The 72,089-nt window shown below is 37.6% G+C and overlaps 6 protein-coding genes across 6 annotated transcripts; 4 read left to right on the plus strand and 2 right to left on the minus strand.

Moving 5' to 3' along the window:
- Positions 1 to 20,643: 20,643 nt before the first annotated feature.
- On the minus strand, positions 20,644 to 21,619 carry LOC126753915 (seminal metalloprotease 1-like). The gene is made up of 2 exons (XM_050465690.1): positions 21,382 to 21,619; positions 20,644 to 21,318 (listed from the first exon to the last, which is right to left on the minus strand). Exons 1-2 carry the CDS (start codon positions 21,593 to 21,595, stop codon positions 20,774 to 20,776), a joined length of 759 nt encoding a protein of 252 aa, XP_050321647.1. The 5' UTR covers positions 21,596 to 21,619; the 3' UTR covers positions 20,644 to 20,773.
- A 3,190-nt stretch (positions 21,620 to 24,809) lies between these two features.
- LOC126753913 (seminal metalloprotease 1-like) lies at positions 24,810 to 25,791 on the plus strand. The gene is made up of 2 exons (XM_050465688.1): positions 24,810 to 25,099; positions 25,181 to 25,791. The coding sequence occupies exons 1-2, from the start codon at positions 24,886 to 24,888 to the stop codon at positions 25,726 to 25,728; spliced, it is 762 nt and encodes a 253-aa protein (XP_050321645.1). The 5' UTR covers positions 24,810 to 24,885; the 3' UTR covers positions 25,729 to 25,791.
- A 1,998-nt stretch (positions 25,792 to 27,789) lies between these two features.
- On the plus strand, positions 27,790 to 28,820 carry LOC126753914 (seminal metalloprotease 1-like). The gene is made up of 2 exons (XM_050465689.1): positions 27,790 to 28,072; positions 28,149 to 28,820. The coding sequence occupies exons 1-2, from the start codon at positions 27,859 to 27,861 to the stop codon at positions 28,694 to 28,696; spliced, it is 762 nt and encodes a 253-aa protein (XP_050321646.1). The 5' UTR covers positions 27,790 to 27,858; the 3' UTR covers positions 28,697 to 28,820.
- A 3,141-nt stretch (positions 28,821 to 31,961) lies between these two features.
- LOC126752963 (seminal metalloprotease 1-like) lies at positions 31,962 to 32,865 on the plus strand. Its single transcript, XM_050464015.1, has 2 exons — positions 31,962 to 32,231; positions 32,300 to 32,865. The coding sequence occupies exons 1-2, from the start codon at positions 32,009 to 32,011 to the stop codon at positions 32,863 to 32,865; spliced, it is 789 nt and encodes a 262-aa protein (XP_050319972.1). The 5' UTR covers positions 31,962 to 32,008.
- Positions 32,866 to 38,182: 5,317 nt separating this feature from the next.
- Positions 38,183 to 39,008, plus strand: LOC126753912 (seminal metalloprotease 1-like). Its single transcript, XM_050465687.1, has 2 exons — positions 38,183 to 38,393; positions 38,448 to 39,008. Exons 1-2 carry the CDS (start codon positions 38,183 to 38,185, stop codon positions 39,002 to 39,004), a joined length of 768 nt encoding a protein of 255 aa, XP_050321644.1. The 3' UTR covers positions 39,005 to 39,008.
- Positions 39,009 to 55,764: 16,756 nt separating this feature from the next.
- LOC126753909 (seminal metalloprotease 1-like) lies at positions 55,765 to 59,775 on the minus strand. Its single transcript, XM_050465681.1, has 2 exons — positions 59,471 to 59,775; positions 55,765 to 56,468 (listed from the first exon to the last, which is right to left on the minus strand). Exons 1-2 carry the CDS (start codon positions 59,724 to 59,726, stop codon positions 55,927 to 55,929), a joined length of 798 nt encoding a protein of 265 aa, XP_050321638.1. The 5' UTR covers positions 59,727 to 59,775; the 3' UTR covers positions 55,765 to 55,926.
- Between the last annotated feature and the right edge of the window lie 12,314 nt (positions 59,776 to 72,089).

The following is a 72,089-nucleotide window of genomic DNA, read 5'->3' on the forward strand; positions in this document are numbered from 1 at the left end:
TCTAATTAAAAACTGTTTTTGAAATCCGTTACGCTAAAATAAACATGAATGGATACTGCAAGATGACAATGATCCGAAACATAGGAGCAGACTCTAGACTTAATGGAAACAAGAAACCCATATTGTTACTTTAGATTGGCCATCACGGCCGTCAAACGCCAATTCAATAGAGAATGTTTGGGCTTTATTGAAGTCCAAAATATCAAGAAAATATCCAACGGCCACAACAAATTTCATTCGGCTACTCCAACATACGTGAAGGTCGTTTTCCGTGGAACGTGACGAAAATTTAGTTGCAAGTTGCCATCAAGCTGTCAGGCTATAACAGACAACGAAGTAGACTTGAGTAAGTATTAAATAAACGTCAGCTAAAAAAGCAATATATTTTCAATAATTGCAAGAGCTTTCCTAATAAACCTTTCCATACATCGATCAATTTTTAGACTTGTGGTTTTCAATTAGACAATAATTTTGGAGTTGGTTGTTTTGATAGCTATTAGTTGATTTATACTTATACTTGGGTGTACAATTTCAGAATGAGCAGACTACGACCGATGTCATCGCCTAGCAGAGTTGATAATTCGAGCAACCAAGTTTTGGGTTTCAACCATGTTTATGCTAGTGGAGTGGTCAAAGAGAATGAATCAAAAATGAAGCTGGTCATAATGTTACAGTCTAAAGAGCCCTGACAAACTACTTTTTCGTGCCGGAATTGAGAATGTTGATGTGGACGAGCTTTGTTTCCAACAAGTTGGCGCTAAATGTCATACAGCCAATGAAACAATTATGTTATTGAAGGAAACTTTTGGTGAGCTCATTATCCCGCGTCGAGGGCCTTTGGCGTGGTCCCAAGAACATGCGATTTTACACCACTAGCTAACTTTTTGGAAGAGAAGATTGGCGCGTTATTGCTGACATGGACCTAATGGCTGGAATACTTTCACGAAATCATTTATAGAATATACCTAAATATATAATAATTATTCTTAGAAACCACATATCTTAAAAAACCCATGTGGTGAGCTTGAAAATAAAATTCTCTTCTACATATATTTATTAGTTAGAAATATGTGTTATTTCTGGGAGAGTTTATGTTATTAATATTCGATTTGCAGTTACTAATATTTTTAATTACTTCAGTGGGAGCATTATCCACTACTTAAATTTTATACCTTAAAAATATATTGAAGTAATCATTATTCCTGGTTTGGAGACTATTTCAGACATGAAAAATATATCCAATAAGTAGCACACCTTTAGAGTACCTATTGGACTAAAATCGCCCCACTGTACCCACTGAAAAAATCGTTCAGTGATTTGTCTAGTCTATCGTTAAAAAAACCGTTATGACTCTCTCTTTGTTTTCAGAATGACTTCTTTCGACTCAACAGTTTTTCATCTCTACTGAAAATGTTCAAATTTTGAGTTGTTACACTTTAACGTAACAAGTGCGATATATACTATTTCATAAATATGTGCATATACGAGTATATATCCGTATAAAAATTTAACACCTTCGATTTAGTTATATTTATTTCCTGTAAAAGTTATAAACATTTTGGACAATCTATCTAAACGCTCAACCTATTTGCAACTTCGACTGAGGCATAAAGTTCAAAACGTTGTAAGAAGGAAGCTCGGCACGGGCTGTTATACAAACTTGTATGTTTTAAGATGTTAAAATAAATAGTATTTTGCGAGAAGATAATATAGAGTGAACTGGTCTCATTAATTCAAAGATAAAGCCAATGAAGGGCACGAGAATCAATAGTTTCTCTTAGTTAGTGGAAAATAAGATACGGTTTGATCCAAAGTTTCTATGGGAGTGGAAATGTTTGTGTTCCAATTTTACCTGTTTTCAATTCTATAAGGTTGACTTCACTTCATTTCGGTTGACTGATTGTTTATGAGACATGAGTTTTCTGGTTTACACTGAGACTATGGTAAATTGCTGTTTATTATGTCAGTCCTCACGTCAAATTTTATTGTTCCTTATTGTTCTGGATCAATGGGTATGTAAACCAGCAAAAATGGCACATTTGTTAAAAAAAACAACCTGAGAAGATTATAGATCTGCCATTTTATTCAGAAAAAACAACGGTTTGGTGTGATTTGTCGGCCGGTGGAATCATTGATCCACATTTCTTCAAAAATGACGCCGTTGAGAACGTAACCGTCAATGGCGACCGTTATCGCGGTCTGGTAACCGATTACTTGATGCTTGAAATTGAAATTGAATCTCGTGACCTCGGCGACATTTGATTTCAACAAGACGACGCCATTTTCCACACATAGCATCAATCAATGAATTTATTGAGAGAACACTTCGGTGAGCAGATAATTTCACATTTTGGGCCGGTCGATTGGCAACCAAGATCGCGTGTTATCACACCGTTAGACTATTTCCTGTGGGGATATGTAAAGTCTAAAGTTTATGCGGACAAACTCGCTTGGTTTCTGTCCTAGGAGCAAAACATCACGCGTGTTATTCCCTAGTTACCAGTCGAAATGCTCGAAAGAGTCATCGAAAATTGGATGAATGGATGAACCATCTGTGACGTAGCTGCGGCTAACATTTGAGGGAGATAATATTCAAAAAATAAATGCCAAAGAATGTGCTTTGGAATGATAAGAAATATTCCCCATTAATCTTGAAATTTCTGTAAAAAGTAGAAAACAAAGAAACGGATCAGCCTTGTAATTGTTATATTTTAAAGAGATAATGTGGCTGAAACAAAATGTGTTTGATGAGTTTTTTCCGCGCTCTGGACCTGGCAAAGCAACCATTCCCGTACAGGTGGTAGTATAAGCAACGACGACAGACGTCTGTAAGTGTTAAATATTTGGAAATATGAAGGCTCTGTGCAAAGTAGTGCCGCATGGACTGACAATTGATAAGTTCGCCATGTCCAAAAACAATGAAACCAAGGAAAACATTAACTTTGGATGTTATAATACCATTCACAGGTCCATTTTTGTAGCATAAAAATATCTTTAATCTGATCGAGATTCATACCTTTGCATGACAGTTTTATGCGGCAGTTGTCGGATGGTTTTTCTATAATTATTTAAAATTTCTGTCTTCTGCGAATTTGGTCGCTAACGACATTCTCCCACGTTCAGATCTCAAGAAATAAGGTCACTAAGGTATATTTTGGTAAAATACAGATCTGAACACAAAAAAAAAATACCAAAGAGCTTGAAGCACCGATGTACCGTCCTCGAAATTGTCTCCGAATTCTGAACGTTTCGAAATCCATGTAGATTGCATCTTAGCTGGTATAAACAACCGTTAGCTGGTAAAAACAATTCTACCATCTGTGCAACACGCAGCGCCTGTATAAATAAAGTTGAGCTCCGACTGTCTTACAAAAACTTGCTTAGCTTTTATTGCTCCTAACGGTAATAGCGCTTCTTAAAGTTCACTAAACTAATCAAACTATTTCCGCTTTAATTGAATTTCCATCTGTGTATGAGCTTATATACATATATGTGTGTGTAGTATGTATGTTTTTCTGTGCTACTGCGAAAGTGGCTAAACGACGTGTGCTGCTAAGTATAAGAGATCTGTATGTATGTATGTGTGAAGCGCTTTCGCTCGCTCATTTGCCCTATCTTGAATCATTTTCCGATTGTTGAGGGAAAAGTTCGTGCCAGCTTAGCTAATTTATTTAGTGCGTTCCCATATATCTAGTATATGTATTTACAGCTATGTCTGTGTGTGCTGCGTGTGGCTGAGCGGATTTTCAATTTGACGCTGGTTGTAAAAAGTTTGAATTTACCTTCCGCTGTTTAGCCAACTAAAAGCGTTGACTTAACGTAAACCGACATTGCAGCTGCAAGCACATACACACGCGCGACTGGCGGATGTACAGCTGTATGAGTATGTGAGTGTGTGTGTGTGGCGTTGAATGGAAAAACAGAAAATTACAGCTATTATGGACTGCTGCAGGAATACGTGAGCGCCAAAGTTAGAATTAAGTAGCAAAAGTGCGTTCGCTGCATTTTTGCTGCGCTCGGGCTTGCTGCGCTCTGCTTTTATTGAGCGAGCAAAGTTTTTAATTTGTTTCGAAAACTTTAAATTCATTTCCGATTTTGTGTACTTAATTAATTTTAAATGCGTATTTAATAGCTTTGTGCCCGCTGCAGCGGCAGGTGTGCATGCAGAGGCGGTGAAGAGGTAAATATATACATATATGTATATGTGTACACAACACACACTTGCGGCTGTCAACAACAAATACTTGTATACGTGAGAGAGTGTGTGTGTTCTTGTTGCGCTGGGTGCGTTTGAACTTTGCACCGCTGCTTGCTTTAGCGAATTACTCACGTGCTTAGTTAAGTCACTTAGTAAACTTAAGTGTGTGTATATTGGATTGTGTGCTTTGAAAGTGTATGTGTGTGTGTGTGTCTGGGCATGAGAGCGCAATTGCTGTACTAGTGTTCGTTTCACACCTTAGCTTTCATGCCACGCAGAACACGCGAAGCAGCAACACCTATTTGCGCTTTGACTTGGTCGCCACCAACAACGACAAGAACAACACCAACTATATATTTATTTCATGCAATACAAAATAAGAAAATAGCGCACTCTAACATGGTCGTCCTTACCTTCACTCCTTGGTAAGGCTCTTGCTCGGCACTTATGCTAAGGTGTTCCGTGCTCACACGTTGCCGTATCATTAAGGGACTGTACCTTCACCCCTGGTATTGTGATGTCTGTGCACCATCTTCACCTGCTTTGAACAACTTTCTATTACGCGCTTTGATTGACTGTTCGGCTTGCAGCTAGTCGACTAGCTGCGCCTCTTTTAGAAAAAAATATTCGCCTTTACCTTCTTCCATACTGAATGTGGCGTGCTGTTGACTTACTATAAACACATTTACATGCACAGCTTCATACATATATATATAGTTTCATATATGTATATCCATAGTCTCACATACACCCTTATGAGTACTTTGTGGTTGTTTTTTAGGTCAAACGTGCTCTCTCTGCCTTCGACCGCTTGATGTATGGAAAACCCCACATTTGAATGTAGGTGTGTTTGTGCATTTTGTCTTTGTTTATTTATATTTATGACCAGAAAAACATATATTATTATGTTTGTGCGTGTTTATTTACGAGCAAGCCTCTGCTTTATCACCACATAATCCTTTATGTAGTAAAAATTACAACAAAGCTTGGCAAGTGTTGGCCGCCCACAGCCTTTTAAGACACCTTCTACTGCCTTGGTTGTCATTTGTTGCCACTTCTTATCGTTCCGTTTCTTATTTGCAGACTCAGGAAGTTGTTATACTAAAAACTTTACTCCTGAGGGCTGTAAAATACAAAAGACAAGCGTCCGTTCAGACAAACTTAACCTCAACAACCGCACAGATGTGCACACATACAAACACTTATGCACAAATGTTTTTGTAAATAGAAGTTATTGGGACAAGTGGTCCATTTATAAGATATGGGATTAGTCCACCAAATGCTCCAATGAAATGCTGTAGCAGACCAATTTGGGTTTCTACAAAAGCTAATCGCTTGATGTGCGATCTTTCGTAGGGTTTTAACATTTGTTGAGGAATTGATGTTCGATTGCCCGACTATGAAAGCTCGAATGGCAATTACCCGCCTGAAGAACTACAAAGCAGCAGGTCGGACTATTCAAATACGTCAACGAAGAACTGACAAGGTGCATGCACCAGCATCTTTGCAAGATATGATCGGATGAATGCATGTCACACCATTGGAACTTAAGTGTGCTCTGTCGAATCCACAAAAAGGGGGGCCCCACAACCTGCGCCAATTAACGTGGGATAAGCCTCCTAAATATCGCCTATAAAGTCTTATCGCGGGTAGTGTGTGAAAGACTGAAGGCCACCGTCAACTAACTGGTTGGACCTTATCAGTGTGGTTTTAGACCTGGAAAATCTGCTATCGACCATGCGCCAAGTCTTAGAAAATACCCAGGAAAGGCAGATCGACACACACTACCTATTCGTCCATTTTAAAACCGACTTCGACAGCATGAAAAGGAACTGCATCTATGACACTATGCCTGTACTTGGTTTCCCTGCAAAGCTTATATGGCTGTATAAGGTGACAGCGGACAAGACCAAAAGCTCTGTTAGGATAAGGAAGCACACTTCTCTGTTGACTGTCAAAACTTTGAAGTTGTAGATAATTTTGACCATCTTGGAACCAGCATCAACGATAACAATAATATCGAACGCAGAATCACCCTTTTAACTTCGAACTGAGAAGGCAATTGAAAAATAAAGTCCTCTCTCGACGAACAAAGACCAAATTCTACAAGTCACTCGTCATCCCCGTCCTGCTATATAGTGCGGCGGCAAGTACAATGACATTATCTGATGATCCGGTTTTAGGAGTGTTCGAAAGAAAGATTATGCGGAAGATTTATGGATCTTTGCGAATTGGCAACAGCGAATATTGCATTCAATGGAACGATAAGCTGTATGCGATATACGACAACGAGAGGCATCGGCTGCACTGGCTAGGTCATATTGAACACTCCAGCTTTGAAGGTATTCTATTCAGTACCCGCCGGTGGAAGCTGTGGAAGAGAAAGACCTCCACTTCATTGGAAAGACCAGGTGAAGAAGGAATCTCCAATTGGCGCCGCATTACAAAAAGAAGAAACGACTGGCGCGCTGTTGTTAGCTCGGCAATAACCGCGTATGCGCTGTCTTCGCCAGTAAAGAAGAAGAAGAAGTAGTGACACTATCTTTAATCGACTGTTTGTTAAGACGCTTTTGGAGAGCGGAACCATTTTTATAATCTGAGCGAAGTATATTATGCTTTCCACGATTGTAATAGACAGAAGGAAATAGATGAGACCCCATAAAGCATATAAATGAATGATCATCGTGAAGGGCTGAGCCGATTTAGCGATGCCCATCCAACGGTCCGCTTGTTCTTACGGATTATTTTCCACGTCAATGTCGTAATTTCCGGAAAATTTTCAAATCGTGCCACTGCCATACAAACCGACCGACAAACAAGATCCACGACAGTTGGGTCCCGGATTTTTATCCGGCCAAGGACTATTAAGTTCGTAAATGGAAACTTTCAGTATTTATGAATGATGAGTTTTTCCAAAACCCGCAACGAGGAGGTGTTAGTATGTTACTTTTATCCTGTTTGAACAAACTGGCTAATCAAACTTATTTTTTGACCGGACTAGGAGTAATCTTTCCTGGGTACTCCTTGAAGTACTTTGACCTTTCTATCTTATGTAAAATCCTGCCCCCAAAATTCCACAATGTTAATTATACTAATATAGTATTAGCATGAAATATGGATAACTCTCTGATCATTGTGGAGTACTTTTCCCATGCATGCATGTAATACTCGGCGTTTCTGCAGGGTAATGTGTGCATAGACTATAATCTGTATATATATGTATGTATAACTACTTCGTCTTTACTTTTATGGCCCGCCAAATGTTGATACTGTGCTCAGTATTCCCAAAGAGAATTTCGCTACATATTTTACTGTTATTATTGCTGTGTTTATTGACCTTCTGTTTGGGAAGTACCAATATTGCTAGTGAAAGTTACGTCATAATTTATGAATAGGGAAATTTCTAATTGTAAGAGAGAAAAAAAATCTAAGGGATATAATTTATTATACACAATTATACACTTGCAACATGTTGCTACAGAGTTTAATAGTTTGGTTCACCTAACCGTTGTTTCTTTCGCTTAAAACTAATCGGCTTAGATATCGGGTTATATATATATATATATATATAAATGATCAGGATTATGAGAAAAGTTGATATGCGGTTGACCGTCTATCTGTTGGTCTGTGCAAGCGATAACATAAGTAAAAACAAGTAAGGAAGGGTTAAGTTCGGGTGTCACGAACATTTTATACTCTCGCATGATAAAGTGATAATCGAGATTTCATTATCCGTCATTTACATATTTTTCAAATACCGTATTTGTGTAAAGTTTTATTCCGCTATCATCATTGGTTCCTAATGTTTATACTCGTATTATACAGAAAAGGCATCAGATGGAATTCAAAATAGCGTTATATTGGAAGAAGGCGTGGTTGTGAACCGATTTCACCCATATTTCGTACAAGTCACCAGGGTGTTAAGAAAATAATATATACCGAATTTCATTGAAATCGGTCTAGTAGTTCCAGAGATATGGTTTTTGGTCCATAAGTGGGCGACGCCACGCCCATTTTCAATTTTTAAAAAAATCCTGGGTGCAGCTTCCTTCTGCAATTTCTTCCGTAAAATTTAGTGTTTCTGACGTTTTTTGTTAGTCGGTTAACGCACTTTTAGTGATTTTCAACATAACCTTTGTATGGGAGGTGGGCGTGGTTATTATCCGATTTCTTCCATTTTTGAACTGTATGGAAATGCCTGAAGGAAACGACTCTGTAGAGTTTGGTTGACATAGCTATAATAGTTTCCGAGATATGTACAAAAAACTTAGTAGGGGGCGGGGCCACGCCCACTTTTCCAAAAAAATTACTTCCAAATATGTCCCTCCTTAATGCGATCCTTTGTGCCAAATTTCACTTTAATATCTTTATTTATGGCTTAGTTATGACACTTTATAGGTTTTCGGTTTCCGCCATTTTGTGGGCGTGGCAGTTGGCCGATTTTGCCCATCTTCGAACTTAACCTTCTTATGGAGCCAAGGAATACGTGTACCAAGTTTCATCATGATATCTCAATTTTTACTCAAGTTACAGCTTGCACGGACGGACGGACGGACGGACGGACAGACAGACATCCGGATTTCAACTCTACTAACTCTAACTCTTTTAGTTTTAGGACTTACAAACAACCGTTATATGAACAAAACTATAATACTCAATACATATCTTTATGAAACTTGGTTTGGGTGTTTCGTCTTATTATGAGTGGAAAAGGTAGGTATCGGAGATGGACGTAATAGCTTTAGTGTCACACCTTAACTCCATAATTATATTTAAATGACGGATATTTGTTCGGGGATGGATTCACAATTAACACTTATTTATTTTATTTAAACATTGTAAGTTCTGATCGCCTCAATGCTGCCTTTCGGAACTGACTCTGCGAGGACGCAACGTCCAATTATAGCGCATTCTTTCTTTAATCTCGAAAAACCTAACAGTTCATGGTTCTATTCTTTATCAGTTCGCGGAATATGATCAGACTTCACTCATTAACAGTTTCTATATTTCTGGTATTATGCTTATTTGCGCATTTACCAACAAGGTCTGTCGCAAAAGAAATAGGACTGTTAAAAAAACAGCAAAAAAATAATATTTTTCAAAAGCTATAGTTTTTTATTCAAAGTAGTTTCCTTGTGCTTCGATACAGCGTTTAGCCCGGTCAATTAGAATTTGAAATGAGTGTTTAAGGTCATTTTTCGGAATGCTCTTGAGAATATCGGTCGTTGCCTTTTGGATAGCTGAAATGTCCTGAAACAAGTGTCCTTTCATGGGCAAATGAAGTTTTCCAAATAGGTAAAAATCACAGGGTGCCAGATCAGGTGAGTAGGATGAGTGATTAATGGTTAATATGGAGTTTTTTGTCAAAAAATCAGTGACAAGCGTCGACCGATGACACGGCGCATTATCATGCAACAGGCGCCAGGACCCTGCCTCACGGTATTGTGGTCGAGCACGACGAATGTGTGACAAAAGACGCTTCATAACATCAAGGTAAAACACAGCATTAATCGTTTGGCCAGGTGGGACGAACTCTCGGTGTACAATACCCTCGGAATCGTAAAAACAAATCAGCATTGTCTTTATTTTTGACTTCTGAAGACGACCGACTTCTGATCGTCACAGAGGTCCTCACGACCTTCTTGGAATCGCTTAAACCACTCATGCACATTACTACGGGATAGGCACTGATCACCATAAACTTTTTCATCATTTGAAATGTTTCAGTAAACGTTTTCCCAAGTTTAAAACAAAATTTAATATTTGCTCTTTGTTCAAAATGCATTTTACGACCGATGACCAAAAGCTGCTGTCACTTTTTGATCGATAACATCGATTGTGGTTATCCAATTGTCTTAAAATTTTACGAAATGTCAACAAGAGATCAAACTTTTTATTTCATATACCCACCAATAGGTGGCGCCACCAGAGACAGTTATATTTAAAAAGTTCTGTTTCTTTTGCGACAGACCTTGTAAGTACCGTAATAAATGCCGCCTATGCGGCGCCTACTTCAAATGAGCAATAATAACCATGTACATTTATTAAGTCCTATCGATAGTATCAAAATGGATGAAATCGGATTATGATCCTGTCCAGTCACCATATAAAGTTTTTATTAAAAACTGCTAAATATGCGTTAAATCCATAAATAAATGCGCGGTAAATGTTACACGATGGACGTGGCACCGCCCACTTTTTGGCGAATCTCTCGGAACGTGTTGGACTGATTTCAATCAAATTAGGTAAGTGACAATGTCCTATGTTAAGAGTGCGAAAATGGTGCGAACTGAAACCACGAATTTAGTGCCTTTGAAGAGTGCCACTAAATGACCAAGTTGTCTATGTCGGACCAAAACTATTCAAGCCCCCACGTACAAATGGGTCGACCGCAGTTCCTATTACGAACTTTTTATCGAAAATATCTGTCAATCTGTGAGATATATTATATGAATTCGGAGACAGTCCCTTTCTTATAATAGCCTACAAATGGGTTGAGATGGCTCAATAAATGTTTTAGTCCCTATGCTTCCGGCTAACTTTATACAATATATGTATGTATATCGGTCAATATGTGAGATATCTTAACAAAATTAATGAACGTTTCATATTGTATATATGTATGTACGTACTATAGTTTAATATCGAAAATATGTGTAATCGAACTACGAATTACACCTGCTCCTATATACATACTTACTTCATACATTGACTTTCGTTACTTTAACAAACCATATGCTGAATATGTCGGTAAGTGTATAAGTTAGTGATATAAATATACATTTCAGTATAATTGCTTAGAAATACATATATTCTAAAGCATTGTCAGCAGTCCCCAATATACATACCTTATAAAAAATTATATTAATATTTTAACGTTGAATATGTAAGGAAAAGGTCCAAACCTCATATCTCTAACATAATGAATTCCGATCTTCTGGTTGACGATTTCTTCATGAACTCAATAAATTAAATTTGGCCTATTTGACTTAGTTTACTTCATATATATGAGTCTTATTCGAAGATGATTTTAATATAATTTTCGCGGACGCGAAGAAAAATATGGTTATACAACTACTTGGTTCTATGATATAAAATAAAATAGTATAAATTAATAAGATGCAAATTTGCTTGTAAACCATTCCTAAACTTTCGTATATCCGCGGCGTTGAGCCTCGCAAGTTGCAAGAGTATAAAATGTTCTTTTCTTGTCTAGAAATACCTTCTCCCCGATTACTCCACTAAGTTGTTGGAGATGTGACAGGCTGCCTTAAGCTACAGAAATCATGATTGTGAACAAAACCATGAAAGTCTGTAACTTCGCAGCAAAATAATTTCAGAATCTCTATAAGTTCTATTTCGATAGGATCGTGGATAGGTCTGCATTACACTCGAAGTTCTTCATCCATTTTCTAACCGATTCAATCGAAATAGCGTTTTTTCTATGCTATATGTTAATTGCGACCGGAATCAAGTGGAAAACCTTTCCAATCTTCAACAAATTTGCGGTGAAATTGTGGAAAATTTTCGTGCCACAAAGTCTATTTTGGTATTTAAATGTAAATATGCACATATTTGTTATAAACTTTAATGAAAAGTAGCACATTAAATTAAAAATTCTAAATTAATTGCACTTAAAACACACAGCGCACACACGAAAGCGCCGCCACTGCAGTCTTCGCCTTTCCTAACGCAGCGTTGGCCTTGCTCTTATATTCCAGCTGAAGTGCGGTTCGCTTTGTCTCACTTCTCCCGGGCGTTGGCAACTTTCACTGCTGCAGCGTCTGCGTGAACGCGTCTTTGACAGCTGCCAACAAAAGCTTTTCCAACTGCGAGCATTCGCCAGCGGAAACGCTGCCAAGCGCGGAAGTGCGAGCGCTTGCGAATGCATTTGCGGTTGCTCGGCGCTGCTCAACTACGGTTTGCTTGGCCGCACCAAGGCAAGACGGCGCATGCGTTGCAATGTGCTGCGATGTGTGCGCTGCAGTGCGCTTGATGCTCATTATGCGAGCGGCACAATAATTTGATTAATGACCTGCCTGGGGGTCCGCGCCGCGCGCACTTTGCACACGAAATGAGTGCGTCTTCTAATATTTTATGTCACTTCAAATGCATTGTGCAACGGCAAAGCCGCACACTTACTTAACATCCTTTTGTCCTTGCCGCTCTAATGGCCTCCAGCGTCGGTTGGTTGCCTTTTGAGGTTGTTGAAATATTTAAAGCGGATTTGGTTATGTTCTATAATCCAAAACCTGTTGTTTATGTGGTGGTCCATTCGTGTAACCGAGTATTAAATACAAGAATGTTGAAACTCATATCATAAATTAAAAGCGAAAAGGAACGTTTCAATGTATGTATGTACATTAGGGTGGTTAAAAAAAATATATATTTTTTTTTTCGTTTGGTAGTCTGAAAAATAAGTTCCCAGAACGTTTCAATGTATGTATGTACATTAGGGTGGTTAAAAAAAATATATATTTTTTTTTTTCGTTTGGTAGTCTGAAAAATAAGTTCCCAGACACCTCTAAGAAAGCCTTTCAAAAAACCTATGAGTTTCATCATTCATAATGATTTTTTTTTCATTGAGTTATAAAATTCATAAGAAATAAAAAATTGTCCCAAAAATAATCAAACTGCAACCGTGAATATCTTTTAAACGGTTAAGTTTACGAAAAAATCGTGAGAGACCTGTTTTGTAGAGCATTCAATTTCCTACAAAATCTAAGGAACAAGATATTTTTTCAAGTAGTTGAAAGCGAGATATAAATTTTTCTATCTGATAATAAGAAAAAATAGAAAACTGTAAGAAGCAGGACCTTCCCGTTACAATTAAGAACTCATGCTTGGAGAGGCTTTCTTAGAGGTGTCAAGGAACCAATTTTTAAGAGTACCAAACAAAAAAAAAATATATTTTTTTTTTGATCCCACCTAATGTATATACAAGTTTCGTTAGAACCGTTGATAATAAATATAATTTTTAAACAGTAGTATTACAAAAAATTAAATATTTTTTGAGTTATACGACATCTCCGATGTCCTCCTACTTACATGAAACCTAAAACTAAAAATTCTGGTTAAACTAGAAAATATTCCCTCTATAATGACCTACCATTACTTTTGGTCTCAGATCAAAAACCGATTTTTTGTACGTACAATTATGTACGGATTACGCAGAAAAAAACTGAATGATGGTATAATCATTTGTCTTTGAGTTATCATTGCAGGAATTCGAAAAATGCTGCTTCGAGAAAAACGCGTTCCAAAATAAACTGATGAACCTGATTGAGATCTCGGTTTGAAATATTAGTATGTTATTTATAAGGGTATAAGCTATCGAAATATAAAAAAAATTACTTTTTTTCTCGAAATAACACACGATGCGTGGCTTCTAAAGACCATCTCTCTTTCATTTTCGAATATGTGAGAGTTCAATGATTTCTTCACAACCATTATCTTTAAACTACTTCTTCAACTGCGCTCATTGTTCACGGTACTTATATAATCTGAACTTTTTAGATCCCGTCGTACATAACTTCGTAATATGTACATACATACTATATTAGGGTGGGTAAAAAACGATTTTTTTCGCTTGGTGCTCCACGATCTTCTTCAAATCTCGCTTCCAACTACTTCAAAAATATCTCGTTTCGTAGATTCGATCACTATAATGTGAAAGCTCTGACCAGAAGCATACATAATGCTGTCCAAGTGAACATTCCTGGTGCTAGATCCACACAGAGCAACCACAAGCGAAATAGACACCTTTAGTCCAATGAATTAAGAAAGAAGAAGGAGAATGAATAAACGTTTATGGCATGAAGTGAGAAAGAAGAAGCAGAAATAAGAGACGTTTATGGTATGGAATAAAACAGAACTGCACCGTGCTACAAAGGATCTGAAGAATGTTTTTTGGCAACTGCGCAACAAGTCTCTAGAAAAGTATCTGGTTGCAGCCAACCAAGGAGATCCAGAAAACAATATTTGGAACGTGTTTGGTCGAAATTAAAAGCCGATTTTCAGATGTCCACCAATCATCAACAGCAGAGATCTTCAGTGCCAAGCCAATGTAGAAAATGCCGATGAGCTTTTTCAAAACCGCTTTACATTTAACGATTTTAGTGATTGTTCTGCAATTGCGGAAGTTAGAAAATATTTAGACACTGCTTGTCAGATGCCACTTCCAATCGCTGAAGGTGATACAATAGAAGTAAGTAAATAAGCAGATCACCAGGTTATGAAAGAATTAATGCGTTAGTCTTTAAAGCGCTACCAGGAAAAGTAATCAGCATGATAGTCAAGATCTTTAATAGCCCAGGAATGATAGAACATTATTCCCTCTAATGTTCGTCATTATCAACATATATAAATTCTGTAGACTCCAAAAACTGTCATAACGGACGATATCATTGTTTACTTTTCTGCGACATTTTTACCCATCGTTATATGGTTACGGCGGGAGACTTATAAAGCGTTACTTTTGTTCTCGAATAAGCTTCACTGAAAGTGATTTTAGGCGGGTCCCAAACCCAGCGCACAACCCTATGTAGGGGATGTTTTGCCTTCTACCCAGAGGATACTTGGTCAAAGACCGGAAGTTGTGAGCTGCTTGAGTCATATGTAAAAGAATCGTTTCTGGCCACTCCCAAGTGAATGGCGATCAGAGAACTTTCATCACTTGCGTGAACTTCTACACATGACTCCATCCTCCTATCCAGAGGAAGAGGAAGACCTCCACTCCGTTGGAAGGACCAGGTGGAGAAGGACCCGGCTTCGCTTGGAATATCCAATTGGCGCCACGTAGGGCAAAGAAGAAACGACTGGCGCGCTGTTGTTAACTCGGCTTTAATCGCGTAAGCGGTGTCTACACCAATTAAGAAGAAGAAGAAGATACCGTCCTCAATCGTAACCGGACTTATTCGCTATGCTTTGCTATCCAATATAGAGAAAGGGTAATCTTTACAATGAATTGCATGGCGATGAAATTTCATGCCGAGCCGCCCAGTTGTGAGCGTACGAATATCTACGAGGAAAAATATACTGTTATCTCTTGATAAAGTGTAAACAATAGTGGCATGTGTGTTATTATCATTGTGGCACACATTTCAACATTTCGAGCAGTCTCAATATGCTGCGTGACACTGGCGAAGGAGTCTGTGAAGCGTCGCTGCGCTGCATGTAGACACACGCGTAGACACATATGATTGATTGCAATTTGAACAGAAGCAATCAATTCGTAATAAAATTAATGCAACTGAATTAATCACACAAATATGAAGCGAAGGCTGCAATCAAAAGGCAAACCCCACTACATATGAACACATACATATTTCTGTATTATATGTATGTATGAATGTATGAATGTATTGTGTATGAATATGAGGATTTGTATAAGCAGCAACTGTTAAGACTACTTGCTAAAATAAATTTATGACATCAATATATAAATGGGGCAAAATGAAGAAGCCTCGTGTCTCGGCAAGTGTGAGAAATAACGGCAAATATTTAATGCTTTTATTGGTATGTGTATGCATGAAGACACATTCTTCATACGGCGCTTCGGGCTTTTTCCTTCGTCAGCCGTAGGCCGTCAATCAAAATTAACCGTTCTTGTAGCTGTGCGGCGAATGTTTGTATGTGTAGGGTATATACGAGTATGTATGTATGTATGTTGTATAAATACATTTCATATTTGTTTACTTTCCTTTGCTCGGCTTGTGGCCAATGAATGGCCTTTCACTAACGATGATAAATGTCTGAAATTTGCATTGAATGCCGCCTCTTCTTTATGACAATCATTTTTGGGAATATTGCCGAAATTAATATTTTTTGTCACCAAAGCGAAAAAAGCAAAAAGAAATCACATGCCATGTGAATGTTACAAGCAATAAGTGTTATAAATCAATAATTCTTAGATATATCTATATTTTACTTAAAAGTCATTTATTAAATGGACGAAGGCTTGAAGATTCTTATTATATTTTGCGCGCTTAAGAGTAATGTTTGCGTTCACACTTCACCTTAGTGGTACAATAATAAGAACTTTGGTAACTTGGATAAGGAGTGAGAGAATTTGCACATACATATAGACAGTGGATCTTAGCAATTAACTCAATTTAATTTGGCACAAAATTATATAAGAACTTTGTACTGATAGCGCGGACTTACTGGATGATCTTTCAGACTTTAAAAGTAATGCATCGAAAACTGCAATTTTTTAGGTTAGGTCCAACTAAAGAATAGTACATACCAAGTAAGAAGGATAGTGTTATCCATACTGCAATGATAGTTACTAGCTAGCATTAAGCCGTGCATAATAGTTGTCACGCCAAAAGTTGTACTTGTATGAAACAAGAAGTGGCACAAACAAGTTTATTTTGGAATGATCTCAAGGATATTGTTTAATAATAACGGAAGAAGTTTCTCGTGGTATCTGGTTATTCACCAATGAATTTATTCTCTTCTTTATTGGCGTAGACATCGCTTAAGCGGTTATAGCCGAACAAACAATAGCTTGCAAGTCGTTCTTCCTATTGGCTGTTTGGCTCCAATTGGAGATTCCATCTGGTCTTTCCAACGGATTGGAGGTCCTCTTTTTCCTCTGCTTTCCTCAGCCGCTGTCTCTTAATTCGCTAAACTATGCCATTGTATATCTTATACAGCTAATCTTTCCATCCACTGCGATATTTGCCGTTGGCAATACGCAAAGGACCACATATCTTCCGCAAAATCTTTCTTTCGAATACTCGTAAAGCCGACTAATCAGATGTTGCCATCGTCCATGCCTCTGCACCATATACCAGGACGGGAATAATGAGTAACATATAGAGTTTGGTCTTTGTTCGTCAAGAGAGGACTTTACTTCTCCATTGCCTTCTCAGACCAAAGTAGCATCTGTTGGCAAGAGTTATTCTGTGTTGGATTTCAAGGCTGACATTGTTGTTACTGTTAATACTGGTTCCAAGGAAGACGTAATTATCTACGACTTGGAAGTTGTGACTGTCAATAGTGACGTAGAGCGTAGTCGCGACTGCAACAACTGTTTGTTTGATGACTGGAGATATTTCGTCTTGCCCTCGTTCACTACCAGACCAGATTTACTTCGCTTCTTTTTCTATTGTGGAGAAAGCAGAATTGACTTCGGGGTTGTTAGGGCCAATGATAACGATATCATTGGTATACGCCAGCAGTTGTACACGCTTGTACAAGATTGTACTTTCTCCATTCAGATCTTCAGCTCGCATTATTTTCTCCAGCAGTATATTGAAGAAGTCGCCCGATAAAGAGTCGCCTTGTCTGAAACCTCGTTAGGTATCAAACGACTTCTTCTCGATTCTGACTTTTGGTATTGCTCAATGTCAGTTTATATAGCCGTTTTGGTTTTGCGTGGATACCAACTTCAGACATCGCGGCATAATGGCAGATTTCGTTCTGCCAAAAGCAGCTTTAAAATCGGCGAAAAGGTGGTGTGTGTCGATCAGTGGTTGATTTTCCAAGCTTGAAGACACACCGATAAGATCCAATCAGTTTGTTGACGTTGGGCTTCAGCTTTTCACACACTACGTTCGATAGAACCTTACTTCGATGTTGAGGAGGCTTATCCCAAGGTAGTTGGCGCAGATTGTGAGGTCTCTCTTTTTGTGTGTTGGGCAGAGAACACTTAAATTGCAATTGTCGGGCATGCTTTGGTCCGACTATATTCTACAAAGAAGCCTATGCATGTTTCTTATCAGTTCTTCGTCGCCGTATTTGAATAGTTCGGCCGGCAATCCATCGGCTCAGCCGCAGACTAAAACGCTGTGATGCTTCACGCACTCCCTCAAAAAATAATAATAATTAAAAAAAATCGCCGATTCAGGAGGAAACCAGGGAATCAGTGCAGTTTTCACGAAAATCAGGGAATATGAAATGAAATGAAACATATGCACAATTATCAATAATTGGGGAATCAGGTTCACCATCTGCTGGTGTTATGTTTTCACTGCCATTTAGCAGGCTGAAGAAGTGTTCCCTCCATAATTTCTTTGTGCTCTGAACATCAGTCACTAGATCACCTCTGCGGTTTTACAAGATCTACGGAGAATTACCCGTCGGTCAGCTTGTCAAGCTTTTCGTACTCAGAGCAAGAGTGCAAGTAGAAAATCGTCGGCTCTCTGTTGTGATTGCAGCTTCTCGACATCGAACTTTCCATGTGTTTGTTGACGTGGGTTTTTGGTTGCATAGAGACGGGTGCGTATCTTGGCTGCAAGATAAGTAAAAATATAGTGGTCCGAGTCGATGTTACAACCTTGGAGCGTACACACGTGTAAGACACTGGTGTCCTCCGTCTCCGTCCAACATGATCGACCTGGTTGGAGGCATTTCGATGCGGAGACAACAAGGTAGCTTGTTGAATTTTCCTATCAAGAAATTTAGTACTACAGACAACCATATTTAGCTCCCCGGCAAAGTCGGTCAGCCTCAACCCATTTGGGGTTGTTTCATCTTTGTTCACGTCGTCCTTCTCTTCCGTGTGTGTATATGTTATTATCTAAAATGTTGCATATGTTCTTTTTTCCTGATGCTCATTTGTCGGAACGTCTGATATCTGATCAACTTAGCATACTATATAGCCGCCATAAAAAAAAATATTTTAAAGAAATTTTACATGGCTTATTGCCGAAAGCTAAACTGCAATCTCTAGAGAAATTGTTGACATCGGATCACTATCCTTAGCATATAGCTGCCGTACAAACTGAACGATCAAAGTCAAGTTCATGTAAGGAATCTGTCATACATATTTAGGAAGGTGCAACAGAATTAATGTTTTTTTGTTCTTCTTACGAATTTCACTACCGAACTGTTGTTTAGTTCAGAAAAGTGAAAACATTTTAGGACGAAATTAAAATTGTTTTCTGATATCTGCAATTTAGGCAAAAAATGTTTTTTTTTATTTTTAACGAGTACTGGCATCTATCTACATAAATATTTTTGTTGTTCTACAAGGTGTGTTCCAAGGTAAACAGAACTTTTAGAATCTAGCGCCCCCTGGTGACGCCATCTATACGTCGACTGGTGCGTTAGAATCTGCTATCTTTAACGATTGTCCAGTGAGACATTTTTCATGAAATTTCATAGATTGGAAGTGAAGTTATCGCGTTTTAAGTGTCAGTATGTTTGTGTTATCGGTGCGAAAATGAGCTTCGAACAAAGAGCTAACATTAAATTTTGTTTTTTGGTAAAACTTTTACGAGTGAAACAAGTTTATGTCGATAATTGCCTATCCCGTAGCAACGTTTTCAAAGTGATCGTGAGAACATAAATGACGATCAAAATGTGGGAAAATCAAAATCCGTGATCACCGGAATTTCCATCGAAACTATGTGTGTGTGAATTTATCAAAAATCCGCCAAATCATCATTGAAATTCATGGAAATGGAATTGAAAATCTCCAAAACACCGATTTATCGCATTTTGACCGAACATTTGGGCTTACGAAAGGTGTGTGCACGGTTTGTTCCGCACAAATTGAGTGCCGACCAAAAATTGCTCAGAATCCACGATTATTTGACTAAAAATCAGAGCTAAAACACTCGTTCGACATGCTTTTGGACCGTGCAAAAAGCTGTATTGAAGCAGAAGGAGACTATTTTGAATAAAATAAATTGATTTTACCGAAAAAAACATTTGTTCCGTTTTTTTTTAAGTCCTGTTACTTTGGAACGCACCTTGTATATCATTGGAAAAGTTACAATCGTGACGACTTATAACATTCAACAGCTCTTAACATTTCTGAGTAACTTTTTCAGTATTTTACTTTTGTTAAAACGGGAACGAATAAAATTTATTTTTTTCACAGGGCTCGAAAAAATACTTAAAATTCATGGCTCTTGACTGGAACATATAAAGGGTATTCAGACCAGCTTTGTTAATTCGTTAGTCGTTACTCGGTAGTTTATTACGTGCGTTTTGTTTTTGTAAAATTAACAGTTTGCCGTTTTACCGGGTAACGAAGACTAGACTGGCAAGCAGGATAGTTTTTTCGTTACTTGGTAACATCACTCGGGTGTTTGGTTTGCGTTGTTGCTTCAAAAGTTAACTTGATTCATTGCGAAAAAATACATTTGCTGTCCACTACAAAATAGCTTTTGATAAATTTTTCAAAAGTAAGTATTTAATACAAATGAATCAGCTGTTTTAAAACAAAATTTACACACACAACTGAGTTAGAGCAAAAAGTATGTTCACAGTTAAGTGTTTTAACGAAGTATCAATTAACGAATTACCAGATTAACAAGTTCGGCCTGAATACCCCTATAGTATATAGCTTCAAATAATTGAAGGGCAACAAACTGCTCGATAAAGTTGTATGTATATGAGCTTATGCTATTTATTGTTGGGAAATATAAATCGAACTGTTTATGGCGTTCGTCGTTGAGGAAACGACAGTTTCAACCAATGCATACCTATGTGTTATCAGACTTACAAAAAGTTTATTTTGTAGAGTTTGAAGAAAACTACAGGTTTTTTTGTCATATTTTCACAAATCACAAATCTTTTGCTTATTAAAATGCTTAGGCGATTTTAAGATTAAATCACTTAAACTGTTACTGGACAACGATACATCGTATTCAGCTTATTGATATCACTTTTGCTCATGCCGCGTCGTTGACCAATAATCTCACCTTCCTCTTTCAATGGAATAATTGTCTTTTCGCCATTTATCGAGAATGAATAAGCATGATAGTGTAGTATACTACCGTAGTCGTATTCCTCATCGTAATCGTCGATGTAATCCTCGTCATATTTCTCGAAATTAAACTCCATACCCTCCTGAATATTATCGAATTCTATGCGCACGTATTCATCGCGATTCGCGGCACTCTGCATGTGAAAGAAGCCGAGCGTGTGTAGAAACTCATGCACGATTGTACCGAGTCGGAAGCAGCCCGTGTCCAGAGGATAATCCTGAAGATTGTAATACTGTACGCCGTTCAACCAGCCAATGCTCGAGTAACAGCCGCCCTCCTCTCCGGTGATATTCACATAATACTTCTGATCTGCGGTGGCTTCCTCAAAGCGAATACATGAGAGCTCTTCTATGATTTCAATTCCGCGTAAAATGTGGTTGCGATGCGCTTCGTCTATGGAACAAAATTTATTGGTGTGATAAGTAAGTGAAACTATCCGATGTTATAATCTTTTACCGAAATATCCATCATTGATTTTGTAGTAGACAGTGTTGTTGGGCCAGCGTAGCGTTTCGTTGCGGTGACCATTGCGCTGCGAAGGTGCCAAGACAATATCGCCCTGGAAGTAGCCAGCTATTAGTTCGGCATCATCATAGTCAGACTGGCTTAGTGGTGCAGTTTGTGTACTCGTAGTGAGCGCCAGCAGCAATATTCCGACGTAGAACTTCATTATCTTCTGTCCGTGTGCGTTTTTCTCCACAATCAAATTGAATTTGAATTGAAATTATTTTTTAGTTTCCGTCGACACATTTAGTGAGTCAATAAATAATATTAACATTAGATTAATAAGTACGTTCAAGTATACAGTTAGTTATTGTTGTTTAATTACTGCGATAATAAAATATATTACTTCTTGGCAATGTGCTGCCGAAACTCGTAAACATGCTCTGTAGGGAAACCAGTGAAACTGAGTTAGGACTATCAAAAGTAGGATCGTTAGTTTGAAAAATTCATTCTCTTTTGAGCATTCGACTTATATTCATATAGTATATAGTATGCAGGCTCCTCGTTATTTTGGGTTTCTTTTGTTCAGTTTTTTTCTTAATGCATGTCGCTTAAATTATTTTAATACAATTTTAAAGTCCGTGATATATGAAAGGTCACGGTATTTCTTTCGGTGCCAGTTTTTCAAACATGTTTAGAAGGTACTATAAGAAACATATACAATTTTAAGGGAATTTTTTTAGTGATTTACCCACATCGTTTATAGACAGGGCTCATCATTTAATGATATAACTTATTCTAAATGGATAGTAACAGTTAGTTCTGAAGAAGGAAACGAAAACTTTCCAAGTTTGAATTTTTATTTTTATTATTTTATTTGTATTATATTCGTGAATTTAATATTTAGATGCTTGACTGTCACTTTTCGTTTTTGTAATAAGAAATAAAATATTCTTTCATTAGAGATTCTTGTTTTGATTAAAATTTAAGCCCACAACTTAGTTATGAAAAGGATTAATGAATTTTTACAACTATTTGTTAATAACAAAATATATAATTTTTACCATGGAAAACCTAGATTGAAATGTTGGTTATTGATAAGAATTTATTATACGGCATCAATAACAAAAAAAAGCAAAAATGTTAAGAAATAATTTGTCAAGTCATACAAGTATCAAGCGGTACAATGCTTTCGATGAGGGTAAAAATAAAACCTCAAGAATTCTGTGTTTCGGCAAATATATGAGACCTCTGCTAAGATAAGAGACGAAATGTGCACAATTGAAGCGCAACAGACCGTCGTCATGTACGGAAAAGGTTCCCTGAGTCTTTTCACATTTACGTAAGACATATAGTATACTTCTTCCGCGGAGCATAGTCTAAGTCACTGAAGTCGTTACCTAATAGTTATATTCGTTAAACAAGTAAGGAAGGGCTAAGCTCGAGTCCGACCGCACATTTTATACTCTTGCAATTTGCACTAATCAAAGCCAGGCAAATACCCTAAGCTGCAAACCGTCAACCAGAGGATAGCAATCCAAGCAATTGATATACAGTTGAACTTCCCTAACACGAATTAGCATAATCCACAAAAAACTTCGAGTTGTCCTTCCAATTTGTATGAAATTTTACTTTATTGCCAATTCAAGAGTTCGAGGTATGGAAAACTTCGAGTTATAGATGTTCGAATTTTGGGAGCTCAACTGTATATATACTAAAATGAGCAAACACTTTGTTTATAATTTTAAAATTCTTAATTAATGCTTCAAAATCTATGTTATCCCCTTTAAAGTAATTCTCTTTGGCTTCAAAACACTTGTGCCAAGGTTTTTTCCAATCCTTGAAACAGTTGTTAAAGTCAATTTCCAGAATATCCTTCAATGCGCGATTCACGTTTCATGTCTTCGATTGACTCAAAACGGTTTTCCCTAGGGGTTTAGTTGAGTTAGCTGAATAGCCAGAAGTCACACGGAGTTGAATTAGGCAAATACGGTGTTTGCATCCCATAACTCTGGCATACTTTCACGAAGAACTTTACGCAAAAGATGCATTACACTCAAATAGTGTTCTTCGTTGAAAGATTGGCCGGTCGGAAAGAATTCGGAGTGCACCACACCTCAATAATCGAAGAAAACTGTCAACAGAACCTTGATTTTTGATCTGCTTTGACGTGGTTCTTTCGGCTTCGGCTTACCTTCGCCACAATATTCGGAAGATTGAGCGTATGTTTCTGGGTCGTAAGCACAGATCCAAGACCAATCGCCAGAAATAATATGTTTCATGACATACTGGTAGTCGGAAAGCATTGCTTCGCAGATATTAACGCTGTGTTGTTTTGAGATTGAAATTGAGTGATTTTGAAACCAATCGTGCTTTTACTTTTCTTAGGCCCAAATGATATTTCAAAAGGGTTTTCACTGATCCTTCCGATATTCCAACGATGCCAGTAAGATCTCTGACTGTTAATCGTCGATTCTCAAGCGCCAGTTGCTTTATTATATTGACTTGTTCATCATCAGTTGATGTTGATGGCCGTCCTGGTCGTGGTTCATCGTCAACGCGATCTCGTCCCTCTTTGAATAATTTGTACCAATTAAGAACACTTGTTCGTGACAAAAAATTATCAGCGAAGGCCTTTTCCAACATTCTAAACGTTTCGGGTTCAGAGATCTGATTCCGCACACAAAATTTAATGGAATTTCTTAGTTGAAAAATTTCACTCATCGTAAAAATCGTCGAATGCACTTTATATACATATGTACTTCAGAAAGACAAGCGCATACTAAACACAAATGATTAATTTAATGGGTTTTCGCGCGAAATTAATTTAAAAAGTCTTACTAATAAAGAGAAGACCTACTATTTGGGGTACTTTATGGTATACAATGCAGTATTATGTACCATATACATAGAAGACAGTCATGCAAATCCTATAAAAATTAAAGAATTGGCAACAGGGGATCAGCCTAATATTGTTATTAAACAACGCTTCTCATTACTCCTAAAAACAGATATCGTTTCGCTCATATTTATGTCGATGATACCATATCTCTAAAACTGGCAGATCGAATCTTTACCTATCGCGTATCAGATAATTACTACTATTAATAATAAATACTGACTACAATTTACAACAATTTTATTCACCATTATATTACACGAAGAAATGCCGTATATTGTATTGTATTGTATTGAATGAACATGGTATACTGGTGGAAAATCCACGCAGTCAGTGGAACGTCAAGTACGGCACGATAACGATGCTGATCGATAAAGGTCATAAATATTCTTGGATTAAAAATTTAGCATTGAATTTGTGTGAAATTCACACATCCAAAGCGATAAGCCGACCACAATATAATACGCACTGATAGAAAACATTTATGACGCCATAAAGCAATTTTGACCAGAGGTAACTACCAAATGATCATTCAGTTATAATTTGGACAGCTAGCAGGCGTGTGGACAGGTGATAGTTAAAAGGTTCTTTGAAAATCTGGTAGTCTTTGAAGAACAATGAAGTTACTTATGGGTTTTGTGCTTTTATCGGCGCTGGGCGCTGCTCTGGCTCTGCCGCTGCAATCAACAGTGGAGGAAGATCCTGAGTTGACGGCTGGTTACTTCGAAGGTGACATTGTTTTGGAATCAAACCAACGTAATGGTTTGCGCAATGAAACTAGGCGTTGGCCAGATAATCTTGTCTACTACAAGTTCAGTGAGGGATTCTTCGGTAAGTAATGAGAGAATCTTTTTCGGCTAATAAATCTGGAAATTCTTTATATGTAACCGTGTTTCTATACTCTTCCCTTAGATAATGATCATAAGAATCATATACTGCGCGGCATGGAGATCGTGCAGGAAGTATCGTGCATCCGTTTCCAGGAGGCTACCGAGGATCAGTCTTATTATATCAACATCACCGGCTTAAGTGGTGGTTGCTACTCAAGCGTCGGTTGGCAGAATGGCGTTCGTTCGTATAATCTGCAGGTTTATCCCTTAGATACGGGTTGCTTCCGTCTCGGTACCATTGTGCATGAGCTCTTGCACACGCTCGGTTTCTATCACATGCAGAGTGCCGCGAATCGCGATGACTACGTTCGTATTGACACGGATAACATTCGGGCTGGCACGGAGCACAACTTTAATAAGTACGACGAAGATTTCGTCGATGATTTTGATGAGGAATACGATTACGGCAGTGTTTTGCATTATTCGGCGTATGCGTTCTCTGCTAACGGCAAAATGACGATAGTGCCTTTGAGAGAGGAAGAAGCCAGTGTCATGGGTCAACGTCGTAGCTTAAGTCAAAGTGATATAAACAAGTTGAATATTATGTATCGTTGTCCTTTGAAAGTATAATACTCATATTATAGACAATTTTGCAATGAAAGGCAAAGTACAGTTTTAAATAACTTTCGGAAATTTCGTTGTTTTTTAACTTCTGGATGAGTTCACATACTTAAGTTCAGGGTCTAGTAGAGCGAGCAAAAGATATGGAAATGCAAGCGGTTAAAATTAAGGTTTGAGTAAGCATGATTTTGTATTAAGGGTTAAAGGATACAATGTTTTTGAGACATTTGATTTGTGTTATAGAAATAACGAAAAGGTACCATTTGATTAAGTTTTACCTGAATAAGCCTCTATAGAACAAAGGAATTTCATTTTAGAAATAGAATGTAACCCAAGTCAATCATGTTAAGTTTGGAATATGTGAATAATTGAGCGCTTGACAGCTACTGTTTTATGTCCCAAAATGTTTATGGACAGAAGGTCATGGCTAAATCGGCTCAGCTGCATACGCTGATCAAGTATTCGAATATAAAAATTCAATACTTTTTTCAAGAAAAAGGGATAAGTTCGGGTGTCACCGAACATTTTATACTCTCGCATGGTAAAGTGATAATCGAGATTTCTAATAAAAAACAGAGAAACTTCAAATTTAATGGGAACTTTTAATTATCATTTGAAAAACCATTTATTTTTTTAAGGTTATCTTTTTCAAATATTGGCCTCGCCTACGTCCCAAATGGTCCATCCATTGAGTCCAATTTTCGATGACTCGTTTGAGCATTTCGACTGGTAACTGGCGAATGACACGCATGATGCTTTGTTTCAAGGCTTAAATCGAAGAGGGATTGTCCGCATAAACCTAAGACTTTACATATACCCAAAGGAAGAAATCTAACGGTGTGATATCACACGATATTGGAGGCAAACGACCGACCCAAAACCTGAAATTATCTGCTCCCCGAGGGTTGTCCCAATAAACCCTTTAATATATGCGATGTATGGGAAGAAGGCGGTCTTCTTGAAACCAAATGTCGCCGAGATCATGAGCTTAAAATTGCAGGCATCAAATAGTCGGTTATCATGAATCAATTATTATTTTTGAAGAAATATGGATATTATTCTGGATGATATGACAGTTCTTGAATATCTTAAGGTTGCACTTCTTGTTTACATACCCATTGAGCCAGTAATGGGCCTCCTCGCTGAACAAAATCTGGCTTGAAAGAGTCGGATGTTCTTGGAACTTTTCAGGAACTCATAGAGCGTAGCGATGTTGCTTGGAAAGATCGAGCGGTTTCAGTTGTACGCTTTCAATTTAAGATCTCGACGTAAAATGCGCCAAGTCGTTCCATATGTCAGTCCGAGTTGTTGCGAACGGCGGAAAATCGACTCTCCACGGTCTTCATGTACTCTCTTAGCTATGACTGCTATATCTTCCTCAATGCGCGATGGACGTGGTCTATTCGGTCGAATATTATCCAATAATGAATGCTGGGTTTTAAGATGGGTGACTGTGTGGTTTGATCGCATTACCGTTTGAAACACAGAATTTTGCCTTTATATTTACTAATTCCGCTAGTTGAATAAAGTCGATCTGTGCTACTTCGTTGCAGAGCTCAGAAATAAATTATGTTGCTTTGCTTATGCAGCGAACAAGTTTTTTGTTTAGGTCAACACTTTTTTTTAAACTATATTCTTAAATTGTGAATTGAAATCAATAACACTTGCCCATATAAGTAATTGGAAAAATATTATAGGCAATAACTTTTATTGGAAAATCGTTTTCCACACCCAAGCTAATTCACGCAGCTGTTTGCTGATATTTCTCGGCTGGTGCTGAAGAACATCGATTATCAAGTTTTTGAAAAATAATTTTCATAATACAAATTGAAGCATTACCATGAAGTGAAAGTCCACGTTGAAATTATAACTGATATCGACTTCGAAACAGAGGTTGAAGATATACACAAAATTTAGAACAACTACTAGCTCTGGCGTTACTCCATCCTTGTCGAAAGCAGTGGTTTAATGAAAAGTGAATTTAGCTGCTTTTAATATTAAACCAAAGATGACGCTCAAGTTGTATATAAAGCAATCTAAAAGCGCTATTTCCCGAGCAGTTCAGATGAAGTGTTAGTACAGGGTACAGTGGAATACGGAGAACACTTGTTCGGCAATTCGAAACATTTATAAGTTGAAATGAGGACATGTCTGAGTTTGGTAGTGCTTTTGGTGTTTGGTACAAGTTTAGCTCTACCAGTAGATCTAGTAAGCGAAGAAGATCCCGAACTAACTGCTGGCTATTTCGAAGGTGATATTGTGTTGGATGTAGCGCCGCGTAATGGCATGCACAATACAAGTCTTCATTGGCCCAACGGTATTGTGTATTATAAAATTTGGGAAGGATTTTTCGGTAAGAAATTTCACTTACTTCACTTTATTAAACTTGGTTTTTACTAAACATTTTCTCATGTTGCTATTTTATGCAGATCAAGTACAAGAAACTATTATTAAAGGCGCCATGAAATTTATAGAAGATGTGTCATGCATTCGTTTCTTAGTGGCCGACGATGACCAGCCATATTTCGTCAATATAACAGGCAATCCTGGCGGCTGTTACTCGTATCTTGGCTTTGCTGGCGACATTCAAAAATATAATTTAGAACCGTTTCCCATAAATGAGGGTTGCTTCCGTATCGGCACCATTATGCACGAAATGTTACACACTCTCGGTTTCTATCACATGCACAGCACTTTTAATCGGGACGAGTATGTTCAGATACTCTTCGAAAATGTTAAACCGTCACATCTGCAAAATTTTAATAAATATGACAAAGACATGATTGAGGATTTTGGAGAAGCGTACGATTACGGCAGTATTTTGCATTATTCGCCGCTTGCTTTCTCCGCAAATGGCGAAAAGACTATAGAGCCGTTGCAGGAAGTAGCTGAGGGCATAATGGGTCAGCGTGTGACTTTAAGTGAAGGTGATATAAGCAAGTTGAATAAGATGTATAACTGTGCTGAGAAAGATTAAAACGCGAATGAGGGTCCATTGAAAACTAAATTAATCGGGGTGATGGGTGATTTAAATAATAATTACATAAGTATGTATATGTTATAAGTATAAAGTTTTATTATATTACGCCATATTAGCAATATCTATATAACTGTATTACTTTTTGGATAAATATTGAACAATTTTATAATTGTTATAATTATTTAGAATAAATTTGAAAATATATGCATCCATGTCCATTGTATTGTGAAGTGCATACCATGCCAGAGAGCCGTGGTGTTGTTGAGCGCCATTAAGAGTTACAAAAAAAGCTAAATGCTGTAAAGAAGTAAAAAAATTCAGGAAAGTACAACTATTTGGAACAAGCGCCGATCCAGCTATTGTTAAAGTCAATTTTGCTATAAGCGGAACCACACTTACCACTGAGGTATTCTGTAGCTTCTATATTATTTTAAACTAATTCAGAGAATGGTAAAGAAACATGAAAATGCTGTAAAAATTGTAGAAAATTGTTTCAAGACTTCAATTTGTAGACTGCTCTTGTGGAGGTTGTGTCACGATCCAATTTTCGATTCACCAAAAGCGGATGCTTACTTTCTAAACAGTTGTTTTCTGAAGTGAAGAATTCTTATTAATACACTATTATTTATACCTACTTAAATTTTAAATTAAATTAATTCACGCTTACTCTCCAGTTCGTTCTCAACTAGCACAGAGGGACATTTTGATTGAGACACGGGCAACTTACTTACTAAAGACTGAAACGCAGTATAGGGACTTTTCAAGCAATTCAAATATAGTTACCAAAACTATAACAACAAATAGCCTAGCGGAATATAACCAAGTGCTCCCCATCTGGTTGCCCGGTCGCAAAGGAATGCCGGGAACGAATTGGCTGATGAGCTCGCCCGCCCCGCAGCACCACATACATGGTAGGACCCTTCACTGTGGTGGGTCCTCATGCCATAAAGGAGCTGTTCCGCAAAGGAGAAGGAGTAGGCAGAGAGAGGTATTGGCAGATATGCGGCATGCGAAGTTGTTAAAGAGTTGGGGGGAGGCTTTATAATCTCAGCAGGTTTAAATATGCAATCAGCCTCTCGATCGATAAACTCGCATTCTACACTGGTCACTGCAAGCTGAAGAAGCACTTCCACAACATGAGCCTAGCTTCTTGCGTAAATTGCCGGTTCTACGACAGGGAGCCTGAAACACTAGAGCACCTGCTAACTGACTGTCTGCAGACGCTGGTTAAAGGCCCTTGGATCCATGTTTCCAAATAGGGATCACATTACTTCGCTAGCACCTAGCAGAATATTGGACTTTATCAATATGCTGGGGCTAGGTGAGTCTTTGTGATTACGGAGAAAGCACAATAGACCTGCTACCGATTAAGCCAAGCGACCTGCGTTGCATTACTCGTTTATCAATCAATCAATCAGAAAGCGTACAATCCGATGTTTTCGAGCCAAACTTTGTTGAGCGATGAGGCCAATTTCTAGCTCAATGGTTATGTAAACAAACTGAAGGGAAATATTTATTGAGAGAATACTTCGGTGGGCAAAGAATTTCACGTTTTGGGCTGGTCGATTTGCCACCAAGATCGTGTGATACCACACCGTTAGAGTTTTTCCAGTGGGGATATGTAAAGTCTTAAGTCTTTGCGGGCAACTCCGCTTTGATTCAGGTGTTGGAGCAAAACATCACGAGTGCCATTCGTCAGTTACTAGTCGAAATGCTCGAACGAGTCATCGATAGTTGGACTCAACGAATGGATCATCTGAGACGTAGCCGCGGCCAACATTTGAAAGAGATAATCTTCCAAAAATAAATGCCAAAGGGTGTTCCTTCGAATTCCCCATTAAATTTGACGTTTTTATGGTTTTTCTTTAAAAAAATAGAGAACATCGAAGTCGATCACCCTATATATAAATACGTATCATGTTATCATTTAAATATCGATTTATTTTTTTGGATAGCTCGCATATAATGAAAATACTGATTTTCGCTGAGCTTATATATGTGTATATATTTTATTTTATTTTTCCAAATATATAACTGTGTAATGATTTTTTAGAGCAATTATAAAATGAGCAGAGGTTGAATGACGAAGAAGATATGCATTTAAATTCCACTCAGTTTCCCAGCTCGAATGGAAAACAAATGGTGATATATCCCCATTTGTAACACAAACTACGTCAAAAGTTGGGATTGTATGAAAAGTATCAGCATTAGCAGCTTTTAATGCGAAATTTAACTTGTATAAAGACACAAACTAAAATTCGTAGAACAGGGCAGGTAGAACAGATCATTACAGTATGGATAACTCTTGTTCGAAGATCATATGGTAAGCCTCAGAAAAAAAGTAGGAATTTTGTTTTTGTGCAGCTTACTGTGGCACAAGCCCAGCTTTTACAGCACTGATTCAAGAAGATCCAGAACTAACTTCTACAAGTAGCTTCTTCGAAGGTGACACTGTGTTGGAATTGTCACAGCGAAATGGTATCCGTGACAAAACTCGTTGCTGACACAACGGTATTGTCTACTACAAGTTTGCTGAAGGATTTACCCGGAACTGAGCTCGTTTATTTGTGCGTGGGACCTCACAAACTATTCAGATTAAATGCAAAAAAATTTTTAAAGGTGCCATGAAAACCATAGAAGATGTTTCATGGATAAGGTTTGTAGAAGCCGACGATGACAATTCACATTTTCTCGGTATAAGGATCAAGTCTCTTGACCGGAGTTCGTCTGTGGGTTTTCGGATCAAGATTCAAATACTAATGTCTCTGGCTGCTCGGACTTAAGAAAACACACAACGGAAAAACCAGAATAGAGAACTCTATGTCGTTGTCATGGCAGTTGGGCCTACGTAACATGAATTGGCACGAAATTTTAACAGGCGAAAGTATAATTAGTTATTCAACATATGTTAGCCTGAGAATAAATAAATAATTAGAATAATCGGAAAATACTTCAATAATCGTAAATGCCTTTAGAATACACATGTAAACCTAACCTTAAGCCAACCAAAACAACTGCGAATGATCTCAAATACACTCCGAAGCAGAAGTTAAACAAATATTAGCAATTTGAAAGCAGGTGGTAAATATATAGTATATAGAAAAGTATATGTATTTGTAACCGATGCTGAGAGTTCTAGTTTATTGCAAATATATTTGGTTTCTTTTAACACTACACTTACGTAATTGCATCGGCTCAATTTGTATAAAAAGCAACCTAAAAGTGGCCGCTCACTGCAGTAGTTCGAGTTGAGTACTGGGGAACATTACTAAACGGATTAAACTTGTTCAAGCATTTTAAAAAGCAACAATGAAGACATTTCTGAATTTCGTGCTGCTATCCGTGTTTAGTACAAGTCGATCTTTACCAGCAAACTCGGACATCAACTCGACGGAACAAGATCCTGAAGAAAACCCGGGCTTATTCGAAGGCGATATCGTATTGAGACTCTCGTCGCGTTATTGTTTGCGCAGTGAGGAACACCATTGGCCCCGTGGTATTGTCTATTTTAAGTTTTCCGAAGGATCTTTTGGTAAATAATCTCATCCTATTTTCATTTATTTAATTTTTTCGACTCAATATTTTACCGTTTTTATCCAGAGGTACAACAAGAACTATTTATTAGAGGTGCCATGAAAACCATTGAAGAAGCTTCCTGCATCCGTTTTATACAGGCCGACGATGACCAGCCATATTTCATCAACATAACGGCCATGAGTCGCGGTTGTTACTCAACTGTCGGTTTTTGGAACAAGGTTCAAACATTAAATCTAAAACCTAACCCAATCGGTGAGGGTTGCTACCGCCCTGGCACTATTGTACATGAATTGTTACACTCTCTCGGCTTCTATCACATGCAGAATGCTTATAATCGTAGTAAATATGTTCGAGTTGTTCGGAAAAATATTAAAAAGGGCCATGAGCATAACTTTAAAAAATACCCCAGAAGAATGTCTTCTAATTTTGGTCAAGCCTACGATTATGGTAGTATAATGCACTATTCGTCTCGTGCATTTTCGATAAATGGTGAAGAGACTTTAGTGCCATTGCAGAAATTATCGAAGGGTGTATTGGGGCAGCGCAATAGTATTAGCGAATCTGATAAAAAAAAGTTGAATAAAATGTATGGCTGCAGTAAGAAAAAGAAAAAGTATACACATGAGTGATTTCAAAATACTGTGTTATACATAATAGATATAACAGTTCTTTTGCAATTTTCTTTATCGATGTCAGTAACATTTACTCAGAAATTCAATAAAAATGTTTGCCATATGTGAAAGTAAGAGTTCTGCAAAAATGCTAGAAACTATCCATATTAAAAAACTCTAATTGGTATTATTGACCACAGATCATCGATAAGATTTAAATCTGGACATATTGTTGGCATTCTTAAAATCAGAATTTTTTCAGCTTCGTTAATGCTGTAAATGCTATCAATTCAATATCGAGCAAGTCTAAATATATAGTGCATTCATTTCTCTCGATATTTAGCACTTTGGAGTTCATAACAAAAGGTAACCCACAAAATTGGCCGTGTAGTCAGCGGAAACAGATGAGCCGGTCAGTTTTATGTATGGCGACAATACTTCTTATAACCATAAATATAATTTTTTTTCGCCGCTGAAGACTCCGTTTCGCCACTCTTCATATTTTACTATACCTGTAAAGCTGTAACTATTAACTAGATTTTTATATTTCTTTTAAATGATTTAGATTTACAATTAGCATACAATTCAGCAGGACAAATGTCCTAACCGAAATTTTTACCAAAAGCTAATTTCTTCAAACCTGAGGAAAGCAGGGTTTACCCCTGCATTGTGGCATGCAAGAACGAAATACAATTACGAGGCGTATGTGGCACATTGCCACGCTCACAAAATGTCATATAGCGAGAAACCATAATTTGCTTTAATGAAGCCGCAAACTAAGATATAAAATTGTAATTTGGTATAGGTTATCTAAGTATGGAGCGGCATCTATATTTAAAACTTCTTTAAAAAGTGTGCCCCAAATAAGGTTCATACAAATATCTTATAAGCCATTAAAGCTCATACAATTCAATTGTATAGTCGAGCTGATGCTTAAAGGGTTCATTAAAATCGGTATAAAAACTTGCAATAGGTAAGCCACCACAAATTATCCTAATACTCTCATGTTATGGGGAGAAAATGCGCGAAACGCCCCACTTTCCATGGAATAAAATTTTCAATTCCCTTTGATTCTTTGACTTTCGAATATACATACAAATCAAACACCAGTGGAGTTATTAATATAAAACTTTGCAATAAAATGTTTTCAAGATATGATATCCCATGTCTAAAAATTGTCGAAATCGGATATTAAATTTTCAAGACATCGCACCGTTTGAGGCATATAAGGATTTAGTGTTATAAATATGGTTAACACAAAGCAGGGTATAGTAACGAATCCAAGTGAGTCTAAGTCCGTTAAAATAAGTTAATTCATATTCCTTAATATTCGATGAAAAACTTTTCATAAAACAAGAAAAAGCATTAACTTCGGCTGCACCGAAGCTAATATACCCTTCACAATGCATTTCTTTCGGTAACATGTGTTTCGTTTTATGGCATAGCTATAGTGTTATAAATATATTAACCCGATCTAACGAATCCAAATTTTTTTGGAATTACACTGTTGCCTTAGAAAATAACCTGTGTCAACTTTTGTGAAATACAAATGTGCAAAGTTTTCCATACAATGCATTTCGATTCCGATCGTTTCAGTTTGTATGGCAGCTATATGTTATAAAATTTGTGCAAAATTTCAAAACGATATCTTAAAAACTGAGGGACTCTTCTTCTTCTTAATTGGCGTAGACACCGCTTACGCTATTATAGCCGAGTTAACAACAGCGCGCCAGTCGTTTCTTCTTTTCGCTACGTGGCGCCAATTGGATATTCCAAGCGTTAAATCGCATGATCTTGGTGGCCAACTTAGGTCCTTCTTCTTCCTCTGCTTCCCGGCTGTGTGGGTACTGCGTCGAATACTTTCACAGTTGGAGTGTTTTCATCCATCCGGACAAAACGTTAGCCACGTAGCCGCTGTCTGTTAATTCACAACTATGTCAATCTCGTCGGATATCTCGTGCAGCTCATGGGCAGTTACAAATCATGCGATTTAACGCTTTAGACTTTTTTTGTGGTTCAACTATAACTAAGGACCATAAATCTTTAATTTGTAAATTTTCTCTCGAAAACTCGTAAATTATGGAGCGAATAAGTTTAGCTTTTTTTCGTTTACTTTTCAATTGCCTACTAAGTCCGAAGTAGCACCTGTTGGCAAGAGTTATCCTGCGTTGGATTTCTAGGCTGACATTGTTGGTGGTGTTAATGCTGGTTCCTAAATTAACGAAATTAAAACTTTTTGACTGTCAAAAATGACGTGAGAGCCAAGTACATTGTAAAACTGTTTGTTGGATGACATTTGAGTTTGTATGGCATTATGTTTTGGTCTTGTTATGCCAGACCCACTGAGGGACTGGTTTATATATACATGTGCAAAATTTCACGGACGATATCTTAAAAACGGACGGACGGATATATACAGACAGACAGACGGACTTGGCTAAATCGACTCAGCTCAACATACTGATCATTTATATATATGTATATACTTTATAGGGTCTCCGACGTTTCCTTCTGGGTGTTACAAACTTCGTGACATACTTAATATACCCTGTTCAGGGTATAACTAATTATGAATTTGAATACACTTGTAACATTTTATAATATATATACTTGTACAATTATATACTGTTAAGTGAACTCTTAAAATTGCTGCACCGCCTTTGGTGCTCACAATTTCCGAGAGTAAAAAATTTTCGGTTATATTATAATATTCCTTCCAGACGGAGCTAATCTAAAAGAGACAAATAGAAAGTCTCGTTTATATTTTTATAGTTGCTTGCATTTATTTATTTAATTAAGTCTAGGAACATTAATTCTTACAGACTAATGGAGAATTAGGATTTAAATTTGAATTCTAAAATAATTAAATTACAATTACACAAGTAGATAACTTAAACTAAAAAACAGAATTGAAGGTATTATAGAAGGGTACCCTAGAGTGAGAAAAATCAAGAAGAACTTTATCGGAAATCGAGTTAAACTCACGCATAGCACGCCTGAGAGGAGCATATTCAGCAAATTTAGTACTTTCCTTTTTATAATAAAATGGGGAAATAGATCTGAGACAACGCTGAGGAGTATTGAAGTTAATTTTCCTTAATAAATAAGGACAGTCAATATCACCATTAATTACATTGAAAACAAATGAAAGGCAGAGAACGGACCGTCGATTTTCCAGTAATTTAAGATGTACAAGCAATAAACGAGATGTATGTATACGATGGTATTGGGTCAACAAATTTTAAGGAGCGGAGAGCAAATTTGAGAAAAATCTTTTGAATACACTCGATCCTATTAATTGACAAATTCCATTCCGGTCTCCAAATAAACACTGCGTACTCCAAAATGGACCGAACAAAACAAGTATACAGTAATTTTAACGTGTAGGGGTCGGAAAAATTTAAAGCATTTCGATGGACAAAGCTGAACACAGAGAATGATTTAGAAGTGATGTAGTTGATGTGATTACTGAAAGAAAATCTGTTGTCAAAGATTTACCCCAAGATCTTTGATTTGCGTAACGCATTTTAGGATGCAATTAGAAATATTGTAACTTGAAGGTAAGATTTTAGAAAAAGTGGGCGTGGCCCCGACCTTTAAAAAGTTTAATATAAATATCTCCGAACCTAAATTACAACAACCAAAATTGCTGAGTACAAATCTTATGAGACCTTCTACCAACAGTGTGAAAATGGATGAACTCGAAGGATAACCCCGTTCACTCCACATATAACGGTACTGTTAAAATCTACTAAAAGCGCAATAAATCAATAACTAAGAACACCAAAACCTTAAATATTACCACTTAGATGACATACCTTATGAACAAAAATTGTCTAATTCCAATAAAAACTGTTCAAGCCCCTAGGTACTGATTATTTAGACCCCGGTACCTATAGTTGACTTTTGATCGAAAATGTCGGTCAATGTGTGATATGTACAACTAAAATGAAGAGATAATCTTTCTCTTATAATGGGTATGAATGTATGTCGAAAATGGTCTGAATCGGACCAAAACTTCCCTTAGCCCACATATACTTAATATAAAGATTTTCGAACTTCGGGGTGTCTTTGTACCGCATATATCGGTCAATATGTGAGTTATCCCAATGAAAATAGGAGAGTGTGTTTTATTCATAGCAGTGTATCTTTGTGCCTAAAATAGATTGGTCGAAAATTTGGCCTAGCCGCTATAAAACTAATATCAAGATTTTCGAACAACCGGCAAACTTTACCCTATACGATTGGTATTATACTTTAAAGTATTTCCTTTGCTTTGATTTTAGCAAGTTGCAGGAGTATAAAATGTTCGAATGCACCCGAACTTAGCCCTTGCTTACTTATTATAACAATTTTTAATTACTGTTAACATTAATTGGAGTTAATATGTGACGTTTTATTGTAGGGTACCGATGTGAAACAAAATGAAGGAAGTTTGCAGTGCCGAGAATTTGGAGGGAATCATGTGTATTTTTCTGAAGTTACTTAGCACTAAGAATGAAAGCCTTGAACAGTTTTATTGCGGTAGTGCTTGCTTTTCTGGGATACCATAGAGCTGATAATTATGACGAGCTCATCACTGACATTAATATGAATGTATCCATGGCAAGGATGTAGAATGTCTCTAAAGATGTACATATTATATTCTCATTTAGATAAATTCAAAGATATTATCGGAGCTTATTCGAACAAGGCCAAGAAGAATGTGAAATATTTCAATTTTTATACATAAAAGTGCAGAATTTTTTTATTGTTATTTTTATTTCAAGGTATGAAAGCAATAAGAATAAGGTATTTGTAAGCTAAGCCAAGCTTAAAAATGCTGTTGAACAGTGTAACTAATTTAAAGATATGCTTTTCGCTGTGAAAATCTATAAATCGCTAATATGGCATACGAAAATTTTGTTGGCACATGCAATTCGAAATGGAACTAATGTAAGCAGCTGTGTGCTGATTTTCCGTGAGTAGATTTCAAAAACCTCCAAAGTCAAATTTTCTAAAAAAATGTATGAGAAAATTAGGGACTATATTAGATAGCTCATTACTAAGATCAAAAAGCGTTTATTGCGCATTAGGTGTTCTGGTTCGCAGGGAAAGTGTTTCTGTTATTGGTTTCAAAACTGAAGATACATACAAGTATATCCAAATCTATGACAAAAGCTATTGTTGAAGAAATTCGGACTTAGTCACTTTTAATAGTAAATCAGTGACTAAACTTATTTTGTATAAAGAGCACTGCAAATGTGGACTTTAGCTTATATAGTTTTGATCCATTGAGCTCTATACGAGCCTGCATTTCTCTATATTGGAAAATTTTAAATATTGATTAAGTGAAATGAGGACATTTCTGATTCTGACGCTGCTTGCGATGATTAGTGGAAGCCATATTCTGCCAACAGTTGCACAGTGGGAAGAAGATCCTGAGCAGACCCCAGGCTTCTTCGAAGGCGATATCGTCTTGAGACCGAAAAGCCGAAATTGTATGAGCAATCCAACTCAATATTGGCCAGACGGTATTGTCTACTACAAGTTTTGGGAAGGATTTGGTATATCAAGTCAGTTTATTTTTTGATTGAATAATGAACACTGTTTGTATTCAGATGATGTACGAAAGGATTTCATACGAAAAGCGATGAACATTGTTGAAGAAGGTTCGTGCATACGTTTCAAAGAAGCGGACGAAGACCAGCCGTATTTTGTCAATATAACGGGAAATCCTGGTGGCTGTTATTCAACTGTTGGTTTTGTGGAGGATATTTCTGTATTAAATTTACAGAAGCATGCCTTAAATACGGGCTGCTATCGAACCGGTAAAATAATTCATGAATTGCTGCATGCACTAGGTTTCTATCACATGCAGAGCACTTACGATCGGGACGACTATATTCGGATAGCCTATGAGAATGTTGAGCCAAACTTTGTGCATGACTTTACAAAATACTCCAAGGACTTTGTTGAAGACTTCGGTGAAAAATATGACTACGGTAGTATTATGCATTATTCGCCGCATGCCTTCTCGGCAAATGGTGCAAAAACTATAGTGCCGTTGCAAGAAATACCGGAGGGTTTAATGGGTCAGCGCGAGGCTTTAAGTACAGCTGATTTAATCAAGTTGAACAAAATGTATAAATGCCCTGAGATGCAAGTGAAGGAATAAGAATTGGAACATCCGTATAATATATAACTATATACCTGCGATATGTTCAAATTTGTTAAAATGTAAAAATTATTTTTAAATATAATCTCTAATTTGAATGTAAAAAACATCCAGAAATATAACATGGAAGATTCAAAAAGTCCAAACATAGAAAGAAAAAGATGGCTGGCGTAAAGGTATGTTAGCTATGCGCAACACTCTAAAAATCTATACGGATGGCTAGAAAATGAACTTTGGAGTTGGTGCGGGGAAAACAGCCAAGCAATCAAAACAATAACCTCGTATCGCATATTGGGGAGAAGTGTCTTGGGAAGCAGGGCGGAAGTGGAAAGTATTGCCAGAAGCAAGGAACTTCACTTCTACTGAGTGCCAGGCCACAAAGGCATCGTGAGCAATGAAATAGTGGACGAGATTGCCAAGAATGGTGTACGGTTAACATCCGAAAACGTGATCAACATTGGGAAATCCAAGAATCGTCTATACGACGATCTCGGCAGAAGCATGTTAAAGAAAATCAAAACCCAATGGAATGAGCTAATTGGGTGCAAAACTGCAAATGTTATGTGCAAAGGCACTCGATAGAAGAGACTGTAGGAACATGATGGGAATACTAAGTGGTCACTGCCCGCAGGAAGGGCCTGACAGATCGAGAAGATTGCAGGATATGTCCAAAGCATCTGGGGTCCCCACGGTATGATACACGGGAGGAGGTATCGATAGTGAGCCGCAGAGTCGCGTCAAGCGCCGGCATCCGAATGGATAACTACTCCTCTTAAACCTAGCAACTGAACTCCATTTGGTATTGAAAAGGACCAAAACTGGTCTATGCGTGGCTTGTTGGCCTCCCAGATTAACTTAACCCAACCTAACATGGCAGTCTCGTTCCAACTGTTTTTACAGAATAAATTTGTAAGGCTTGTACAATCGAAAGAGATGTGTTGTGTTTTCTTACTCTCCCTTGCTCTTACTCTGTGGTATATAGCGACTATACTTAGTCTCCATTTTTCTTTTTACATGAAAAGTGATTTTACAGCTCCATCTTTCGTTGAACGGCTAAGAATTTTCGCATAATTTTAAGCTTTTTCAAATATTCACTTCTCGCACATATTACTTGAATCCCACAAGTAAAAGAATTCGGTGGCATATTTTTAAAAGAACACAAGGTCACAAGTTGTTTTAACTTTGTTGAGAGTGCCAAAGCAGGGACCATTAAGAGAGAAATTCTGATGCGCTGACCATACGAAGCTGATTAAGTTGTCCGCGTAAGCTCATTAAGTATATGAAATGAAAGCGAAGACGAGGATTGTGTGAGCTGAAAATGAACAAGTGATAGCAATTAAAAATCCATTAATTTAAGCCAACCCATAAAGCCTGCGTAAACATACTTACGTACTGATGTATCCGAAAGCAAGAGCGCTGGAAGATATTTTTGCAAAGTGTATGCAAACTCTTGAATACACAAGCACAGGAAAGCATTGCAAATGCGCGTACTCACATTATGTTGGGCAAAGTTCAGGAGCAAACGGAAACGAAATGATTTTTGCAAAGTATTTACGCCAGCTCGGCCTTGCCATTCAGCCATTCGCTTTGCACTCACGGTTCGGTGGCATTGAGCACATATTTAAAGAGCGTGGACCATATTATGAAGATTTTATTATAGAGTTCTCTCAAAATTGATTGTTAATGCATATTAAATTGAATTCCCCTTGGCGAAATGCAATCACCTTTTATTAAAATTTCTGAGTTAAGTAGTTTTGATTCGTAGGCCACCTCGATCGATGGTCAGTCAAGCCAAGTATACTGAGTTGTATTTCGGTTAGAGATAAATAATTCTTTTTCAAATACATTCGCTAAACATAAATGCTAGCAAACAATATAAAACGAATAAATTGATGGGCTCGTGCTTTTCTGGAGACCACATAAATGCTAGCAAGACTGTAAAATGAGCTCGTCTTTCTAGGAAACACAGAATTAAACCAGTATGATTTTTTACTCGCCATTAATAAATAATGGCAGGTTATCAGTAGCAGAAAACGTATGCTGCTGCGTCTTGGGGTTAATTTTAGACATTTTGGGCAAGCTTTTCTGGAGACGGAAATGTTGTCTTTAAATAGACTTTAGACTTGGTAGCCCCACAAAAAATAGTCTAAAGGCGTTAAATCGCATGATCTTGGTGGCCAACTTACGGGTCCACTTTATGCCGTAAAATGATAGAATCGCGAGCTGTGTGGCATGTAAATGATGTAAGTATATTGGTTTAGTGGCCAATAAAGGGAAAGAAATACACTATAAACCATATATAGTATAAAGCTGCGAAAAAGCATCTAGTACCGGGTTTTCTAAAAGGGAAGATGTAACTTCTAAATGTCGTTTCGGCCATTTTTAATCATGATCTGTAACATTGTTTTGTTGTTGTTGTAACTATTACATCGTTCTGTTAGGATGGAAAGGTTCAAATAAATTGTCATCGAGGTCATCTAACGGTAAGTCCAGGAAACGTCCGGTTTCGACGCGGTCGGATCATAGGAATGTTGGTGTCCGATGTTTAGGGTAAGCTGGGTAGTAATTTTATTTTCTTTGTGTTCAGTAATGTTTACAATTTCACTGTGGAAAGATATAAGACCAACTTTTACAAATTATTCAACTTTGTTATCGAAATAATCGTTCTCCAATTGCAACTTTTCTTGCACTTTTGCCATTTTATGGTCGTAATAATCGTTCTTACTTTTCCTCGAGTTGTTGAACATTTCGAGCGTACATTTTCTTTGCATAATGTTCAAGTGCCAATAAAATAAAGAACCGTTAGAAGTAATGAAAATATTGCCACCGTTCAGGCAAGTGTTGCTGAAGACCGATCTCAACAATTGGGACTGTCTCAAACCATAACCTGGCGGATTTTGAAAAAGGATTTGGGCTTGCATCCGTATAAAATTCTTCTCACTTAAGAACTGATGATGAAAGTTCCCAAAAAGGTGCTGGTGACTGTCCCTGTGCTGGGGACTGCAATTGTGAGCAGAGAGCCGAGTGCGTATCGCCCACTCTGAATGATCGACATGTTAGCCAAAATATTGGAAACACTGATTTGCACACGTCAAGAACGTCAAGAACGTCAAGTAGAGAAAGAGTATTCTGGGTTATCTGAAAACCAATTTGGATATAGAAGACATCGGTCCCCAATAGACGCAGTTAGAAAAGGGAAGGGCATTGCAGCTAAGGCCATAAAGGGCCTCCGATGGAGGCATGGCGATAAGAAATACTTCGCAGTTGTCACGCTGTTTAGAAGCTCGCAGTTGCCTGTGCGTTTAAAACGGTGTCGCACGAAGCGATTGCTATTATATATGGTCTTATGCCAATATAATGGCCTCTGAAAACGAAAAAAAGGAAAGAAAGACAAGTCTCGATGAAAGCAAAAGCAATGAAATGCGGTAGATAAAGGAAAATGGACATTTAGGCTAATTAATAATGTACCGGCCCGGATTGATAGAAAACATGATGGGACAGACTTCTACTTAACGCAGTTCTTATCGGGCAATGGCTGTTTCAGGGAAAACCTGCACAAATTTGGCCACGATGACGAAACACAATGTTCCTACTGCGAAAATGATGCAGAAAACGCAAAGCACAGCTTCTTGTCCTGCTTGAGGTATGTAGTGGAAAGAACCACCATAGAAAAGTTAACAAGCGAAATGATGACTCCCGACAACATAGTGATTCACATGCTGCGATTAGAGTTGGTTTAGTGTAAAATAAAAGAGTGGGCCGCAATAGCGCTCCGAGAACTTAGAACGAAAGAAAGGCAGCGGAGAAGACCACATCAATAACCCTGGAGGTAGAATCTGAAGAGATATTTATCGCTCATCTTGGTCCTGCAAAGTAGTGCTTAACGGCGGTTTCGCTATTCCAAATGTAAGCCAAAGCAGTCGAACTGAAGATATTGGTCAATTTGCTGATTTTGCCTTAGAGCAACAAAAAACGATAATGATTTTTTTAAGAGAACCATCTACTCCGATGAGGCTCACTTTCATCTGAGTGGCGCGGTAAATATAAAAAACTGCCGATTTTGGTGCGAAGAAAATCCACAATTTATCATGAACAACCACCTAAATTGACAGTTTGTTGTGGCTTTTGGCCTAGTGCAATCATCGGTCCGTAATTCATTCGAAATGCAGCTGGTGGCACCGTTACTGTCAATGGAAAGCGGTAAAAGATCTATGATAACCAACTTCTTATGGCGGCAATGGGAAGAAGTTGATGTTGAAAATATCTAGTTCCAAGATGACAAGGCTACATGCCACACAGCACGTACAACAACCGAATTATTGCGCGTAAAAAAGTTTGGGTGTCACCGAACATTTTATACTCTCGCAGATAAATTATGACATTTAATTACATATTTTTCAAATACCGTATTTTTGTAAAGTTTTATTCCGCTATCATCATTGGTTCCTTAGTACATATATAATTATACAGACTCAGATGGAATTCAAAATAGTGTTATATTCGAAGAGGGCGTAAATATTAAACGATTTCACCCATAGATCGTATATGTCATCAGGGTGTTAAGAAAAATTATATCGAAAATTTTTCATCAAATTCTAGTAGTCCTACTGAGATATGGTTTTTGGTCCATAAGTAGGGGCCACGCCCATTTTAGAACAAAAAAAGCCTGGGTCAAGCTTCTAATTTCTTTTTGTTTCTAACGTTTTTTGTTAGTCGGTTAACGCACTTTTAGTGATTTTCAACATACCTTTGTATGGGAGGTGGGCGTGGTTATTATCCGATTTCTTCCATTTTTGAACTGTATATGGAAATTCGTAAAGAAAACGACTCTATAGAGTTTCAATGACTTTTGGTTCAACTTTTTTGATGCTAATGCAATGCTTTGTATGGAAGAGATTCGCTATATATTATTATATACAATATAAATATTTTTGCATAGATGAACTTCATCAGGAGCACAGGTCGGTTAAGAGAGCACATAATAGAGCGAAGCAATTATAGCCCCGATGGTTTAACAGTGCGGGTCCGGCTTCCAAAAGAAGCTTGTTTACATTTCTTTACTTTTATGTTAGAGTAAATTGAGTAACACTAATTCTGTCTCTTTAAATAAAGGGGTTTGAAGAAATTTCGTACTATGTACAGCTCCTGTTGTCACATTTCCATACAAAGCTCGTCAGTAAAAATATAGTGACAATGAACAGAACAGAGAGACTCAGGTCTATTTTGTAATAAAATATAATATTACTACAAATTGCAATGGCCTCTACAGAGTTCAATTATAAAATCGAATTTTATCAAAAACATGTGACTTTCCTTAAAATTCCTGTTATATTTGCCATAAAAACTATAAGATTTCCAAAAGCATTTCTTACTTTACAATACGAGGTGTGTTGTGTTCGTTGAATTTGTGCTAACCTGCTCAGTTGGAATATAATTGCTCGAAATTCCAGACAACTTTATTTTGTACATAAATACGCTTACAATTTCAGTGGAAAATATTCGGAAATTAACAGTACTTGCTGCTAAAAGCAAAACAGATTTTGGGAAAATATTTTCTTCAAGAGCTCACAGAGAGAATTAGGCGTGGCGGCACCGCAAAACCGAGGTAGACATGTAAACTGCAGCAAAACGCACTCAACTTTGCAATGCAAAAACTTAGTTAGAAGCCAATTTTTATTCCAGAACTCTTCTATGTGTGCTAGTGAGTGCTGAATGCTAAGTAAGAGCTGCTTAACCATATTTTCCAATTGAAAAATATTCACAAGTAATAAATTATATTTTTCGTTACGCACATTTGCACTTGATGCCAATAAGCCTCACACATATGTCGGCCTTATTACTCGCATATAGGCGAAATTGTGAGCGTGAGTGTGTGTGTGTGTGGGAGCAAGTGAGCTGTTGGCTGCATGTGCATGGCTGTCCAGTGAAATTACCATTTGGAATTTATTTTTTATCACAACCAAAAATTTATGGTTTTCACAGTATTGTAGGGCTGTGGCGAAATTTTCTTCGTTGCTTTGTCGACTTGCTGCAGCAACAGTAATAGGAGTTTGGCAGTGCGGCAAAGCACATTTGCACCACATAAATTATCTGAAAATGAAAAGCGTTGCATTAGAGCATCGATGGCTTTGCTTTGGGTCTCATATATGAATATATGTGCCTTTCGCAGAGATATACGTACATACAATCAGAGAAGAGGGCCGTGTTGTTGTTGCAGTGAGTGCAATTTACGCGCTCATTGTAGCTCATTTCTAGTAAAAGCACTGTCGGCACAGTGGCGCCGTCTCTGATTTCTTACGATCAATAAAGATTAACGACTACGCCGCTGGTTCTAACCTTATTAAACTTGATTACAGGCTACACATATTTTATTTTATTTTTAAGGTCGACGCCATCATTTATTAATTCAAATATCACTGCCAGAGGTGATACTATCGTCTTGTATTCTATTTTACTTTGGAATCAGATCAGCAAGAGATGTACAAAAATGAAAACTAGACAAATCAGTTAGTGCCACCTTTTTATTTTATCTAAGAACAATGTTTTTACGTGAATTAAAATACTCTCTTAATCCGCTGCGCCCTTAGAGTCAAACCACCATCCATAGCTAAAGAAGAGCTCGAAAAGCCACGCGGAAATAGAATAACTCTTATACAACTTTGTTTTGGACAACATACCAGTATGTTCTGGATGCAAAAGTTCCCGCTTAACGCTAGCCACCTCCGTTGGATGTCTACTAACACGTTCTTCACTATGGTCACACCCTGTCCTGCAGGTAATTTCTTGCGCTCGATGACTACTCATTTATCTCTCCTCCAAACGGGGACTTTAGGCACCGCTGATGCTAGTGCGGGACCTTAGAGTAAAAAGACTTTTCAATTTAAATTTCGCGTGAAACACCACTCGTTGAAATATTTTTTTTGTATGTTGGTATGATCGTCAGTGACATCTGCGCCAAATTTCATATCAAAATAATCATTAGTGTTTAGTGTACGCTTGTTTTTCTGAAGTATGTATATTAACAAAGAAATTCTATTAAATTTTGTGTGCAGTATTAAACTTCTGGTGCCGAAACGCTCAATGTTTTTGATTAGAAAAATTTATTCAAAGAGGGTCGAGAACGTGTTGACGACAAACCATGTCCAGAACGGCGCAACTACATTAACTGATGACGCCAAATAAAATAAACGAATTGGTGCTTGAGAATCGACAATTTACTGGCTTCCTGGGAATATCAATAGGATCAGTGAAAACCAATTTGATCATAATTGGTTCTAAAATCAAAGTTTTGGATCTATGCTTACGACCCGGGAACAGATGGTCAATGATAGTCAAAAAATTAAGGTTATGTTGATAGTTTTCGACGATTATCGAGATTTGGTGCACTTCGAATTCCCTCCGACCGGCCAAACTATCAACAAGAAATACTATTTGAGTTTTATGCGTCATTTGCGCGACGCTATTTGTCAAAAGAGGCCGGAATTATCGGCCGAGAACTCAAGGTTTTTGCATAACGATAATGCTTTGTCGCATACTGTTTTGATTCTTTGTGAGTTTTTCGCCAAATTTTCAACCAATATCGTGCCGCAAACAGGAGTCTAAAGGCCACTATTTGTGCAAAGTTGAATCTCTACATATTTATTGATGCTTGATTTTTACAATGAAAAGTTAAAGAATCAGTTGGAATTTAAGGGGGTTCTCTTATGTAATTGTGCAAAAATTACCTAATTAATTATTTTTTTTGAAGAAGTAAACTGACTTAGACATGTGCGCTATTCTGCAATATGTTTGTTCAGGTTTCATCTTAAGAATCAGAATTTTTGAGTGTCGAGATGCGAAAAATCTTGTTTTGAGGAAACGCGGGTGTCAAAGTTTTGAAAAAAATAGTCCGTCAATGCTCATTCGTTGTCCACATGCAGAAAATCAAACGTTCATGATAACATCGTAGAGGCGACCTAAAAAAACTGAAAAATTCGATATAGAAAAAACATTGAAAATAAACATTTTCTAGACAATTTTTAATTTGCCTCCGATTTGTAAAAAATCGTTCGTGATCAAAAACGATTTTTTAACAGAAATTTTGTGTTAGGCGGGCAAAACGCAAAGATAATTGGTTGAATGGTTCAAAAACGAGAATCCGATTTCGCGCATTTTCGCAATGTAACGTAAAGATTTAGAATATTGTAAGGTACCGAATTAAGGTGAAAAGGGTAATTGTTTAATTTTTTTTATAGTACTTTAAGGAGCGTTTATAAAAACGGTTATGTGGGAAGTAAGCGTGGTCATCAGCTAATAGCCTCCCTATACACCCTGTTGCAAGAGGTGCGAAAAAAAAAATTTCTTATACAATTAGGGTCATATGGTTTGAATGATTTGATTGGTATATATTGCAAATCTACTAGGGGGTAGGGCCATGCCCTCTTTTTTTAAATTCCATTGTAACAACAACAATTAGCAGTTTTTTCATCTCATTGTGGAACACAGTTATGACTCTTTAAAGGTTTTCAATTAATGACGTTTTGTGACATTGTAATTTTTACTCAAGTTATCGATTGCACAGACGGACGGGCAGACAGTCATCCACAATTCAACTCGTTAAGTCATCCTGCTCATATATAGATGTATATATGGAAACCTATATACAAGGTCTGTCGCAAGAGAAACAGGACTGTTAAAAAAACAACAAAAAATTAATATTTTTCAAAAGTTATATTTTTTTATTCAAAGTAGTTTCCTTGTGCTTCGATACAGCGTTTAGCCCGGTCAATTAGCATTTCAAATGAATGTTTAAGGTCATTTTTTGGAATGCTCTTGAGAATATCGGTCGTCGCCTTTTGGATAGCTGAAATGTCCTGAAACCAGTGTCCTTTCATGGGCAAATGAAGTTTTCCAAATAGGTAAAAATCACAGGGTGCCAGATCAGGTGAGTAGGATGAGTGATTAATGGTTAATATGGAGTTTTTTGTCAAAAATCAGTGACAAGCGTCGACCGATGACACGGCGCATTATCGTGCAACTGGCGCTAGGACCCTGCCTCACGGTATTGTGGTCGAGCACGACAAATGCGTGACAAAAGACGCTTTATAACATCAAGGTAAAACACAGCATTAATCGTTTGGCCAGGTGGGACGAACTCTCGGTGTACAATACCCTCGGAATCGTAAAAACAAATCAGCATTGTCTTTATTTTTGACTTCTGAAAACGGCCGACTTCCGATCGTCACAGAGGTCCTCACGACCTTCTTGGAATCGCTTAAACCACTCATGCACATTACTACGGGATAGGCACTGATCACCATAAACTTTTTTCATCATTTGAAATGTTTCAGTAAAAGTTTTCCCAAGTTTAAAACAAAATGTAATATTTGCTCTTTGTTCAAAATGTATTTCACGACCGATAACCAAAAGCTGCTGTCACTTTTTGATCGATAACATCGATTGTGATTATCCAATTGTCTTAAAATTTTTAAGAAATGTCAACAAGAGAACAAACTTTTTATTTCATATACACACCAATAGGTGGCGTCACCAAAAACAGTTATATTTAAAAAATCTGTTTCTTTTGCGATGACCTTGAAAACTCTTCAGAGATACTCGTACAAACAACAGTTCGTTGAACAAAACTACTGTACTCTGTAGCAACATATCTTCGAGTGTAAAAATAAAATATGGCCTTTGAGTGAGAATTAGTTACTTTAAGTATTTTTGTTATATTAATAATGGTATTTTATTAACCTCAATATTTTACATATGGCGACACACTGTGCTCCAATATTTTGAGCATACTTTTAGGCGCCATCGAAGCTGCATAACAACTTCAAGAGCCAATATGCGCCCGTTGCCATTGGGCTACCCCAAGCGAAACTCAGGCGCAACATATTTGAACATTTTAATTTTACATAAAACACACAAAGTCAGGCAAAAGTGCGACTGCGATTCAGATTGAGACAAAGTTTAGAAACCAAAATAATAAAAGCCGCAGAAAGCGTAGCTCGACTGCCATTGCCATTGCCGTTTGCCACACCGACACTCCGAGGCCATGAGTGCGAATGCGATTTCGGAGCATGTCGAAGCGGAAGTTGAAATCAAATTTATGGCAATTTATGGCTTGACATATGCCATCAAAGCGCGTGTGAGTGTGCGAGTGTGTGTGCGTGTGTGAAACAGAGTGCTTATGAATGCCTTCAAGTTGGGCCGACAAAACACTGGATTTGCGGCGCTTTTGCTCTTTCCACAACCGCCCTACAATCGCTCACACTATCAGACAGTATGCCGCAGTACTTATGTGCATGGTTCATGTGTGTGTGTGTGTGTGCGTAGATAGGGTTTGCTGCTGACGTTGCAAGTTGCCGACGCAAGCTCATATTTACATAAAATATATGCAACAGTAGCTGCAAAAGCGTTTAAACACACCAACAAATACTCACACAAGCGTCACACACTCGTATGTATGATTATGTGCGTTTTTGTTGTTGCACTACCATATTTGCACTTTAGTAAATTCACACATTTACGAGCGTCTATGCGCTGGCTTATTGTATTTTTGCGGTCTCTAACTGTAAATTGAAAATAAGACATTCAGTTTTCGCATAAATTTCATACATTTCGGCGTGTAATGCACGCACCTACATACACACTAGTTACATGTCAGCGATATTGAGGTATGAACGTCTTTAACAATTGTTTTCATGCGGCGTATTTGAAATCTCTTTGCCATCGCCCAGCCACTTAGATCTTATGAAAGCCAGTTTTAGCTACATATATTAGAGAGAAATACGCAAGGTCCCTGATTTAAAAATTTTGGTTAAAAATTGCATGAAATCATTTGAGCGAATTAAATATAAATCTGAAATAATATTTTAAATAAAAACCTGAAAAAACGTTAACATCGGCTGCACTTAAGCTTTAGTGCATTTACAGGTGCATTTTTTAGCATAAAAGGCTTAAAAAGACTTGAATTGGATATTGTAGCATTGCCTTTGATAATAATTCATGCCGGATTTCGTAAAGGTACCATTTCAAACAAAAAAGTTTTCTATACAAGGAATTCAGTTTCATCGGCCAGATTGTACTTGGTTTGTCCGGAAAGTAATAGGACTGAGTTGATTAAAAAAAAAATATTGAACTAATAGTTATAATTCTTTAAAACTTTCAAAATAGGCTCCTTCTGCATCGATGCAGCGCTGCCAGCGCGATTTCTAAGCATTGAAGGCGTCAGGGAAGGCATTCTCCAGAATATCCTTGAGAGCCGAGGTGCATGCTGCTTGGCGAGGAGAAGCCGGCGTGTGCCACTCGGAAGATTGCCCATTTGTCTCGAGATCATACTTAAAGATCCATGACTCGTCACCTGTGATTACGTTATTCAATAATTAGGGGTCACTTTCACGCATGTTCAAGTGCTCCGTCACAAAATCATGGACCACAGATTTTGATAAATTTAACAACTGAGCAATTTCACGAATACTTAGTTGACGGCCTGAGCTCAATACTTTGCGCACACAAGTCACATTGTCGGTATTTGTCGAAGTCGTAGGTCTCCCAGCACGGTCTTCATCAGCGGCCTCTTCACGGCCTTCCAGAAAGGCCTGTTACCACTGAAACACACCACATCTTTCTAAAGCCACATATGGGTAAGCCTGCTTGATCATATCAAACGTCTCTGTCGTAGATTTAAAGATCACAGAATTTAATCGCGTACCTCTGCTCTAACGAACGTTGCATTTTTGGCTTGTACCACTCGCAGAAACACGGTTGCTCGGAGACAACTGACCAGCCACTCGTGCGTTAGCTAAGAACGCCCTTTAACGAAGCCGGTCGGTGTGCGAAGTACAGTCGCGGCGGAAGAAAATCAGTCTTATTACTTTCCCGACTAACCCTTTATAGCTGCTATAAGCGATGAGTGTTCGATATTGACGGTTCCGAATATATCCAAATGGCCTTGGTGAGCAAAGGACGTGTGCAAAATATCAGATCAATACCTCAAAAACTACGGGACTAGTTAGTGTAAATAGAGACGGACAAGGTTAATCGGCTCACTTTGTCATGCTGTTCACTTATATATGCAATTTATGGGGTCTCGGAAGTTTCCTTTTGAATGTTAAAAACCTCGTGGCAAACTTAATATATCCTGTTCAGAGTATAAGAATTGAACCAAATTCCTTTCAATCAAAACTAAAACAACTTTTTTCTAAGCAAAAACTGTAAATTAAAGCCACTAAAGAGTACATAGGGAATCAGTTACGCTTGATAGCGGTAGCCTATCTTCGAGGCATTGTAAGGCGTTAAAATTAATCCTTAAGGCTCATGAATGCGTTTGAAAATGATGTTTGGCTCATTGTCGTAATGAAACCCCTGTCGAACATGACTGCAGATGATCTCTAAATTATTTTTGTGCACATATCCATAATATATTTTATTTCATAAAGAAATTTTTAATTCCGGATTATTTTTATGTGTGACCCTTTTGTAATTCAGACTCTTTAATAACGAATTCATTCCAGAGCAGAGTAACATATATTTGCATTATGAAGCAATCATTTTGCTGTGAGATCGCGTGCAATCTGGGTTGGCTTTACTATGGTTTCCGAGGTACTTGTGTTCCCAAATGCCCAATCCTTCTGCGAACAGTTTTGCTGTTGACTAATAACAAGCCCTCTAATACAGCCCTTTCATTAAGTCAGTTGAGTTACCAAATGTATAATTTTAATTTCCATAATATTTTGTACGATTGTAAGTGTTGGGGATGTTTTCGCGCTAATTTATTAAAAAACTGATTTTCTTATATTTCTTACTGTATTGTTGCATTAGTTGTCATTTTAAATTATATTATTATTGGGCAATATTTTCGTGGTACACTCGTCAACTTACGCTTTCAGCACAATCTGGAGACCATGTTCTTAGCCAACTTTTGTACATAATTTGTTTCATTCCCATTAAAGAAATGTTAAAGATCTTATAAATATCGTTTTGAGAGTTTACGAATTGCTCAATTGGAAAAATTTTTTCGTTAGAAAACACAATGTTCGGAATTTGACCGCTTTCGGCCAAGCGAAGCAACTGTTTCGCTCTCTCAAGTCTTACTTGTTGCTGCTTCGGTGTGAGATCATGGGCCTTTTGGAACTTGTAAGGCTTGACCTTGAGCTCATTTTTCAATATGCGTCGGATGCTGCGGTCGGATATTTTCAGTTCTTTAGCCATTTGATTGGCACTTCGTCGTGGATTTCGCTCAAGTCGCTTCTTCACTTTCTGAACCATCTCAGGTGACGTTACAGTCCTTTGATGACCACCTCCATGCCGTTTTGCGATGCTACCAGTGTCATTGTAACGTAAAACTTTATTCACATTAAGGTGTTTGAGCTCACGAACAATTGCTGGCTCTGATTTTCCAGCTAAATATGAAGCACTATTACATTTGAATTCCATCGCTGATTACTTTTTTTTTTGCGTTCAGTTTTGGCAAAACGGTTCTGTACAGTTGTGAACAATATTCTGAACTGTCATTCAGCAAATTTATAAACAGCTGATTCCAGTGCGACACCTGTGCGAACGGTCTGAAATTGGTTACACTTCGAGTGCCGGACCCTGTAATTGATTACAAAAATGTTTAAATCATGTTTTAAATTATCAAGTACAAAAGTTTTTCGTTTTTCAGTTAAGATACTTGCATGTCGGTAGTAACTTCGTTCGACATCTGCAAATGACACGGGTTAGTATGAAAATAGAGTCAGCTTCGTTGAAGAAAGGTTTTTATACTCTGAAGAGGGTATATTAAGTTTGCCACGAAGTTTGTAACACCCAGAATTAAGCGTCGGAGACCCTATACCCTATAAAGTATATATATAAGTGATCAGTATGTTGAGCTGAGTCGATTTAGCCATGTCCGTCTGTCCGTCTGTATATCTGCGAAATAGTATTTGACAAATGTCATTTTTACTTCAAAAAGCTGCTCATTTGTCGGAACTGCCGATATCGGATCACTATAACATGGGAAACTTCCTCATTTGACAATATATCTTCACGAAATTTCGGTATGAGAGTTATTGCTCATAGAAATATTGTAATTTCCGAAGAAATTGTTCAGATCGGTTAACTCTAGCATTTAGCTGCCATACAAACTGAATGATCGGAATCAAGTTCTTGTATGAAAAACTTTCGCATTTGCCGTAGTATCTTCACGAAATTTGACATGGACTCTGCTTTATATAGTACATAGGTCTTTAAATAAGCGGTGTGACTAAAACACTCCTGGGACAATCGAATGCCCTCAACATCGTCGCTATTAAATTAATCTACTATGATGAAAACGTATATTTTTGAAAGAACTCTCTTTAGCGCAGAAGCAATTACAAAACCGATGCAAAACAAAAATTAATTCTACAACTAAAATTGCATTGGACTTGATCAATTTCAAACGGTTTCCTGCAGTGGTGAGCTCGCGTCCATCAATAAAAGTAAGTTTATTTTATTTCAAAATTACTTCAGATTCAAATTTATTCACTATTTTCTTTCTTGACACAGGTCAACACTTTGAAACGGCGGTGTAAAACCTGCAAAACTAATAAGATCGATAATAAAACAACAGCATGACCATTGCCTTATTCCGACATGCACCAAACACTATATTGAAAAGTGTTATTTTGATGCCGAAGCTGACACGGACTCAGACAACGATGAATATGTATACTCCAAAATGTCTTCAAAATATATCAGAAAGAGAAGAATTTCACCCATTTGAGCAGTTCGAAATTAAAACTTTATTTGATTTTCATATTTTTCAAAAAAATACATTTGTTTCTTAAGTAGTTTCATTAAATTATTTAATAATATAAATATTGTATTTTTCTAAGGAAGGGCTAAGTTCGGGTGTCACCGAATATTTTTCTCTCGCAATAAAGTTAATTTTCATACATATTTTTTTATTTTGCTGTTAGATTAGATCAATTTGTGTACTTTGAGTTTCGACATATTTTCACTAATGTATATATGCACAGAGAATATTAAAACAATCGTTTATAATGTGAACCATAGAACGAAAAAATGTGCATTCAGTTATAAAAAAAAATTTTCAAATATGTATTTTATTCTTACAATGCATTGTCTTCTTGATTCTCAATTGATTACAATACATGATTAAATCGTGTTTTAAATTATCAAATACAAAGGATTTTCGATTTTCAGTTAAGATACTTGCATATCCGGAGTAACTTCGTTCGACATCTGCAGATGACACGGGTCAGTATGAAAATAGAGTCAGCTTCGTTGAAGAAAGGTTTTTAAGTATGAATTTGTGGCTTTTATACCTTATGTAAGAATGGCATTAAGCTTTTCAAAATATGCTTTATTTTCCTTTAGTACATATCGATGGTCGTACTTCTTCGACAAGGTGAATAGATTATTTGATTTCTAAACTACGGGTTTCGAATCTTACAATATCATTATAAGGCTGGAAAGTTCTGCTTTATATAGGTGTGTAAATAAGCGGTGTGACTAAAACACTCCTGGGACAATCGAATAGCCTCAACATCGTCGCTATTAAATGAATCTACTAGTGGTGAAAATCACTTTAAAGTAATCAGAATAATGCAATCTTGAATGAAACTGTTAAAATTAGAAAACTGTGTTCGCACAAACTCTGCTAGTCTATGTAATCCATGCGAAAGACAAGTGCGCATTACCAGCAGCCAGCATAAATGATGCTGTATCCGTAACAATTAGTAGGACTTTGTTATACTGAATACCAGCATTGAAATTGATCGAAATAGGAAGTATATGAATAGCAATCGAACGTCCTGAATTGAATATAAAGTTTAACTCACCGTTTGGCCAAATTAAGTGCAAACTGTCGTCAACAAAGACGGCTCCAGCGATAGCATTGGCGGCATCAACAGTTGCAACATTGAATAAATAACTTTATGTTCGTTCATGTAAATCACTTGCCAATACTTTGACCAGTCGCTGCTCTGAGTCTCTTGTCTCGTCTACAGATATCCAAATAAAATTATTGGCAGCTTTTGTATTTAGCTCAGTTAAGACTTTGTTGTACAGAAGAGGCACGTATCTCTGCCGTAACTTTGATACGCAGGAAATTTGATAGTTGGTATTTTCCAAAAAAAAAAAAGATTTAATACTTAGATTGCTAATCTTTTTTTATGGTATATTCGCTTCGAGAAACGTTTCACAAATATCCACAGTAAATGTGGTTAGGTTAGGTAAGGTTAGCTGGCTGAACGATGATCGTTCGTGGACTGGTATATGCAGTCCTTTCTGAAGCCAAAGAAAATAAGAACTCCTGTTTCGGACTTACAGATTGGCAAAACGCTTAGTAACCAATACAAATTTGCATAGGGGCTTAATTTCAACTCCCTCCTAAACGCGAGACGGCAAGAAGGAAGTTTTGAGTTATTTCCACCTCATCTTTTTCCAAACAGCTTCTGCAAACAGTGTCTGGTAGGATTCCCAACAGTCCATTAGGGCAATGACTTGTTAAAAGCCCCACAACTAGGGAGAGGCTAGCCTTATTGAGGAATAGAAGACCACTAGATCGCCTGCGATCAGTCTTAGGCCAAAAGAGAAGACACACGATGCTATTTACAGCGAGGTTAGACACTCCTACACCAACCAATTTCTTAGCAAATATCCGCTCTGATAATTTATATCTCCGAAAGAAAAACGTTTTATTAGATTCTCGATCTATATGAAACACAATTTCCTTTATAATAAGAGAGCATTCCTGTAAATATTTGTATTGATTTTAAGTTGTATTATTAATTTTAATTTATTTAATTGGAAAATTACCACTATACTTAAAACTAAATAAATTAATAGCAAGTCGATATCACAAATATGTTAAATATTTACATAATCCATTAGTTGTATCACTTATAATATATGTCTCTTTGATCTGTTATTGGAGTAATGCACTTTTAGGTCAGTATGGGACACTTGTACATGATATTAATTTTGTTTATATCCTTTTTACTCAAATGTTCTCGCTGACCGATAACCGCGGTCGCGTCCAACGGCACTATCGTATCTTTACCATTCTTCGAAAATGCGCCGGGTCTATAATGTAGGCAGCTATCATAGTCGTAACCCACATCGAAATCGGTCACAACTGACGCGTCGTATTTTTCAAAGTTTGGCTCTTTACCCGGCACAATATTGTCGTAGACAACGTCTATGTACTTATCACGATTGCTATCACTTTGCTGATGATAAAAGCCGAGCGCGTGCATGAACTCGTGCAATATGGTGCCCGCTCGGAAGCAGCCCTCACCAATTGGATAATTCTCCAAGTTCATTGTCTGCACTTTGGCCTGATAGCCAACAGCGGTGTAGCATCCACCCGCCATGGAAGAAATTGCCACGTATTGCTTGGAGGTTTCGCTGGCTTCATGGAATTTTAAGCAGGTACGCTCTTCCAAAACCTCTATGGCGTCTGAAATGGCTTGGCGATGAATTAAGTCTGAAATATAATTATAAAAATACATTACCATATTTGTAAAAATATGCCCTGTAAGTATAGAATTATAAGCTTTTTCTGAAAATATATAGTTTTTCTAAACGGAGCTTATATGGCTTTAGTAAAAACAAAGCTGTAAATAGTATAGATAATTTGTAGATAACTTCACTTAAACTTCTAATTTCTGTCTCTAAATTTAACCGTTTTGATGGTTTTGGTCACAAGAGAAACACGTCAGCATTGATAACTTCTGAGAGATGGATACACGTTGGATATTCCAACTGATCCTCAACATTAAGTCAGAGCTAAAAAGAGCACATGGGTAGATTTTACTTAACCCAAATTCTCACAGAACATGGTTGTTTCAAAGCTTATTTAAAACGCTGCAAAAGTCCCAAAGAGCCTAAGAATAGCAGCGAAGGAGAGAACTCCAAAATGAAACAGATCACTATAAACATTGGACACGGTGAATTCAGAGGCCAACAGAGGTGGGATCAAGTAAATGCAGCATGTCATTGAACGCATTGAGACCATTACAAACGTATGAGCATTGCTCAAACATCCTTCCGATGTAATACTTGATGGTAGTATGGAGGGGATTGGTACATGACGGTAGGTGGTTTAGTTTGGGTTAAAGTTACGCACTGACTTGAGGTTCAGCATTTCGATACTTCCTCCTCGTTAAAAAAAATACGGGAGACAATTCAACAGATCATCATCATAGAGCGTAATATTGTCAGCCTTTGGCGTCTCTTTCTCTTTAAAACTTTTTGAAGATAACGTAGATTACACAGCTCCCTATCCCACCTTTATCGCAGACACATCACGGGATTCCCAGACTCATGCTCCTTACCGAAAATTTGCGTAAAATTATCCTGAAGGTTTTAGGATTTAATAGAAATCAAGCGTGGATATATCCAAACCTACAGTAAAATCTCGTTTTGAGTTTAAAAGGTTATTCTCATGCTCTCAGAAACAATCATGTCGCCAAATACCCGGTTATCGGTACAATTTTTAGAAGTGGAAGGGAGGGTGAAACATCTCCGCTGAGAATAAAGTTTGGCTATATCCGCAATCATCGGGATACATTTATCAACAATTTAGACAATTATTGTGAGAAACCGAGAGAGAGAGGTTCCAATGTGCCTAAAAGTGACGGAAGATAGTTCTCAAGGTCGTTGGGAGTATTCCATTTTGGCGGACTAATGCTGATACTTAAAAACAGATTTTCAACTTGAAAATTATAAATGAAAAACTTTAAGTGAGATATAACGTATGTTTTCAACATTGGTCTCTCTGTTTACTTCAATGAATCCACATTTTTCAAAACTGATATTAAAAATTATATCTGTTATTTTCTCTAAAGTTTCTAAATTGTGTAACACAAAATGATATAAAGATTTAAAAATAAAAAAGAGAGTAAATCTCTTGGACATGAATTGTGGATACAAATATGTCCAAAAACAATTCACAGTAGACCAGCTGTTGTTAAAGTTATTGTTTTCTCAAATAATTTTAAGTAAAAACAAGAAAAAACGTTAGTTCGGTTGCACCGAAGCTAATATACCCTTCACAGGTGTATTTCTTTTTGTAACTATGTGTCCAGTTTGTATGGAAGCTATATGCTATGGTAATCCGATCTGAACAATTTTTCCGAAGATTATATTATTACCTTAATCAATAATCCATGTCAAATTTTGTGAAGATACCACGTCAAATGCGAAAGTCCTTGACTCCGATCATTCAATTTGTATGGCAGCTATATGCTATAGTTAACCGATCTGAATAATCTCTTTGGAGACTACATTTTTGTCTTAGAAAATAACCTGTGCCAACTTTTGCGAAGATACATTGTCAAATGAGAAATTTTTCCATACAAGAACTTGATTCCGATCGTTCAGTTCGTATGGCAGCTATATGTTATAGTGGTAGGATATCGGCTGTTCCGACAAATGAGCAGCATCTTCAGGAGAAAATGACGCTTGCAAAATTTCAAAACGATATCTTAAAAATTGAGGGATTAGTTCGTATATATACAGAGAGACGGACAAACGGACGACGGACGGACAGACAAAAAGACGGGCATGGCTACATGGACTCAGCTCAACATACTGATCATTTATATATATACTTTATACGGTCTCCTACGCTTCCTTCTGGGTGTTACAAACTTCGCGACAAACTTAATATACCCTGTTCAGGGTATAATTAATGAATGTATTAATGTACGATATGCGCTTTTCTGAGCTCAATTTATAGTGGATGGGCCAACTGTAATTCATTAAGAAATAGCAATTTGCGAGTAAAAATATTTTCCTTTGAGTTTCTCTTAGCCTCAAAAACCGGCGTTCCATTGATTATAATGAAATCATTGCTGAATTGCCTCCATTTTCATATGAAATAATCGCCAATCTTTACTTTACTCTAACCCCTCCACTAGGCAATATCAAAGTCTAAATATTTGTCAAAACCCATGCGATATAAATTGTTGGGATCATAAATGAATGCGTTATATGGCGCCATAAATATTCACTACTAAGAAATTGAGAGAGTTATTTTAATTTACGATTTTCATATGTGAACATCATTGGCGTCAAAATAAAATTTGAATTTGACATGAGTTTCAATTGAATCTACAAAGATGGTGCAAATGCGCATTTCAATGAAAATCAAAAATTCTGAAAAATTTCACTGGGTTACCCGCATATTTGGTTCGAAATTGTAAATTCTAAGAAACATAATGATATAATTTTTCGTTGATTTGTGTAGAAATGAAATTACGCATAATTACTGTAAGTATGGGACTTCAAAGATCGATAGTTCCCTGTTTTGTTATGCCAAAAGCACCAGTCTCTATCCTTGTGGTAGTCACTGAACTTTGTTCACTTTGTTATCGAGCGAGGGACCACTTAAAATTACGAGATTTACTGAACGGCCCTGTCTTGCACTTCTCTTTCTTAATCCTTTCTAAATACATTTAACACATTATAGTTCTTTGCACATACCAAAATCGCCGACAATTTTGTAGTAGACAATACGATTCGGCCACCGCTTGGTCTCGTCAACCAAACCATTTCGGCCTTGCAGCGGACTTCTTAGCAGACGTTCTTGTTCCGCAGTTAAGATCATATCGCCTTCAAACATGCCCGCTATCTCTTCAGCGTCCAGCAATGTTGATACGGGCTTGCCACAAGCGAGGTTTGCGCTGAGCAGAACACCAAATATTGACCAAATAAGAAGTCTTACAAGTCCCACCGTCATGATTTCAAATTATTTGCTAAATTTTAACACTTGCAATGCGTTTGTTTGCAGCTCGCGAAAGTAACTGTCTTTACTATTCGTTAGCTGGCCTATTCATATTTGCGGATTGGTAAAATTTCCTAGGCAAATCGGGGAGATAAGATAGCCACAATTCCGCGGTCACTTTGCATTGTGCGGTTACGCTTATTTGTTGGTATTTATGTCTGCCGACACTTTTATTAGATATCAGATAATGATTTTCAAATTTACGAGTATAATCATATTTTAATTTCATGTGAGCCAATATGAGCAATACATGCCTCACGCAATTATTTACAGCGCCTGATATGACGGCACCTCGGCGTTCTATTCATTGATTATCTGGCGCTTGGTTAAAAGTTTAAAGTTTGATAAGCGTTCGATTTTTCGGGAAGCACTATTCCCCAACTTATTAATGGTGTACGTTTCGTGTCTTCGTATCTGCTATCGAAAGACGTCACTTCTGTACGGCGGCAGTAAAAATCAGGTGGTTAAATGGGGACCATAAGGAAATCAATAAAACTAACATTTGATATAGTAAAATGTTATATCTGAAAGGTGGTACTTAAGTTAACATCAAGTACATTTTGTTTACTTAAGCACTACCTTGTTCTATTAAAAAATGTAGTAGTATAATCGTAATGTACAATGTAGTTTACAGAAATAATTACAAGTTTAGTTAAGCGACTAATTAGCTGATTAGCGAGCTTGTTTTAGTACTTGTAAGTGTAGACATATCTCAATAAAGTCTCTTTAATTAAAGACTCTTTTAATGCTTTGAAATATTTCTGAGACTACGTTTGGAATGCAAGATTACCTTTGGGTTTATGCCACTTGATTGTTCGTTTCGCGACTTTTAGAGTGTTCGCAAGAAGAAAATGTTTTAAACAGGAAGCTTATGAACTTACATCTTATCAAATATTGGCACTTAATAAGCTTTCAATACACTTAGTAAGTACGAATAACTTTCTGCGCAAATTTAGTAAGTAGTTCTAATGGAATAATATTCCTCTTGGTATTGGTCAGCACAGACCGTTTCTGGGCGATTGCTAACTTCAAACAGTTTACTTCTATACAGTACACGTCCAAATTGAGAGCTTGGCCGTAAAGCAGCAGCATAGTTTATGTTGAATAGCTTCAGCTCATAAATCATTGATAAGTAAGATTATCGGAACTTTTGCAAAAGTGATTTCATTCATTAAAAATTTTATAGGTTTCGAGTTTGATGTTTCGACAGTTTAAAGTTTAATTTCTGAGATATACAACTGTTGGGAAATTGCATGCACTAAAATTGCAAAAATTGGATTTATCCCAAATTGCGAGGAAAACTCAGCACAAGCTCTGAGAACATGAAGTTGAAAGCTGCTCGTGTTTGATGAGTAGAGACGGAGTTGTGATTAAAAATGTGACCGGGTCTATATGTCCATATAATTTTATACATATTTCACATTGGGTTAACTTAGTATAGAGTGCGGCGCCAAGGTCACTACCATATTTCTACCAACCGATTGAATTAATATTTAGCATATGAAATAGTACAATAGGGTAGTAACGTTTTAGTTTTCCAACGTAGCGTTTATTGAGAAAGCTGTTGTATTTATAGCAAATAGATTGTTTTTCAAAGCTGAATTTTATCCAATACTTGCTCAAGCCGCCGACGTTGCCTACTATAGACTAACAGCTTTGATGGCAACTTGCAATTAAATTTACCGCATATTCCACAGGAAGCAACCGTCAAGTATACTGAAGTAGCCGAATTAAACTTGTTGTTGCCGTTGAGTGTTTTCTTGATATTTTGGACTTCACTAAAGCCCAAAGACTCTCTATTGGATTGGTGTCTGGTGACTGGCCAATCTCAAGTAACTATATGGTTTTCTTGTTTTCATTGAGTCCAGAGTCTGCTCGTTTTGAATTATTGTTTTCTTGCAGTAACCAAATACGGTTATTTTTACCGTAAGGCATTTTATAAAATTTTATCATTATAACAGCATTCAGGTTTTCTGTGAATCACCCCAAAATCCCAAAAACAAGATCAGAGAAGCATCCATTAACATTCACATTTTGAATATGCTTAACACACCTTTGAATAAATGTTTGGATTTTCTTAGTCCAGCACGTCGCAAGGTGTTGAACAACACCAAAGTGGACTCATCTAGAAATGTTACATTGCTCCAATCTACGTGTGTTTTTGAAAGTAGGGGCTTGATTACAGCACTGCTACGCTTGGTGTCAGACCTCTAAAGTTTTTCCCTTTGTCACCTCCAAAACGTTTCTTTTACTGATCACTCAATATACCCTAAACAGGGTGTATATAGCTTGTGAAGAAGTTTGTAACACATACAAGGAAACGTCGGAGGCCCTATAAAATTTATATATAAATGATCACCATGACAAGCTGAGTCCTTTAGCTAAGTCTATCTGTTTTTCCGGCTGTCTGTATTTATGCGAATTAGTCCCACAATTTTTGAGGTATCTCTTTGAGCATACGTCCTTTTCTCCCAAAGAAGCCGCTCATGTGTCTGGACCGCCGATATCGGACCACTATAGCATATGCTGAACGATCGGAACAAAGTGTTAATAGGGACAACTCTTTCGTGTCAGAAGATATCTTCACGCCATTTTCCATGGGTTATTGTCAAAGGCAGTAGTGTAATCTCTGAAGAAATTGTTCAGTTCTGATCTTAATAGTATATAGCTGCCATCCAAACTGAACGATCGATCAAGTTCTTGTAGCGAAACTTTTGTAATTGTGAAGGGTATTATGGCTTCGTTGCAACCTAAGTTAAAATTTTTTTCTGTTTCACTTACTTTATTACAGGACGCGAGACTTTAAAAAGATCGAAAAACTGACCGAATTGTACGCGTCAGCGATGGCATTTGATCACTGTCCATTTGCAAAGCAATAAAAAACAAGTAAGGGAGGGCTAAGTTCGGGTGTCACCGAACATTTTATACTCTCGCATGATAAAGTGATAATAATTTACATATTTTTTTATTTTGCTGTAAAATTAATTAGATTAGATCAATTTGTGTACTTTGAGTATTGAATTGTATTTTCATTTCCTAATGTATGTATGTATGTATTATACAGAGAAGGCATCAGATGGAATTCAAAATAGCGTTATATTGGAAGAAGGCGTGGTTGTGAACAGATTTCACCCATATTTTGTACATGTCATCAGGGTGTTAAGAAAATATTATATACCGAATTTCATTGAAATCGGTTGAGTAGTTCCTGAGATATGGTTTTTGGTCCATAAGTGGGCGACGCCACGCCTATTTTCAATTTTTAAAAAAAAGCCTGGGTGCAGCTTCCTTCTGCCACTTCTTCCGTAAAATTTAGTGTTTCTGTCGTTTTTTGTTAGTTCGTTAACGCACTTTTAGTGATTTTCAACATAACCTTTGTATGGGAGGTGGGCGTGGTTATTATCCGATTTCTTCCATGTTTGAACTGTATATGGAAATGCCTGAAGGACATAGAGTTTGGTTGACATAACTATGGTAGTTTCCGAGATTTGTACAAAAAACTTAGTAGGGGGCGGGGCCATAACCACTTTTCCCAAGAAATTACGTCCAAATGTGACCCTCCCTAAAGCGATCCTTTGTGCCAAAATTCACTTTAATATCTTTATTTATGGCTTAGTTATATTAGGTTTTCGGTTTTCGCCATTTTGTGGGTGTGGCAGTGAGCCGATTTTGCCCATCTTCGAACTTTACCTTCTTATGGAGCCAAGAAATACGTGTACCAAGTTTCATCATGATATCTCAATTTTTACTCAAGTTACAGCTTGCACGGACGGACGTACAGACGGACGGGCGGACAGACAGACATCCGGATTTCAACTCTACTCGTCACTATGATCACTTTGTTATATATAACCCTATATCTGACTCTTTTAGTTTTAGGACTTACAAACAACCGTTATGTGAACAAAACTATAATACTCTCCTTAGCAACTTTGTTGCGGGAGTATAATAAATTTAATATTTATTACGTAGGCTAATTTAACAAATTTAACATATGACGCCAAATGAGCCGGCAAATATGGAAGTATGAATCGGCGACAAATTTTCAATTTCAATAGTGCTGATTCACAAGAACTTGAAACATTTCCACTAATTCATTGATTTGATCTTGCAAACTGTTGTTGCAAATGGTTTCGTTAACGAAACATCACCGGTTTATGTGTGTGGATATGTTCCCGTTTAACTGCCGTCATTCCTTTGCCATATAACGTTTAACTTAATATGGAATTTTAAGAGACGTTCATGAACCTTCGAAAGTTCAACGTAAAAGAGTTTTTGACAAAGTTCGTAGATTCAAATAAAACCAGACAGGTCAAATTAGCCAATTTTGTGTTATTATTTATTTACGATGCGTAGAATAGGGAGCAATTTTCAATATTGTTGTTAATTGATGGCTGTAAAACCCATCGAATAACTGTACTATAAACTGGCGTAACATTCAGAGCTTATCGTGTAATCGGACAATATGGTAATATCGAAGAATACGTTCGTTTATGATATCATATAATCATTTGTAGATTTGAATGGGCATTTATGAGACTACTTACATTACGGGTTCTTTTTCTTAATAAAAAAACATAATTATAATTGTTGGCGAGTTAATAATGTTGCATAATTTTAGGGTTAGAGAAAAGTGGAGTTTGACGAGGCGTAATTCAATACAAGAGAATAGTGAAAAGGCCTGTATGTTCAGGTAGCTTAGCAGAGTGACGATAACATTGGAATTATAATTGTAATTACAACATTTTTCAGCGCCCTCTCAAGCTGTTTTAGAAGTGTATAATAGTTTTGTTTATTTAACGGTGTAACTAAAACTACACGTGCGGGATGGGATAGATACCGAGAGTTGAAGAGGGAAGCGAGACGCATTTGCAGACAGAAGAAGAAAGAGGCCGAAATGCGTGAGTACGAAGAGTTTGATAAGCTGGCCGACAGGGGTAATGCTCGAAAATTCTACGAAAAATGCGGCGGCTTACAGAAGGTTTCAAGACCGGAGCATACTCTTGTAGAGCCCCCAAAGGTGATCTAGTCACCGATGCCCAGAGCACACTTAAACTGTGGAGGGAACACTTCTCCAGGCTGCTGAATGGCAGTGAACGCACAACACCAGGAGAAGGAGAACCCGATTTCCCAATCGATGACGATGGAGCAGACGTTCCATTACCCGACCATGAAGAAGTTCGAATAGCAATTGCCCGCCTCAAGAACAACAAAGCGGGAGGGGCCGACGGACTACCGGCCGAGCTATTTAAACACGGCGGCGAAGAACTAATAGGGAGCATGCATCAGCTTCTTTCTAAAATATGGTCGGACGAGAGCATGCCCAACGATTGGAATTTAAGTGTGCTATGCCCAATCCATAAAAAAGGAGACCCCACAATCTGCGCCAACTACCGTGGGATTAGCCTCCTCAACATCGCATATAAGGTTCTATTGAGCGTATTGTGTGAAAGATTAAAGCCCACCGTCAACAAACTGATTGGACCTTATCAGTGTGGCTTCAGACCTGGAAAATCAACAACCGACCAGATATTCACCATGCGCCAAATCTTGGAAAAGACCCGTGAAAGGAGAATCGACACACACCACCTCTTCGTCGATTTCAAATCTGCTTTCGACAGCACGAAAAGGAGCTGCCTTTATGCCGCGATGTCTGAATTTGGTATCCCCGCAAAACTAATACGGCTGTGTAAACTGACGTTGAGCAACACGAAAAGCTCCGTCAGGATCGGGAAGGACCTCTCCGAGCCGTTCGATACCAAACGAGGTTTCAGACAAGGCGACTCCCTATCGTGCGACTTCTTCAACCTGCTCCTGGAGAAAATAGTTCGAGCTGCAGAACTTAGTAGAGAAGGTACCATCTTTTATAAGAGTGTACAGCTGCTGGCGTATGCCGACGATATTGATATCATCGGCCTCAACACCCGCGCCGTTAGTTCTGCTTTCTCTAGGCTGGACAAGGAAGCACAGAAAATGGGTCTGGTAGTGAACGAGGGCAAAACGAAATATCTCCTGTCATCAAACAAACAGTCGTCGCACTCGCGACTTGGCTCTCACGTCACTGTTGACAGTCATAACTTTGAAGTTGTAGATAATTTCGTCTATTTAGGAACCAGCATTAACACCACTAATAATGTCAGCCTGGAAATCCAACGGAGGATTGCTCTTGCCAACAGGTGCTACTTCGGACTGAGTAGGCAATTGAGAAGTAAAGTCCTCTCTCGACGGACAAAAGCCAAACTCTATAAGTCGCTCATAATTCCCGTCCTGCTATATGGTGCAGAGGCTTGGACGATGTCAACAACTGATGAGTCGACGTTGCGAGTTTTCGAGAGAAAAATTCTGCGAAAGATTTATGGTCCTTTGCGCATTGGCCACGGCGAATATCGCATTCGATGGAACGATGAGCTGTACGAGATATACGACGACATTGACATAATTCAGCGAATTAAAAGACAGCGGCTACGCTGGCTAGGTCATGTTGTCCGGATGGATGAAAATACTCCAGCTCTGAAAGTATTCGACGCAGTACCCGCCGGGGGAAGCAGAGGAAGAGGAAGACTTCCACTCCGTTGGAAGGACCAAGTGGAGAAGGACCTGGCTTCGCTTGGAATATCCAATTGGCGCCACGCAGCGAAAAGAAGAAACGACTGGCGCGCTGTTGTTAACTCGGCTATAATCGCGTAAGCGGTGTCTACGCCAATTAAGAAGAAGAAGAACTAAAACTACATTGATATTTAGTTCAGATGTTGCAAGAAGAAACTAGGGACGCTTGCTATTAATTTCATTATCTTTAAGAGCAGCAAAAATATTTATGTTGTGAAAATAGAGCAAATCGGTAATAATCTCGCCAACTCATGTATAATGTTCTGTTTTTAGATTACTCACACCTTGATTTAGTGCTTGGCTAATGCGGCACAAGAGCCAATAGATTTTCCATTTTTTTCTAGTACCTTGATCTTGACATTTTCTATAGTCATCTCGATCCGCCTCATTTTGAGGGCGGGAGCCGCCATCAGACCGTGACTGAGTAGGAACTTTAACTAACCTTATATCTGATCTGTGGCTTTCTATGTGTCTTTTGATGTTTCACATTCTGTTAGATCTTGCCATTCGGGTTTTGATTTTCCCTGCCATGCTCCTGTCCAGATCGTCGTAAAAACAATGTATGTTGGTCACGTAACCTGATGACTGACGAATACCACTCTTGGCCATCTTGTCCACTATCTCATTGCCATTGATGCCTTTGTGACCTGGCATCCTGCGAAACAAGATCATTGCATTGTTTGGTACCTGGCTGTGTATGTAAATGTTAACTCTGGAGTTGCCGGCTGATGCATTAGAGGACACCTCCGTGGTTTTCCAAAGTTAAAAACTCGGCTATAAATATATTACAGAGATCCGACCGCTTAAAAGGCTGCCTTATGTCTAATTTCGGATAGTAATTGACACAACAACTCCGTCCTCCTTTTTCCAGCCATCTGTATCTGCCTCCTTTCCACCCGAAGCTTTCAATAAAACAGTACCGTTTTCAGTCCCGCAGCCACTTGATTGGGGTGGAATTGAACCTCAGGAGAAAACAAAATTTGTCAACAACAGCTAACACATAGCAGGTCACGAAATGGAAAGACTTAAGTATTGATTGATTCATTGAGATTATGTTCTATGTTCTCCATGTGGATTCCGAACTTAGATACGATGTATAGAACATATGTATATCTCGCATGCAGTGAGTACCCGACCCCCTCTTTATATTCCCAATAAATTTAACAAATCTCATATTTCTTCTCCTATTGTTTGACCTTACTGAAACCACAATATTGAAAATATTCAACCGGAAGCTGCATTCTAGTAACCGCTACAGCAAATACAATAACGACGATAATAAATTGATATTAAAAGTTATTGGAATCAATAATCTTGTAACTAAGTAAGGGTACTTTTTCAGTAGCCTTTTTTGACAGATTACGCGTGAGTCTTGTCAAGTCGTCATCTCATTTTTGTTCAGTGTAGTATGGCATTTCAGCATGGAAAGACTTACGCCTTATCGTTCAACTTTATTACTCTCGTTCTATAAAGAATATGTTTCGCGCGACTCGGTCGACTGAGCTTACTATTTGCAAAACCATCACGCACCTTAAGACCTAGCATTCATTATTGGATAATATTTCACCGAATAGACCACGTACAGTACGAATTGAAATAAATATGGCAACCGTAGCTGAGAATTTACACGAATACCGTGAAGAGTTGATCCGGCGCCGTTCGCAGCAACTCGGACTGCTGTATGGAACGACTTGGCGCATTTTATGTTGAGATCTTAAATTGAAAGCATACAAAATACAGCTTGTGCAAGCACTGAAGCCGCTTCCCAAGCAACATTGCATCGCTCATGGGCTCTTGAAAAGTTCTAAGAAGATCCGCCGTTTCCAAGCCAAATTTTGTTCAGCGATGAGGGACATTTCTGGCTTTATGGGTATGTAAAGAAGTAAAATTGCCGCATTTGGAACGAAAATCAACTTGAAGAGATTCAAGAGCTGGAACCTCATCCAGAAAAAACAACGGTTTGGTGTGGTTTGTGGGCCAGTGGAATCATCGGCCCATATTTCTTCCAAAATGATCGCCGCTGAGCATAAATGGCGACCACTATCGTGCGGCATTTGGTTTCAAAAAAGAAGGCGCCATTTCCCACACATCACATCAATCGAAATGGACCATCTTAGATGTAGCCGCGACCAATATTTCAAAGAGATAATCTCAAAAAAATAAATGGTAAGGAATGCTCCTTCGAATGATAAGATCCTTCCCCATTAAATTTGAAGTTTCCATGTTTTTTTTTTTATTTTGTTTTAAGTAGTAAACCCGTTGATTGAATGGTTCTCAACATTCACGTAAGCTAGTTTCATCATGGTGCTACTATGGTAAGAAATACATATTTGAAATATTTACAAGAAAAGAGCATTAAACTTGCAACCCTATGCCTAAACGGAAACATTTCTGCCACACATAATAAAAACTAGCTTTCGTTGTTGTTCTGCACATAAACACTAGTTAGCTATTTAAATTACAACCCGAAATTCTACTGCATAAATTAATTTTGTTGCAAGTTGTTTACATGCACTCCAAATTAATTATATACTCTATAAATGTTGTTTTTGTTGCTATACGGAAGGCAAAATATAAAAAAAAGGATACTTGTTAACATGCTCTTCCCGCAAAGAGCATTTCCTCGTTAAAACGACGACTGGAGTTGGCCTAATTGCAGCCACTTACCCATACATATACCGTATGTATATGCGTAATTGTATATTCACCTGTTAACGGTAAGCGAAAAGTGAAAAGAGTCAAAAGCCAACAAGACACCGCAGTCACCACAGGTAGACAGCCATTATGTGGATTATGAAAGGCACAAACAAAGCGAAGCGACGACAAAAAACTACATGACACACCAGCTCACACAGGAATGTACACAGGTATTTATATATATATATATATACATATATACTATATATATAAATATGTTATGGCAAAAAATATTTAATATGACTATGTGGGGATTAAGCAACCGAAAGACCGACCAACCGAAATATACTCATAAGACCACCAAACAAACAAGCAAGAGTGCGGAAGCAAAGGATAATACGAGTACAACAATGCGCCGTTACAGGTATAAAAATAGCATTAATGTTGAGGGGTGAGAGCAGAGCGCTACTGTGGCAAGTATTCATAATAAAGTAATAAAAGGCACGCAAAAAATCCATACAAATACCACGCCTTCATTGCAGTAATTGCATTCAAATGGGCTATTATAAAGGGAAGGGGATGAGGAATGGGAGTTCATATGACCGCTCCAACATTGTCATCTCGTGAGAATGTTCCCTGCGCCGCCCTTGGATTACTGCAAACATTTTTATTGCGATAATTAGGAGCAGCAAGCAAAGGAGATGACTTTGATTGTCGAGAAATGGTTCCATGTGGATTACTGTGAACTGGTTACGATTCTCAGCAATTACGTAAAAACTAACATCTCATCGGTGTTAAAAAGCATCAAATTTGTGATACAAGACACTTGTTCTGACTGAACCCTTTTATGAACCGGTTTCGTGGAGTTATGGACCATGATTCCTTTTTTTGTTAAGATATCTTTATTTATTGAATCTTCTTGTTCAAAGCCTAACCATAAATAATAAAATCTTAAATCTCATTAAAACTAGACAAGATCAAGGTTCTGGTTGAGCCTGTTTGGTTATACGTTGCTCTTTAGAGGGTTGGTAGATCATTCTTTTTTCAGCGTTCATTAAAGGACTGTAGCAAGCCTTAGCCAATTGATTTGGATGGTTACATAGTTTAAGTTCATAGTTCTTTCTGCTGACTTATACTTTTTTCTCTACCTTATGAATACAATATGACGAAGAAGTACCCGCAAACGCAAAATATTTAATTACTCATAAATATTTATTTTGTCGCCTTCAAAGTAATCCAACGATATTTTCAGCTTTTAATAAGCACTTTTTAGGATGGCCTTCAGCTCCTTCAGCGAATTTTGTTTTATCTCTTCGATCGACTGATCCGGGAGCGGTAATTTTAGTTTGGGGAACAAGAAAAAATCACACGAAACCCAATCTGGTGAATACGGGGTTGATCGATGGTATTAATTGCGTTTTTGGCTTTGAATTCGGTCACAATGGTGGCTCTGTGCAATGGTGCATTATTAATATGTAAAATCCATGAATTCTTCTTCTCTTGCCATCTCTCTCTGCCCCTAATGAATGTGGGATTTGAATTAGCACGATCAAGCATGTCTAAAAAGACCTGTGTAGGGTTCCTTCTTGAAACAAAAATTTGCTTTATCGGGACGAGTCGAGCAAGAACTCCTTTTATAACCAAAATATCCACGAAAATCATTCGAACGGACTCGCGAGAGATGTCGAGCTCTATTTCCATCTATTTAACATTTTTCTGACGATTTTCTAGCACCATATCCTTCACTTTTTTGTTTTCATCAGTTGAAGAGGTTGAAGGTCGTCCAGAACGAGGTAAGTCTTCAACGGTCTCGCGACCGTTTTTAAAGGGTTTGCAGCACTCGTAGGCGTGTATTTTTGATAAAACTGAATCGGCGTAAGCCTTTTCTAATATTCGCAGGGATTCCGCACATAAAATTTAGTTAGATATATAAAATTGGAGACAAATTCTTTCAAATATTTTGTAATTTTGACATTTTGTCAAAATGTTCAATCCTCTCGGTATCAAATGTGTGGACCCCAGATCACATAGTTGACTTTTGACCGAAAAAATCGGTGATTGTATGAGGCATATAATTGAAGTTCATAGAAAATGCTTTCCTGATAATAGTATGGCTGCTCGTCAAAAATGAGTTGAAATTGACTAATACTTCGTTTGGCCTCCATATACCCAATATAAGGATCTTCGATCTTCCGAGTGACTTTGTATATCGGCTAATATGTGAGTTATCTCTATAAAATTGAGAGAGCGTGTTTTGTTCCTAAAAGTGTATATTTGTGTCTAAAGTGAATAAAATTAGGCGAAAACTTGACCTAGGCATATTAAAAGTATGAGATATTGGCAAAAATACATTCCGACAATCTTTCTCTTTCATCAACCGTTATCATTAGTTTTAAATTTAAGCGTAATTAGTTCTTAAGAAAGATATGTGGCTGAGTTCAAAAATAATGGTAAAATTGGTCAGAAGCAGAGCCAACTTTCATTAGAAATCCTTTATAATATATATATGGTACACAAGTTCAGCGGCGTTGACCTATTTTTGACAAATTTTAGGGACTTTCTATAATATTTGACGTATACTCGTGCAGCCGTCCTACCATCAAGTAAGCAACGCTTGGATTACCCATGAACAACAGATGGCATAAAATATTCTTTGGTACCATTTAAGTAAGGCCAGATATAAAAAGAAGCTCGATTTATAGTTTGCAAAGAAGTTACCGCAAAAATCTTCAAGGACAGAATTTCCATCAGCGGTTCCCTACTGAGACGTCACAAATTCGATCTATTCCTGAAATGAATGGTTATTGGTCATCAGTAGTTAAGTGAGTATCCTATAACAACGTCAATTGAAAACGGAAGTGATCCATCAGAAGTAATCAATCGTTTAAAAGGGCTAGCCAATAGGAGAGGAATTGAGTTCCATCGGGACATCGCCAGAGCACACATATTGGTAGCATCTTGCTAGAAGCTTTGAGAGCTTGGTTAGCATATTCTTATGCTCTCCTATAGTTTCAGCATGATATCAAGTGCTTACTTCCTGTTTCTGTCTGCTCCGTATGACTTTTCTGGTAAAAA

This window comes from Bactrocera neohumeralis, chromosome 3, assembly GCF_024586455.1.
Source record: "Bactrocera neohumeralis isolate Rockhampton chromosome 3, APGP_CSIRO_Bneo_wtdbg2-racon-allhic-juicebox.fasta_v2, whole genome shotgun sequence".
In the NCBI taxonomy this organism is placed as follows: domain Eukaryota; kingdom Metazoa; phylum Arthropoda; class Insecta; order Diptera; family Tephritidae; genus Bactrocera; species Bactrocera neohumeralis.

Bases quoted from the DNA above. Each gene is read 5' to 3' on its own strand.
- LOC126753915 (XM_050465690.1), bottom strand. From the start codon at position 21,595: ATGAAGTTCTACGTCGGAATATTGCTGCTGGCGCTCACTACGAGTACA. The intron at 21,319-21,381 runs GTAAAAGATTAT...TTTGTTCCATAG, and splicing joins AATCAATGATGGATATTTCG to ACGAAGCGCATCGCAACCAC.
- LOC126753913 (XM_050465688.1), top strand. From the start codon at position 24,886: ATGAAGTTACTTATGGGTTTTGTGCTTTTATCGGCGCTGGGCGCTGCT. The intron at 25,100-25,180 runs GTAAGTAATGAG...CTCTTCCCTTAG, and splicing joins GTTCAGTGAGGGATTCTTCG to ATAATGATCATAAGAATCAT.
- LOC126753914 (XM_050465689.1), top strand. From the start codon at position 27,859: ATGAGGACATGTCTGAGTTTGGTAGTGCTTTTGGTGTTTGGTACAAGT. The intron at 28,073-28,148 runs GTAAGAAATTTC...TATTTTATGCAG, and splicing joins AATTTGGGAAGGATTTTTCG to ATCAAGTACAAGAAACTATT.
- LOC126752963 (XM_050464015.1), top strand. From the start codon at position 32,009: ATGAAGACATTTCTGAATTTCGTGCTGCTATCCGTGTTTAGTACAAGT. The intron at 32,232-32,299 runs GTAAATAATCTC...GTTTTTATCCAG, and splicing joins GTTTTCCGAAGGATCTTTTG to AGGTACAACAAGAACTATTT.
- LOC126753912 (XM_050465687.1), top strand. From the start codon at position 38,183: ATGAGGACATTTCTGATTCTGACGCTGCTTGCGATGATTAGTGGAAGC. The intron at 38,394-38,447 runs GTATATCAAGTC...GTTTGTATTCAG, and splicing joins CAAGTTTTGGGAAGGATTTG to ATGATGTACGAAAGGATTTC.
- LOC126753909 (XM_050465681.1), bottom strand. From the start codon at position 59,726: ATGACGGTGGGACTTGTAAGACTTCTTATTTGGTCAATATTTGGTGTT. The intron at 56,469-59,470 runs GTATGTGCAAAG...ATTATATTTCAG, and splicing joins CAAAATTGTCGGCGATTTTG to ACTTAATTCATCGCCAAGCC.